The following is a 71892-nucleotide window of genomic DNA, read 5'->3' as shown; positions in this document are numbered from 1 at the left end:
GTTAACTTCGTCGGACACAGTTTGTTCGAAGGCTTATCACGTTTCACCTCGTCAATGTCAAGTCATGGTCGCTGAAATAAACAAGATGTTAGACCTAGGTGTAGTCGAGCCTGGAGAGAGTGTATATACCACGCCTCTTATCTTGGTTGAGATCCCAGGAAAGGGACCTCAAAGCTCAACTTAATCACGAAGGACCAGACCTACCTAATACCGTATATCGAGGAAAGGCTTTAGGGAGTTAGCAGTGCTGATTTCATCTCCACGCTCAATTTAGTCAGAGGGTATTGGCAGGTTCCGTTGACCGAGAGAGCAAGCAGGCTTTCGGCGTTTATTTCCCCGATGGGAACCTTTCGGCCGAAAGTCCTGAGCTTTGGATTGAAGAATGCTCCCTATTGTTTCTCTAGCCTTATGGACCAGGTGCTATGGAGAATGGAGGACTTTGCACTTCCCTATTTCGATGACATAGCAATCTTTTCTTCATCATGGGCGGACCATATGCAACACTTGCGAACCATGTTGTGTCGTCTACGAGAGGCCAACTTAACTGTCAAGGCTCCCTAATGCCAATTGGGGTGCGTGGAGGTAGCTTATCTAGGTCATGTAAAAGGGCAAGGCCATTGTCTGCCTTCCGAGGTTAAACTGGCCGCTATAGACAACTTCCCGCAACCACGCACCAAGCGGGACATCCGGCCATTCCTTGGTTTGGCAGGTTATTACCAAAGATATATCCCGCGTTATTCCTATATTGCAAGTGCTATAACAAATGCGTTCAGAAAATAGAACCGCAAACGGTAAAGTGGGATGACGCAAAATAAAAGGCTTTTAGTACGCTGAAGGACGCACTAACGTGTAAGCCAGTGTTGAACGCGCCCGACTACCTTAAGCCATTTATTCTTCAGTGTGATGCCAGTTACCGGGGTATTAGCCCCGAGAAAGAGGATTGGCGCCCTCTCGCGAGTGACGTCACGGCCAGGACGCCGCTCGCTCCGGCTCGCTCGGCTGCCGCGCGCGCTCGTTCCCTTCGTGTATGCTTGTGGTATAGGTGGCTCGAGCCGTACGTATTGAAGAATAAGTCGGCTTCTTTCAGCTGCCACACCTTAACCACAGTTTCTTCTTCAAAAGCGTGTGAGTCGAGAAACTTTGCGGCTTGGATATCGCAAGCTAAGTAGCGTTAAAGGGGTCTACTAATTTTTGCAATGCATATCTGCGCCGTGTCTATCGGTAAATTTTGACTAAAAAAAGAATATCTGCAAATTCAACGCGCGAAGTTGTGTATGATGCTTCGCTAAACACTTAACATTCCTTTAGTATTTAGCTATGAGAGGTATTGCATTTTACGTGGAAGAAAAATTTGGTAATTGGCGTCAACATGTTATCCGATGTTAGAAAGACACTGCCCAGCGAAGCTGCCATCATGATTCTTATTACTCTGGTGTGTTGTTCTATTCAAATATGGCCATTCATTAATGCGTAAAAAAATAGGCGCGCATTTCTTATGAAAATGTTTGCTGCTACTTTCATCCCCCTCTGAAACAGGCCTCCAAAAAACGAATTGCTCATGGCTGCTAACACGACGGCGCGTCCTGTAGAGTATTTACATAGTTAATTCACAAACACCATAGTAGCAATCACCTGAGAGAAAAGTTTCGTTGTTTAGATCGAGAGCCACTCAATTGAAAGTGATGAAATGTATCATAGTGGCCCTCAGTAGCCTTTATCGACAATATGGCACACCCCTGATCACGTAACGGTAGCAATCGACTGTCCGTATGGCGAGACACGCTATGTTCGCGATACCCATCAGTTCACTTCAACTTCGAATTAAAACCATAAAGCATTTTTTTACAGCGCCAACTGGAATGGCTAAAGTATTCTCGAGCTACTACTACGCAGCTTAGATTGCCTACAAAAGGAAAATTCAAGCACCTTTTGTCTCACCATGTCTCGATCCAGCGTTATTTAATTATACAAACGGATAACTATTCGCTTCGTCGGTACATAAAAGAGAACCTTGCAGGCTAATTTAAGTTTGCTCCAATCCAATCGCAAACATTCATAAAGAAAGCACCACAAGCCTTGCATATACTTTCACTTGATTTCTGACCCTCCACAGGGGGAATTTCGATATCTTCAATATGTCCCATACTACTAGTCATTGACGCTTCGACTGCTTTCTGGCTGCAGCTATGCGGTCCAGCAGGCATACTTCACTAAAAAAATTGGGCCGAGCAGCCTGTGTCAGTTTGCCAAACAGATTCGTCATGTATATTCCTCAAGCAACAAGCACCAGTAAATTTCTCAAGTGAGTTTGATTTGATTTGATTTATTAATTTTCATTTACACACACACATGTACAGAGGAGTGGTAAATGGAGGTGGATGAGGGAAAAAAGCCGCACAGACGCGGCTTGAGTAACCTCACCCTCTTAGGTACAATATGGCTGCATGGGGTAACACATCAAGCGTCATATAAATTACATTTATATAGTGGCCATAAAACATTGCAGTTATACAATATATGAAAGCACAGTGAAATATTTCCATGATAACAATGCAAAACACTCTGCGGCATTGAAATAAATAAATGATATACACTTGGTAACATAGACAAAAAAAGAGGAACATAACATGCATTATTAATCATTAACAAACGCGCTCTAAAGAGGTGAGTTGAACATGTAGCACGGAAAAGGGAATATATATTGGTACATTCCTATTTGTACTCTGTAAATAGCTGTAAGCCTTCATTAACTTTACTTCAAATTTCCGCCGCTTAAAAAAATAAACACGTGAAGAACCGCCTAATGTTGACAAGCAGTTAAAGAAGCAAGTGAGGCGTGTAGAATCTAAGCTCCAGTATTAGTTAAGTCACCGTGCTACTGCCGAGCGTTTCTGTGAGGAAATGCAAAAATTCGATATTATACCATGAACTACTCGTCGTGAGCAAACCTGTTTTAGCGGAATAAAATCAACGTAACTGCTGTAGAAGTCATATATAGCCAGCTTTGTGACATACTTGTTGCACCGCGGCAGGTATGGTATCATAACTGGATTCCTATAGGCTATGCTTTTGCGATTGTCGATCCGCGTATGAAAAACCCGCAATGGGCTGGTCTGCGTCGCTTCGGCTGGCACTGTAGCGTTGCCTTCGAGAGCTGCATTGTTGTCTAAGAAATTAGCTCTTTGAATAAATGTTCGCAAAGGAAGACGTCGTAAAAATATATTTGAGACGACCACCATAAGTATACAAGCAGAGAGAACGAGGGCGAACAAACGAAAACACCGCAGAAAGCGCCCGCACACCGCCCGAACTGTAGCAGACGACAGGCGCGAGTCCTTGCCCTGACGTCACGCGAGCGGCGCTCGCAGCGCCGCTCGCGTTCGTTCTCGGGGCTAATAGGGGTGGCGCTTTGTCAAAAGAGAGATGACGAGAATGAACATCCTGTATTGTACGCCAGTAGAAAGCTTTCAGTTCATGAGGAAGCATACAGTGCATCAGAGAAGGAATGCGCCTGCGTGGTATGGGGAACGCAGAAGCTAGCTTGCTATATCGCTGATTCAAGGTTAACCATAGAGATTGACCACTGTCCCCTCACATTGCTGCAGTCCATGTTTACGAAAAACGGCCGTCTTTTGCGCTGGTGCTTGGCTCTTCAACAGTACACCTTCGATATTCGCTATAAGAACGGTAAATTCAACGGCAATGCCGACGGTCGGAGTCGTTGCCCCTAGAGTAGCGAAAGCCTCATGCTCACTATGGTTTCCGTAGCATTTTTACGTAGGTATTTTTTATACGTTTTTTATTACCGCGAAATAGTAGTCGATTGTTAGCTCTTTTTAGTCACGACGTCTTAACGCTTTCAAGAAATGGCTGTTTTTAGTGTTTAGGGGGAAGGACCCACGAAAGGGATGGGAAAGCAGTAGCGGGTTTTCTTTTTTTTGTGTACAGCCTGGTGTGTCTTGGGGGAGGGTGGCTTTGTGCTCGCTCGCTTTTTGGTTGTGGGTCCGGCACTGTTTTGGAGTGATCGCTTGCCCAAACAGGACACGAAAAGTTACGAGAATGGTTTGCAAGTCCAGTTTCACCAGACCGGACCAGGAAGAAAAGGCATACAAGACCGCCACGAGGGCTGATGAACGCCTCCGAGGAATCTACAAGCTACGAAGCAAGGGTTCGTCACCCCGAAGGGAAATTCTGCTGCTGAAACGCCGATCCTTCGCCCAGTAGCTGCTGGCCCCTACGCATAGGGATCTTCCTCCCCCTCCAGAAATGCTGTTACGGTTGGCGTGTAGCAGCACCACGTGCAAAAAGGATGCTCGACCACTATGCCTCATCGAAACGAAGGGTGAATTCCCATTTCGTTGTGGTTGTCTCGAGGGCTTGCCGGTCTGGCCGGCATGCCGCAGTGCGCACAGGCCCCTTTGTGTTGGCGATTTTAGAGGGACTCTTTCCTCGAACTGTCAAGCTCTGCAGGAGAACTTCAGCGAATCAACATCGCCTAGAAGAAAGGATCAAGCCCCGACTAGGACTTACAACTTCATCTGGGACAATGGACCAACCGCCTATCCCACAACCAGACGCCCTTTCCGCGAACTATCGACGCACGAAAGAAAACGGATCCCTCGCTTATCCCCGATCAAGACTCCGTGGGTTGCCCCTGCGGCAGCCTAGTGAAAGGTCGCCGGGTGAGTGGGCGCCGCCGCCAAGCACCGTGGGACTCAGTGCTTATTACGTGACGTTGACGTGAGCAAGATCCCGCCTACAATCTTAGTGGGGCCATTTAAAGGGCCCCGCAATGTACCTTTTCACTTCATTCTCTTCTCATCTTTCACCAACCCTTGAATAAACCGTGCAAGTTTCGCACTTGAAATCGTCTCGTCCTTGCCTGGTCGCCATGGTCTACTGGATGCCTGCAGCCCGCCGACAACGTCACGCTACGGAATAGTAAGATCCGTCGAGCTTCGATGCGGTGGGGAACGCTACCCTGAAGAACGCAACAAAAGGGAAAGACAAGCCACAATGTCAATACGACGCCACCCATTCTCCCTGAATGTCACAAAAGGATAGAAGAAGAACCAAAGGTCAAGTCGACGTCACCCTTTTCATTGAGCTGACACCAAGGATGGGCAAAGGGAAAAACAGGCCACCAGGCCATGACGACACCACCCCGTTCTCCACGAACTGATACAAAGGGATAGAAGAAGCAACCAAAGGTCAAGACGACGTTACCCTTTTCCCAGAGCTTACACGAAGGATGGGCAAAGGGAAAGAGAGGCCATGAGGCCAAGAGGACGCTAACCCGTTTTCCTGGAGCTGACGCAAAAGGATAGAAGAAACCAACGGTCAAGACGACGTCACCCTTTTGCCAGAGCTGACACCAAGGATGGGCAAAGGGAAAGACAGGCCACAAGGCCCAGACGACGCCACCACGTTTTCCACGAACTGACAGAAATGGATTGAAGTAGAAACTGAAGGTCAAGACGACGTGACCCTTTTCCCCGAGCTGACACCGAGGATTTGCAAAGGGAAAGACAGGCCACAATGTCAAGACGACGCTAATCCGTTCTCCACGAACTGATACAAAAGGATAGGAGAAGAAACCGTAGGTCAAGACGACGTGACCCTTTTCCCCAAGCTGACACCAAGGATGGGCAAAGAGAAAGACAGGCCACAAGGTCAAGACGACGCTACCCCGTTCTCCACTAGCTGACTCAAAGGGATAGAAGAAGTAACCAAAGGTCAAGACGACGTCACCGTTTTGCTAGAGCTGACATCAAGGATGGGCAAAGGGAAAGACAGGTCGGGAGGCCAAGACGACGCCACTCCGTTTTCCACCAACCGACACAAATGGATTGAAGTAGAAACCGAAGGTCAAGATGACGTCACCCTTTTCCCCAAGCTGGCACCAAGAATGGGCAAAGGAGAAGACAGGCTCCGGAAGAAGACGGCGACTACCACTGGAAAGCCAGAAGCTATTTAAGACCATGCTGGACCCCGGGTTAATAAGAACCGCTCGAGACTCAGCTGAGTCACATCCATGTACCAATGAAGCGAGTACAATCTTTTCTACTTTTTTTAATCGTCACGATGGCAGGCTTCGTCGTCGTATCCTGATTCTTGCGGTGAAGACCCACCTCACCCGGTCGAGATTGTATCAGGGCGTGCTATGATAATTAAAGCCTGCGTGCCAAGAAATAAGGCCCACGCGCAAAGATCGCGGCGGCTTCAAATGCCTGCTGCACGCGTAAAGCTGCGACATTTCATTCATTGTTCCGTTGCAAGAAGCTCAGTAAAGCGTACTTACCTAATGCGTTGCGTATATCGAAGGTAATGATACTTTTTCATATGCCGCATGTTGAATTCTTGCGTTTGTTTTCATCATTTTTCGAAAGTAGAACAATATTTGGTATTCGATTTTATGTTCAAAGCCCGTATCCTTTATGCGTCATTTCAAAATAGTGCTATCGCAAGACGCCTATATAGTTATTTATATGCTGGTTTCTATGCTATATTGTGAGTGAAACGTTATTTGTAATCGACGCATGGACAACATGGCCATAGTTAGCACATGACCGGGGAAGTTGGAGAAGTGTGGAAGAGGCCTTTGCCCTGCAGTGGGCGTAACCAGGCTGATGGTGATGATGATGATGAAGCATGGCAATGCTCATTTCCATTCCTTGCTGAAGAACAAAGTGAACTCTCACGCGTTCGGACAGGGTTTACCCCGAAGGGATATTCTTCATCACAAATTCTAGCAGCAAACAACCGAAAATTAGAAAGCTTGAGCACAATTCGCGTTCAAGACTACTTCCTTGCGTCCTAACAAATCGTTTTAATGCCGTGTATTTCTCTTTCTTTTTCTGATACCAGAATATAACTCCAGAAGAAGAGGTAAAGTATCCGTCTTCATTTTCTTATTTGCACTTGCATACAAGCACGAGCATTGCCAGTGGTGCACAGATGCATGTACGGAGTCCGAATACAGTATTGCATAGAGAAGTAAGTGTGCAGTTATTAAACAAGTACAAAACAATTAACGCAAAACGCGTTTAGTGCCGCGCACAACTCTCCATACCAGTAGGCAGGTGGTCCCAGCACTTCTATATACGATTCCGCGTTCTTTCGGGCTGCTTTTAAATGGCACCAGCGTGCTACTGATTGAGAAGCTCCGCGAGTTTGTGGCGTTAGCTTTTCTCAGACGGGCACATTTCTATGTCGCCTCCTAGAAGTTACCCAATGAATTACGTGCCCCTCCGAACTGGTAGAGGCTCATCGAAGTGTCGCCTTATTAAAATACTCGTAAAAATGTTCCTGATCGACATATTCTGCTTTAAGAAGTTTGGCTATATATATTGTAGGGGGCCGCCTACTTCTAGTAAAAACAGCGACTGGTACGAGATACCATGCGTTCGTATCCAGTTGTACGAACAAATTGACCGATAAGCAGCTGCGTCGTATGTCGTACACGTCCCCTTTTATTTAAGCGTCGCGACAGAAGGGTGCGCACTCCCCCCTTCGTAACGACTTCCCGCGCACATGGCCTGAGGCAGTCAGCAACGTCGCCATGTTATTCGGGGAGCTCGCTTGCCCCGCCCCCACCTGCTAATCTCAAGATCGCTGTTGAGAGCGGCGGCGCGCCTGGCGCAACTAAAACCCCTTAAACTTTGTAAAGTAGTGCCACGCTTTGAAGAATGCCGCCTCCTCCTCGCGCGCTCTGGCCGAAGCCGCCGCCGCGTCGCTATTGGCCTAATAGCATCACGTGGGCCCACGCGCCTTGCTTCAGCGCCATTTTTGCTTGAGATGCGTCTACGGAGTGGCGAGGAGCGCATGTTGGGGCCGTTGCTACGCTCGAGCAATGTAGGTGGCGCCACGGTCGAGGAGGGAGCGCGAAAGAGAGGAGAAACGAGGAGGAGTGAAGGCGGAAGAGGAGAGTGGCACTACTTTACGAAGTTTAAGGGGTTTTAGACGCAACAGCCTACAGCTGTGCGCCTCCCCCATGTTCTCCTCCTTTCCCCTCAACTGTTCTCTCTTGAGTTCCTCTTCAGCCCCTACTGCGCTGTCAACTGCTGTCCTAACGCGGAGAACACTTACTCCCGTGGAGTAGCGCGAGAGGCCGTCAGCTAGGCAAACCTTTGCAGCTTCTCAGTAGATCTCAGCATTTGTCTCTGTCCCCTTTTCTACAGCGTCGCACGTATGCAGCTGTTGGGTCTGCGAAATTACTGAGATGCGAGTGTCCCAATCATAAAACACAATCGGTTCAGCATAACTACGTAGCAAAATTTTTTCCATGTGCCCAACATAAGAAAAGGTGAAATTGTGCAGTGATAACGTCCGCCGAATGTGCAGCAAAATGTCTATGTTAAATAGTTCATTTTAGTGTGAGCAACTTTCTATTCTGGAATAGTGATGAGTGTTTCGAGGGACTATTTTGTTTTTCGATAGTTCGTGCGATAATCACGAACATTCTAATTTTACGGCCGACAAAAGTACTCGGTGCTGATACGCATTTAGGCTTGGTCAGTTGACCCACGTGTTCGAGTCAAACGTTGTGTCTCTGTTGGGCCAGCCAGTATAGCTTTCTCGCGAAGAAATTGGTGCTCGTGAAATTTAAGTTTCCTTTAAGCCCATGAAACATGACTTAGTAAAACATTTTTTTTTTTCGCAAGAGGAGGGCGGTGGGAGCGAGTTGGTTCACAAGTGAGAAGGAAAACGGAAGCGCGAAGGAAACAAGGACGAAACACTGGGCATGTGCTCGTCTCGTCCATCTTTCCTTCGCACTTCTGTTTTCCTTCCCGTGAAACAGTTTTCTTTGTGCAATTCAGGAACAAATTCCTGCGGCGGAGACATTTACGTCGACCTTTTGTTCTTGTCTACTCATGCCCAGTTCGTTCGTTTTCTTTTTTTCCCAGAAATGCATCAAGGCAGCGGTGGGTTAGTGCACCGAAAAAACCATGAGCAATCGCACTTTTCAAGACGTGTAAGACGTTCACGCTTAGTAAATAAACTACAGGCGTACCGCTATTACCGGTCTTTTATTCTGTGATTTTCCACATGATTAAATATATATTCAAAGTAGCGCAAGCTGAGAAAAATAAACCAGCTGTCCTATTTAAGGACCGATTAGCTAGAGCCCAATGTACTTTTGAAAGTACAGCCCCGTTTTCATTTGCAAATAATTGAAACTCAAACATGCTGTTTTTCTTAGTACATGCCAGTTTGCAAGGAAGGGTCTTGCCAACAGGAGTGCGTTGTAGTTTTTTTTGTGGGTGAATGCATGATGTCCGTGATATATCCATTATCAAAATGGCAGAACTGTCAGACCTGGCAAGTACTGTAGAAGGATCGACATTTGGGCGAGTTGGTACTGGTTGAACATCTTGAAGGGGCAGCGCAATAAGACGATGACAGAAGGCAGGAAACACACAGGACAGCGCTGAACTCACAACTAACTTTATTCGAAGGCATACGCACACTTAAGTACACAACCCATCGCCACGTGCTCTCCCGTCCATGGCGTCATTATCAGTGTGCAGGCAAAAAAAAAAACACGAAACACCACAAAACACCACAGTACTTTCCACGCACAAAAATCAGACTACGAGGAAGATTATTGAGGCCTTCTATATCACAAAAAAAGGGTCGCGTTGTGTAAGCATGCCATCGATAAACTTGCATGATAGTGAATTTGAATTTTTAAGCCGCTTCATAACGTAGCATTAGATTAAATGGTGTTTCGTGTTTTTTTTTTTGCCTGCGCACTGATAATGACGCCATGGACGGGAGAGCACGTGGCGATGGGTTGTGTACTTAAGTGTGCGTATGCCTTCGAATAAAGTTAGTTGTGAGTTTAGCGCTGTCCTGTGTGTTTCCTGCCTTCTGTCATCGTCTTATTGCGCTGCCCCTTCAAGCTGGCAAGTACTGTTGGGCGCGCGGCTTATTTTTTTTCGTAGTTATTATTTGATTAGTGAAGCTGCTTTTTGTGCGTAAATTTAAGAAAAGGATGCCGTAAGCTAGTAATGCATGACATTGTATTTACAATATATTTAACAGCGAAGCTGTTAGCCTCTAGTTGGTCAGGATTTCTCGCTGTGCAACTTCACGAAAAAGTCCTTCAGCGAATAAAAATAAACCTACAGCGATTAAAGTGAAAAGTTCATACATTCTTTGGTATCACGCATATAACATACAGCAAAGCATTCTTTTCAATACATAACTAGCACAAAACAAGTAACCAAACCACGTCATTGATGATAAGGCGCAACTGATATGAATGCGAAGCACGTACCCTCCTAAAGAAAAGGGAGCGAGAAAGGAGGAACTAGCCGCTTTCCTCCTTCAGGCCGGTGAGTTCCTCCCTCACACGCACTTCACATGTCGCGGCCTCTTGTGGCAATCACAAGCGGAAGAACGTTTCTCCCTTGCGTGAGTATCTTGCATCGCCGCCGTCAGTGACCCGAACATCGGCTTCAATAACTTCTTTTCTCAGGAAAGTAATGCTAAGTAGCGGGACCTGAGGTCTAAACCTTTCATGACAAGCGAACACCAGGGTCAAAACTCTAGCTCAAGCGGGAGCTGCGATACGAGAATAGTTCAACTCAAAGCAGCGCCCGGCTACTGACGCACAGCGAGACAAGCCCGTACTCGGGCACCTCGGCCTAGACACCGCATACATATCAGCCAGCCTTTCTCGTTTTGATGCGTGAAGTTAGGATGAGAAGAAGGTTACGCTACCTCAAAGGTATGCATTGGTGGCCGTTTTAAAGCGCCATCTGTGACGGCTTCGAAGCGAAAGCAAAATTCTTTGTGCACTTTGCTGAGCTAAACTGCGATAGGCGAAAGCCTATCTATGACTGCCTCTGTTGCTGTTGTCTGAACTGTTCTGCGAACGGACGCCGCCGTGGCCGCGAGCATGGGATGCAAGCGCAGGGTCACGGGCTGTGGTTGATCACGACTGTCCTGCGTCCACCACGAACTGTGCACGGACACTCATGGGCCACTAAAGGCTTAGGCCTTAAAATACGTTTGCTGGAGCCGTCGGCCCGTAGCTGGGTGGTGTGAGTGCATCACCGCCTCAAGCGACGTCGTCAAATCCTCAGCTGGAATAAAAACCCGGCCGCAGAGCAAGGAGGCGCTCGAGCGCACAATGCAACCAGATATACATCTGTCTATGCAGCGTCACTAGCGTGCCGGTTCGTCTGCGTCTCCGACCACCAGCGGCGGCTTCTCCGAGGTGCATCGTCTAGCCCGCACTACACTACAGAGACAGGAAGCGCCGACCAACAATAGATGTATTTCCTAAAAGGCAGGTTACAAGCAAACGCACAAACAAAAAGTATCTTACTTGTCGCGCCGTCTTCAAAGCCATAACTTTATTTGGTTACTTTGGCCACTTTGAATGGTTGGACGAACCGACACAATAAGCTGTAGCAGCCCAAGCCTGTGACCCAAGTTGTATGCTTGCCCGGGCCAGCAGGTATGGGTTGCTACCTTGCCGGGCAGACAACATTGGTTGCTGGGTATGTGGGCCGAATAGAACCCTTGCTGCTAGCCTAGTCTGGCCTAGCAGACAACTTGGGTTGAACTAGCGTATGTGATACTGGTATGTGCTGATACTTGGCCAATCGCGAGGATGAATGTTCCAAGTTGGCACAAGGAGATATGTAGAGATAAGTATATTAAAGCGATGGCACCCCATCCGCGACACACGCATATGGAACGTAAATCGGATTTCATCAGTCCCAAAGGGGTACAAATTAGCAAGCACAAGCGTTTTTCACCAATTGGCTGTTTTATTGAAGCATGTCTACGTTGTTCCAGCTCCGGTACACATGGACTGGGTTTTTATCGTCTCTGGTATTCTAAGCATGCTCAGCAGCGATGCATTTCTGTAAAGAAGAAGAAGCAGCAGAAGAAGCATACATAATATACAGCCGCAGTATGCATTGGGAATATAATATGCAGATGCTAACCATCTGCTTTGGAGAAGCACTGGACCGAACAAAACCGAGGTAAGAAAAGAGAACATGGAGCTGTCAAATAAAGGCATGCCCAGCTTGAAACAACTCTGCTAGTTATGCGCGATTACGTACGTATAGAGTACGCTTTAGCAGCGTTCCTTTTGAAAGTTCGACTGCTTGTCATACTGAAAAGAAGGGTAGTGCATCTTACACACACAGCCTCCTTCGCCGTATATATAGATACATACGGTTGTGGCTCACAAAAAAATTGACAAGCTTGTTAAAATTCACCTATTCCTCTCGCTACATATATATATATATATATATATATATATATATATATATATATATATATATATATATGTACCAGCACGTTGCTACGGTGTCCGGAATACCGATTGCAGTCCGACGTGGGCGGCTTTGATCTTTCGTGCAGTAGCCGCGGTAGCAGCGCATTTCTTCAATTTTTGTTTGTTTGCTAGCCACCACTTTTATTTATTTATTTATTTATTTATTCATCATAAGATACTAACAGTCCCATATTGGACCTAAATAGTAGTGGTCAACATAACCAAGAAATCTACATCACAATATTTATACAATAGCACTTTAGTATACAAAAATAGCAATACAGTGCAACAGAATAAGAACGCAGTAGAACATCAGTTATTTAGAGTAACACATTGGCACTTCAATGCATGAAAAGAATATAGATGTCACCCTAACAAGCAGAGGGGAACAAGGGTTGAAGCTAAATCGCTAGTTTCAGCACATACAACATGTGCTGGAAGACGGCTGCATTCGTGCGCGGCCGGCGAGAAAAGAAAGAGTGTATGAAATAGTTCTTTGCGAACTGTGGTTCCCTCAAGGGTTTTGGTGATTGCGCGCAATTCGCGTCATTTCTTCGTCAGTAGAGAAACCTTTTGCCTATAAATACTATTTTGCTGTGAAACAAGATAATTGTTTTTTTTTCTTTCTCTAACTAAGGCGAGACAAGTTCGCATCTTTATAAAGTGGGATTACGGGGCCACGCCTTCTGTACCGGGAAAGAATAAAACGTAGCACCCGTCTCTGCACCTGCTCTAGCCTTGCGACTGGTTCTTTAGATTGAGGGTCCCACACATCGCAGGCTTATTCCATCACTGTACGCACAAGCATCTTGTGTACTGTTACTACTTTCGTGTCTGATGAGGTAAGCTCAAGCTTGCGTCTTAAATATCCTGACCTTTTATTGGCCTTTCCTACTGTGTTATCAATGTGTGGCGTCCAGAACAACTTAGATGGTATAGTCATGCCTAGATACTTGTATCGATCAACTCGACGCAAATTCTAATGGCTTGCGTTTGTGCGTAGTGGTCCTGAAACAGGCTTTAGCCGGGTTGAAGGACATCTGCCATTGATTTCACCATTTGTTAACTACCCGCAAGTAACCGTTCGGAACAGTTTGGTTATCTGCGGATCTAAATATAAATGATGCAGTCGTCTTCAAACAGCCCTGGTTTTATGTCTAGAACTGGCCTTACTATTACCATGGACACGGATGGCATCAATTACTACCTGTGTGAAATCATGTGAAAGCACATATGTATGGTTCCCATAGCTGCCTAGCGATCTCGTGCACCCTGCTCCATTTCTTTCCATTCCACATCAGACACATCGAAATGACCTGCTGACATTTTTATTGTGTATATGACGATGTGTTAATGTGTACGATGTCTATGTGATGTGATGTGACGATGTGTATATGAGCTGAGTTAATGTATTTTGGACTTACTCTACGCGCGCGACGCAATGCTCCTACTTTCATTTCTTGCGGTCCAAGTCAACTTGCACCATGCACATTCTATATCAGCTTTCTTGCCCTCTTGCAAATTCCACAGTTATGTTTCCTCTTTTGTAGGTCTCGATTTGCAGCAAACAAAAAAAAAAGATCGAGAGGCAGAAAGAAAAATTGAGTACAATACCTTTTCGTCCTCCGATAATTCCTTTAAAAAGAAGAAAGTGAAGGGCATTAATTACCTCGCATTTATTTATTGTACGGGCAAGGGGGCGGGGCGGATGGTTCGGAATGATGTCTTAGACCGAATATTGAATAAAGGCTAGAACAACACGTTCTCTTCCACAGCGAAGAAAACGCCGAGTGAAGAATAAGAAAGGAACGAGCCGTTTTCAGAAAGCGAGTCCAATTCAAAAACACTATCTCAGTAACTGCGCGGCAGGTATATGTTATGGACTCTGTTGTTATCATTAATTCAGTGGTGGTATATGGCGTCTTCTTTAAGGCAACAGAAGTGTACAGTGAGAACATTCACGGCATTCGCTGCATTCAACATTATGCAGCAGTTTGAAGCCTCAAACATTTTGTGTGGTATTCCTAATAAAGAATGTAACCCGCTGCATGACTTACTGTGGATATATATATATATATATATATATATATATATATATATATATATATATGTATATATATATATTCCGAAGATGGCACACGCAGGTAAGCAAGCAGACACAATGAGGCGTTGCTTTTTTTCTCCTCGGCGCATTAACCAACCTTCCAACTCTTTTCACCGAACCGCTTTGCACATATTATTCACATTTTTCAGCCTAAGTCAAATCAGAAGTGTCTCGGTATCTATGCAAAACGTTCTGGAAATCTCTATTTATTTTGAGATTTTTGCCGTCTGTGGGCTATCTGAGCACTCACAATCCTCCACAAAGTCTTCCGAAGGGGACTTTTAAACTGAGCTCTAGTGTATATTACACGTTGGGCAAATAGCAGCGCCAAGTGTACGTGATTTTTTTCGGCCGAACCACTCGATGATTTGCTCTGAAACTTCACAGAGTGACATCATTTTGCAGTGGCTTTAGTTTGAACTCGAGAGTACGATGGAAGCCCGTCAGGTCGGGATGATGCATACTTAGAAGGAAGAGGTGCGGACACCGACCAAAATGGTTTAAAAGATATATACATTCCGGCTCCCCCACGGCAGCCTTGATACTCAGCCGAAACGTAAGTGTACTTTTTAAACCATTTTGGTCGGTGTCCGGACCCCTCCCTTTCTTTTAAGTATATGGCTTTAGATTATTATCACATTTTCTTTCGTGCGTTACTTAATTGTCTGCACAAAATAAAGCCGAAGTGTCCGTGGTCTAGGGTGGGGCAAATAAAATGTTAATGTCAATGTTCATGGTTACGTGACCCCTATAGCTCCTGTATAGTGCTTATGGCGCCTAGACAGCCTACAGTAGAAGCTGTTTATGACCATTATATTGAGTTGTTTTTTTGCTATCTGAGAACTTTAGGTCGACAAATTGATTTTAGAAAGAGAGCGGTAGCTCCAAGAACTAGTATGCACAAAACGGTTAGGACGCCGAGCTATTCAAAGAATGCCGCATAAACCGTGAAGAGAAGTGGCAACTTACGAGTTTCTCTATGAAGCATGTCTTCTGTTGGATGGAAGATAAAAGTTTGGTCAGGGAGTATGTAATGGAAAAATGCGAAAAGGAAAGAAACACTGCAAGCATAACCCGCTATGGAGAACGGCAGCACTACGAGGTACATCAGCAACAAGAGTGAATTTAGAGGTCTTTTTCTTTTTTTTTGTAGAGGAAAAGAATGGTTGAGTTGCAGCCCAGTGCGGATGTAACTTTGCGGATGGACAAGAACTACGTCCAAATTTCTGGAGCCGCCCACCCACTACGGCATGTCTCATAATCATATCGTGGTTTTGGCGCATAAAACGCCAGAATTTATATTGAATTTTTTAAAGGGTGTATCTTGTGACACTAGGTACGGTGTTTCCTCTCGAAGGTGTCGCAACGATATTTCGGTGACCTGCGCTCACATATCGTTTATATGAGGTGTTATGAGGAAAATGGGTGCTAAATAGGTGTTATGAAAGACGTAGTAAACGCAACAAGCACCATTTTAGCAGCCTTAATGGCGTCAAGACGTCTGGTGTGTCCTCGTAGCCACACACAACGCGGCGTTGCTTGCGGCTGAATGCAGTTCCGTGTTAGCACTCGTCCGGTTTCGTTCTGTTTCCTCGTCTTGTTTTGCGCTACCATCCTCATAAAGAATCGTTACCTAGCTGTGAGCCCGATCGTATTTTCTCAAGATCCCCCCCCCCCAAAAAAAAAAAGCCTCCAGTGTTATTTTTCTTGTTCTTTTTCGTTAAGTACTTCTTAATAATTATATAACTAACTCATAAATGGTTACTTTTAGGGCAGCTATATCAACACTACAGTTTTGAACACATTCGAGATAACTGTTCGTAGTGCACATCTGTCTTCTTTGCCGTATTTTTTGCACTGTGCAATGTGTCGTTTCTATATTTTGCAACAAAACTTGTCCTCTCTGCCTATCTTGTTCATAGAGTGGCATCTTTTATGCGACGAAACGTTATCGCCTTCATCTTATCTATCTATGACCTGCATTTATTGCCATAGTCAGAGTCACGTACAGTCAACAGCAAAAGTTTACGGGATGCGGTTTCCCCTTCAAATGTGAATTCCTGCACTGTGAAGGCATGATACTTCGCATTTAATGAACCACTGTGTAGGTGGCGAAAGTTATTACATGCAGGAACATTTGATTCGAGGCTGTGTGACCACGCTTCGCGAGAATTCAGCTTCTTGGCGGATCCTGCGTCCCGTAAACTTTTGCGGTTGACTGTACATTGACATGTTGGTGCCGAGTGCACTGGTATCAGGGCCACTAGGTTTTTCCGGGGCACTATATAATAAATACTGATTTGGATTGAATCGATGGTGTAAACATTCGCTGGAAGAGCAACAAAGCTGTTGGCGTTGAGAAAACGTTCGGAAGCAGCACATCGTCATCAGGAAAGCAACTTCTGCCCACTATTTCGTCCGTGCGCTAAGCATGGTCGCAATGGCAACCAAATAGTCACGCAGGGTGTCTCGAATATTGTATTACCAGGTGTTTTTAAGAAGAATGTAAGCAGCTTTTAAACATCGCCTGTGGAGGGTAGCCCATTTCTTGTCCTTGAGTTGGTCTACTCGAAGAGGCCTGCTTTACTCGCGCGAAAATTCCGAATGCATAATCGACCAATAAAAAAAATCGCAAATTCATTTTTTGGCTTTTTCGCTTATGGTACATATTGTAGTTTACGGACTGGACCCTCTGAAAGAGTGAAGGCATGTCCAGTTGAAAAGAATTGTGTGGTTGACCCCATTTTGGAAATACGCGCTATCAAACCTGCTGTAAAAATCCACTGTCGTTCCACTTAAATTTTTTAAGAAAACGCCGTTTCATGCATCTAATCCAAAACGCAACTCGACCACCAATGAATTTCTATGCAAAAGTTGTGGAATTAATAAATCTAAACAGGTAGCAGCCTGATAATTCGTTCCAAGTCGATCCACCTTGGGAATTACCCAGTGACAAATCGTAAATCACAATACGTGCCTTAATGTTAAAAACCTAATTAGTGACTTAATTTTATACGTTTCCAATACAAGTGCAGATAAGGTCTTCCTCTTTGATGTTTTCCTCATTGACTAGAATTATACTATCTGCAACAGGTACGTTTCTTTAAATTGCTTAATGTCTTTGCAGAAACACGGGGTGTACTGGCATCAGAGGGGAATGAAGCTAGCAAACGTTTCACGTACGAACTCCTCCTTCGATTTGCCTCCTTCCTTGCAGCTCTTGATGGCCTGTTCACAGAAATGCAAAAGCGAGGAAAGGTCAGTGCATCGATTAGAAGAGAAAACTGAGAGAGGAACGATTTCATACAAATCGCCGTATATTCGGGTCGACTCGTGCAAGTGCGCGCACACACACACACACACACACACACACACACACACACACACACACACACACACACACACACACACACACATATATATATATATATATATATATATATATATATATATATATATATATATACATTTATATATATCCAATGATTGTCCCATTGTCCCCTCATGATTATGCTCATTACATTCAAGTAATTAATTCCAGTACTTTACGTACCGTCGGATTTCTTAATCCGGGCACGTATTCACAGAAACCTCTTATGCCAAAGCTGTTCATAAGAGTGAACGCCTGCCAATCCTGATGATAGACATATTACTAGCCGACCGCGGCTGGCCAATAGCAAACATATAGCGCGAACACGAAGCTTTGTGAATTTGAGCCCCGGATGCAGGTTGAAGCTCGTCGCCTGTGATTTAGAGATTTACAGAACATCTGCGTTGAGCTGAGTGTCGTTGCATGTCGGGAGCTGCTGCGCATATTTTTTGGTGGTGTAAGCAGCACACAAAAAAAGAAAGATAGAAAAGGAAGGGTAAGTAAGATCGTTAAGGAAAAAAATACTACAGAACCAAGAGACGGGCAAGGCGCTCTGATTTCTGCCATGCGTTTCTTTTGAGCGCTTGTCACCTGATGACTGTGAAGCCCGCGGATCTCCAAAAAGTAGCGAAACGCTTTTATCTCACCGCCGAGCTGCGCGATTGGACGATAACTTCAGCGCGCCCTCTGGTGTGGCCCAGGAGCAGCTAGCGGACAACGCGCACCACGCAGGCATTTGTTCTCCGCTCGCAACCAATCAGCAAACGACCGCACACAGCTCCCACAGTCGCGAAGGTATAGCCGCATCGGTACGTGGCGATCCACCCTTTCTCAGTTGGCTGGCTCTTCTCCACTTCTTCGTGCAAAGGGAAATCTAAAGCCAGGGGCGATCGGCCCTGAAAGAAAAGCCCCACAAGCGGATTTCCTGCCTAACGTCGCACGACCGCTTTAATCTAACGCGGCAGACCTGGAGCGCGCAATCTGTCTTGCCAAAAACCACGAGGCACCGCCAGTAGTTGTCACTTTCGTTTTATAAAATCGAGGGGCTTTAAATGAATGGAACATGCAGTCTTGTCAGCCAACGTTCTTTCAGATGCGCATGTGTCTACTACAGTCAAGCACTGCTTAGTATCGAGATCGGCCAGCTGCGGCCAATCATTCTGGCTACGGAGACGACGAACCAGCAGTTATTACGTGCGAACCGTTCCGCCAATCAGATAATAAAGTGTTTCACCACTGGCTGAATTTACACCCTTTAAGCTTCCTTGGAGCCCTCTCCTGGAGCCAATCACGAGAGTCGTATAAACGGGTGGAATTCGGCTACCGCGTAGGTCACTCGATGCACAAAAGGCGCTGGCGGTTGTTGGCCGTCATTGGATACTGTTCTTCTTGCTTATGCGGATGTCATTGATTATTTGGACGTCCAAGACGCTTTGAAGCTAGCTTGCGGCAAAATATCCTTTGCAGAAGTGCAATGACTGGAATCGCGAAGTCCTCGGTTCGGTTCCAGGGCTGCAGTTAGCTCACGCCAGCAACTTACCTTAATTATGCGTCCTTTCTTAGCCTCTACGTCGCTTCCTTCAAGGCATTGCTTAAGTTTCTCGCTTTTTTTCCTATCTGCGGAAGAAAAAAAAAAGAGAAAGAGTTGTTACCATGTCACCGTGTGTGACGCGCAAACTCCAAATAAGGCGCATAGTGAACTCTACCTCAATCACTGAACTGATAAGCTAAATACAACTTTAGAATAGGACAGAAAAAGAAGTTAAGAAGTCACGTGACGTACGACTACGGAAGTGAGACCGATACGTAGACTTTATACATTGTCAATAATAAGCTCATTCTTTTAAAACAATTCCACATGCTTTGCAGATGGCTGCACGCATTTCTCTCCTGGCATGCGATCTTCACGTGCATGACATTGGCGTCGTTGTATCTTGACTGCATTAGGTAGTTAATAATAATAAATATAGCCGTTGAATTTCTCAGATTTTTCCTCGCATACAGCGCAAAGGTAACACACGTTCATGCACTGAGGTAACTATCATCACTGAACACTCTTGAAACGTTTCCGGGAGAAGTAGGTTAATTAATATCGGCGTTTTGTTTAGGAACCGTGCACCATATTACCAAAAATAAAGAAAACGATCATATTTTCTTCACCACCAAAAGCATACTGTCATGCCTTATTTAGTTCACCAACGTGAACAAACTTTACCCCTTAATACGTTTCGGCGTGTTCTGTATGCTATTCGTGTTATTCCTGTATATCTGAATATATGCTTCGATAACATTTTGCTTTCTTATAACAACTGCTTTTCTGATATATAACTGTTGCATAAGCACTACACAATTTTTTTGAATGCTGTTTTAGTTTATGCCACGTATCTCGCTACTCCAATGTACTGGTATTAAATAATTTTATCTAGCATATGGCTGGCGACCCAAATTTATTAAAAGCAGTGCTACCTGTAATAAAAAGGACGTAACAATGAAGAAGCATGAAAACAAGGCTTATATTAAGATTAACGTTGCAAATCGGCAATATAAGAAGGAATCCCGCTTGCGCTCGTTCAGAGGATATTCCTGAGTAGATTGAATGCCTGAGGTGCACATTCACTTTCTCTACCGGGTTCTCGATTAACAAATCGCAATTTCTAAACATATCTTTCCGCTACCCGACTAGCAAGTGTTTAAAAACAACAAGCCCACCATATTTCAGCGTTTCAAAGATATGCATTTTCCGTAAAAAGACTATTTTCAAGAGTCCCTACGCCAAATTGGAAACCCACTAATGAATCACGCGCGTCTCTGAAATTGCTCTCAGTACTCACTATAAACTGATAATTTGACCCAGTTCCAAATTCCAAAACAAGACCCCCCTTAATATATTAGGTCGTGCGCGGCCATTGTTACGTTCCACGATCAAGTTATCAAGCGCTTGCGTACGCCTCTTTCGAAGTTTCGCGCGCTGGACACTAGAAAATGATCAAGTTACTTGTTTCTAAATGCCATCCAATGCGGCTGTGTATTTCTAAAATGGGCAAGCTAATGAAGCCGTACAATTTTATCGCATAAGAAGCCTTGCTGGCCCCTCTGGAACTGTATCTGCGGGCGTTGAGGTTGTGTGCGTCAAGGGATGTACAAGGGCCGAAGCGATAGTGCTATTCACAATCGGCTTTTATCAGACAATTTACTACGGGCGTTCTGGTTCACTGTAGTGTTACTTTTGCCACAGTCCAAAGGGTGAGAGAGAGAGCAAAAAAAAATATTCGCAGATTCTACGCAACGTGGGAGTCTATCTTGGGGGCGGCATTGGCCAGCACAACGAATGTGAATAAGTCTTTATTAAATGCTTACTACGCAGATACTAAGCAACGTCGTGGGATCCTCGCAAGATATGGAAGAACGGCAAGGGTTGGCGTAGCTAAACTCTGTTCCCTCAAGTGACAGCAGTTAAAGTGCTACGCGCGCTTTATATAGACGTGTCCGCTTGTTTGTGCAACGAGCGTTGCATGCTTATGGTGAGATACGCTTGTCGACAATGCCATGCCTGCGGTCGCGCCGAGAAGGGCCCTACAGCGGCCTATGAAGGGTGAAGTTGGAGGCGCTTACGTGAATGTTCTAATTTTAACGCGAGAGCGTTAAGGGCCCCGCGGCGCAGAAAACCCGTCGTAGGCATCCGCCGTCGGCGGCGTCGTCCGTCAGAAAAAAAAGATCACGCCGAACCACAACCACGCAGACCCTCCGCGTGGCGCATGGGCGTCACTGAACTAATTGAATTTCTCAAAGTAAAACGCGTCAGAAAATTCGTAAGGTCCGACTTACACACAACCTACAGACATGATGGCGTCGGATACGTAATTTGAATCTAGGAGAAAATAATTTGAATATCCGAGAAAACTTAATTCCGTTACGCGGAAACTCAAACACAAATCCCGTTTAACTGGGTACGAACCATTAATGATTCACTGCTTGTAGCTTCTGCCTTACGTGGGTATGAGCCATTGCTCTGACCTGCACGGCCGTACGGATATCGGCCTACTATATATTTCTAACGGGCCCGTGTCACTGAATCTCCGGTGTCGGCGTCAACCGGCCCCAACAACCCCATGGCGTTCCACTCTCAAAGGCGAAGCTTAAGCGTCCTCCAGATTTTTGAAGTCGCCCTGTGACTGTGTGATCGATAACAGCCTTTGTGCGAGTGTTGATATCTTGCCCGAGTTTACGAGGTCGAGCTTTCGTGACTGCTTCACGAACGCGGAAAGCAATTTGTTCGATCGTTTCTAAATGTCGGCGTCAAATTCAGCAGTATATAACGACCTCAGGAATGTTTCTTTTTTTAAAGATCTCTGGCATAAGCTGTAACTCCGAGACACCACCCACTGCCTCCTGCATGGCTTATTCATTACCGGACAACTGCTTCTTTCCGGCTGCAGTCTGAATTTACCCTCCCGCCGGAAGTGCTGCAAAAGTGACACACTGTAGGCACGACGTTGCTTATCTTCACAATGATGCTCCTGCCTTTTGCCAGGGAATCCGAGCTTTTACACCGGTTGTAGATCCTGCACCCCGCATTGCATTTTCCACTTCCGAAAGACTGTCGCACCTTTCTCACCGTCGTATTAGGCAAAAGAGCCGCACCGTCGAGTGAAATATTCATTCAATGAATCAGTCTAGGGTACTGTTCTATTATGACAGGTAACACCGCATTATATGAACGTTTTGTGTCATCACGACGATGTTTACGTGCTCCAAACTCTTCCGCTGTCGGAACTACCCTAGGTGCACTTATAGAACAATTTAAATGCCACTATTTTGACGTCACCGTCCGTAAGGCGCCGTTAGAACGCCAATTTTTTACTTACCGCGAATTTGACGTCTGCAGGGGAACGCGTACCTAGAGAAGCGAAAACTAAGTGAAGCTCACGAGAGTTCGTGACACATCTTCTATTTGTCTTTGTCGTGGAATGAACCGCAAATGGCCACGTGGAGCTGTATTATTTCGCATAATACTTGACATTGTATTCTGTTTACCCATTTCATTAACAGCTATGTGCATTTCGACATTCTTCGTGTGTTTTAATCGGAGTTAGCCCCGAACTAGCGCTTCCACTTAGGCTTCCGCCCATCACTTTAAATCCCCATCTTCCTGTGTGCCTCTGATTATCGCATTTCTGTTTTGCAATCTCCGCCGAAGAAAGGAACTAAACGCATACGTATTTCGGGCACGCGCCGCTGCACCAGGTGCAATGCGATGATAAACGTTGATTAAAGTGAAGTAGACTTACGTTCCTCGCCACCGCAGTCCACGGCAGAGATGACCAGCGAAAAGGTTACAACGGCGAGGATAATTAGGGCAGTCTTCATTTTCTGCGAGGTTGCAAGGTTGCCTGGAAAGGAGCCGCGCACAGTTGAACAGGGTCCGAGTGAATGACTGCGGTCTCCGGGGGACGTGCTGGGCGCCTTTAAAGGCCCGAGAGGAGAGTAGATGGTGACGAGAGGTTTCCGCCTCATAATCGCCGATTATCATCGACCCCCTGTAAGCGAGCGGTCGCGAGGTTAGCGAGGGACCAGAAAGGTGGAGCGTTCGCGTCCTTCCTCCGTTGACGCGTCACGCCATCGCTAAGGTGGAACGGACGCGCGGTTGACATCACGCGACCCCGCAGCCATTTTTTTTTTTTTGCTGAACGGAGAAGACTCGTGACCGAAGTAGTCGTCACGCTTCCGCGAGACGCGCGACAACTGCTTCGACCACGGCCGCTGCTGCGACAGACACGAGCATCGCGTGAGTAACACGCGCGTGCGCTAACAAGAGAGGTGCACTTAAGTGATGTTTCTCATTTGACTACGAATCGCGCCCATTGACAGCTGGGGCACTACGAGGTGAGAGAGAGAGAGAGAAAAGAAAAACGAGGGTGGAGTAGAGAACGTAGGAAGCCCAGCTTTCGCGACCTAGTCGTCGCATGGCGTGTAAGTCTCCGTGCAGGGACTTCGCGCGGACGTCGCGTCTTTGCATAACCAATGCGATGGCGGCAGCTGGCCCAGCGTGTTGTGAGGCTGCCTTGCACGCGATCGCACGACTTCACGTCGAAGGAGGCTGAGACGACAAGCTTGCTTCTGCGAGCACGTGGAGTCGGGAGGGCGCATGTTCACAGACTCCACGAATAGATTGTCCTCACAGATTCCAGTACTATCGCCACAATCGATGTACCGAAACCTAGATTTGGAGAACGAAACACAGCTGTACGACAACGTCATCTCGTCGTCATCGTCATCACCATCACCGCCATCATTATGATAATCGTCAACGTCACCATTCTTCTTATTACTATTACTAATTACATTTTCTAGTCTTGTTCCGTCTTATCACCCAATTTTCGACCTGTCGCCTGCGCCGGGTTAAACCGTATGACTTCATTTCCTGTCGACGATATTTATACTTTAAGATATATATATAAAAAAATAGAACCTCGAAACCGCACTTCGGCGCATGGGACTTGATTTAACCGTTCGTGTTGGGCAGTTTTTGGCTGCTTCGACTCCGTGCCGCAGTGACTGGAATCTTTTCTAAGCCGTTCGAAACAAATTTCAAACTTCCATGCGGTTTCATTGCTAAATTGAGAACCATATTGTTTCTTTTTTCTTTCGTGAAGCTTACTTCCATTTTTTCTATTGTTTTCACATGTTTTTCTTTTTGTTTTCAATAATGTTTACACTGCATTTTCTTTCTTTCGAGACTAGCCTACCTACAATGCACGTGTTTCATTTTTGTTTTCATTTCAATATACTCACGTCCTTTTTATTTGTGCCACCACATATTCGGCCAATACTCCACAGTAGACACGAGCTTTAACCAACTCTACCTTCGAATTAGGAGCAACGCTCCCATGCTTTTCAAAAATTTGTTTTATAGCGAGTGCGCCGAGAGGCCCAGAAGAACATATGCAAAAGAAACACCGTCAAAACAAGGCAAAAAAAGAAAAAGAACAAAGATCTCAAGTCATTAAGCGTAATGGTTGTCGTCGAAGTGCGCAAAGAGTCCTACACTCCGCAAACGTAGTCAATACAGCTCGGTTAGTTCGTAAACAGCATGACTTCGAGTTCTAGAGCCAAAAGAAAGGTTGGCAGTCGTTCGTGCTACGTGTAGCTAAGTTAGCGCAATTGTTTTCATAGCTTCTTTGACTGGACGGCTGGTTTTTCTTTTATTGAAATGAAAATAACAGAAAAAGATGTAGTCACCTTATAATGGTGAAAGCTACTGCTTTTTGCATGGCAGGAACGACGATATAATATACATGCAGTAAGACAAAGAAAAGAAACAACGTCAGAGGGCCAGAAATCCACAGCACGCAGTCCTACACACTCATTACCATATAAATATAAATGGCAAAGGCAAGTAGCACCACAATGAGTTCGTAAACAATGTCATAAACACACACAAACGGCCGCGATGTATGCTGTGACCAGCATGTGGACAGATGAGTAACTACACAGAGTCAAAATAGCGCATGCACAGAATATAAAAGCTCAAAGTGAGCTTCAGCACAGAATACAACAGAGTATAGCACGTAATATACAAGCGCTAATAATTACGGATGATAGAAGCAAGTTGTAGTTACCTCGTGTTACTATTCAGTGCGGTATCTAGTACTTGTTAAGGAGGCCTTTGTCTTCGTAAAAATATCCGAGTGCGTTCAATGCTTTTCGCTGTGTTATTTTCGACGGCCATGGGCCCAGCAATTTTGCGAGTGAGAAAGGTCGGTTACGATCAATAGTGTGTAGCTCTTGTTCTAGCTGACACATGTGCATCGCATATCTGTTCGAAAAGTAGAAGGCGAGTATCCTCATCGTCGGTGCCACCGGAGCAAGCCGGGGAAGAAGCCTCTTTTATGCGATATAGAAAATGTTTGGTGTATGCTGTCCCAAGGTGCAGTCGGGGAAGCAGTGTCTCGGTACTTTTCGAAAATTGCGCATCCAGCTGGTATTTGAGTTGAGGGTCCGCATTGAAAAGGATCTATTGGTTAGTATTTTCATTGAACTTTGTTGACATACGCAAGTCCTTCTTTAGTACTTTTAATATGTGTTGCATGTACATTCCTGATAAAGAGATGAGTTGAAGTTCTGCGTCTTTGTGGGCCAATTTTACCAACGAGTCCGCTAATTCCTTGCCTGCTATGCCAGCATGTCCTGGCATCTGCTGTAATATCACTTCATGTTTTCTTTCAGTAGTCTGAATTAAACTGTTCAGTATGTTATTCGTGCGCGTGGTTGGTTGTCACCAATATGTTCAAGACATTCTAAAGTCGGTAAAGAGTTCATACAAATTACCAACTTATTTTGGTGTCTCATGAGTTTTTGATAAAATAACTGGCTCGGATAATTGCTACTAATTCTGCTATCGTTTGTGACGGCGTGCGTCCTAGCCGACAAGCGTACTCTACCTGTTAGGATGGCATAAGAGCTGCAGTCGCGCTTTCCTTGATTACAGACCCGTCCGTGTAGACGTGAACAGATTCCTGGTACTTGTCAAATAGCTGATTTAAAACTAACTGTTTCGTTGCTAATGTGGAAACGTCGCTTTTATTTTTAAAGCCTTCGATTGACGTTTCTATTTTCGTTGCCTGTAGAAGCCATGGTGGGTGGCAGAGATATGAGATTGAAAAACAGATCGTGGAAGTCGTGATTCATGCACTTGAAACGTGGCATGTATTTGTGCACAAGGACGTTTCTCTATCATTGAAAAAAGTGGCTGCGCAGAATGTTGGGTAGAAATTCTGAAGAGATGCCGGCATGTTTCCAGGCTGCTAATTACGGTGAAGTGTGGTTCTCTTGCTTCTGCAAAATTCGGCAGCATGTTACACTCCTGTAACACGTGAAGGCAAAATCCTGCTGCACACGTGGTTATGCATTAAGTTATGCGACCGCATGGGTCAGACGCCTTGCCACACATAATCGAGCCACAGTGTGAAGTAAACCTATGGCGCTGTAGGTCGACGTTCTCAACGATACATGCGAGCACCTAATCTACTCATCATACCTTGGTGGTGAAGCAGCGCAATGACAAGTACAAGTCGACGAAACACAAGAAGTCAGTGCGCTGCTTCACCACCAATGTATGATGATTAGTCACCAACTAGCCCGACTTTTCTCTTACTGACCTAATGCACTACCTATAGGTTCTTTCTTTCTTTCTTTCTTTCTTTCTTTCTTTCTTTCTTTCTTTCTTTCTTTCTTTCTTTCTTTCTTTCTTTCTTTCTTTCTTTCTTTCTTTGTACTTTCGCTCGTTCTTTCTTTCGTTCCTTCTTTCGATTCCTCTCTTGTTCTTCCTTTCTCTCTGTCGTTCATTCTTTTTTTCGGTTCTTCATTCATATTCAATCATTGCATCTTTGCTCACGGGACTATGAGCCACTCCTGATGATGACATTTTTTGCATTATTTTTTTTTGCATCACTTGACTAGACGCCGCCTTTTTCGGGCATGAGCCATTGCAACGAGCCACGCAAGGCTTGCGCCTTAAAAGTGAATTGACTCGATGTAGCTTGCGGGTCTTCCAGACACAATCGTGAACTCTGAGCCTGCCACAGTTGTAGTCGGCGAAGGCACATCGCAGATAATTTGTGCGATAAAGGCGGAGTAAGCAATTTTCTTACGGACAAGTGCTAGGTTGCTTGGTTCGTTGGCTATTTGTTCCTCAGTCTAATGGCGGAACCCATCTTGAAGGATCGGCTACGAAACGCAGTAGTGAGACAGGTCAAGAATATAAGAACCATTTTGGGCAAATAATTAGGTTCAAACGAAAATATTACCTACATATTTTGAATATAACGGTTAGCCAAAAGAAATAATCAGGTTTCACAGATATTAGCGCTATTATGCTGTCTTTCTTGTCTTATGTGCAGTTCCCGTTTTGTTTATGTTAATGGTCACTGTAAAGGTTACATGCTGTCTTTCTTGTCTTATGTGCAGTTCCCGTTTTGGTGATGTTAATGGTCACTGTAAAGGTTACATGGTTCTTCGCGCTGTTGGTGCAGAAAATTACTAGTGTTAGCGCACAACTCACGACGCGGCCAAAATACTTGAAAAGTATTTTATATTTGTATCTTGTATATTTGTACATTTGTAAGCTTTTGACATTATAGCGTATTACACGCACACATACTACATGCGTAACCGGAGTCGTTAGTAAGAAAATTCCCCATTTGTTCGCACGAGCGTTTGTGGAAAGATTACGGCAATGCTGTCAATACTAGGGTAACTTCCCTAGATCACGGGATTTTAGAACTTGTGTAAAAAAAAACAGAAATTATTCTAAATATAGGACAGATCGGGCTGATACATTCAAACATTAGAACGTCTGACGTGACGGCGTGTTTTGATTTCAGTTACCGCAAATTACCTTCGCATTAGCATGTGAAGTTTTTCTTTTGATTGTACTGCCAGCCCAGTGAATGCACCTCGCCAAGTGAGCAACAGGGTGCGAATGCTCTGGGCTCTGTAAGGAAGTAGTACGACTTCGATATTGCCGTTGGTACCTCTAGCTGTGCTGATGATGTCTGCGTATTCAGAATGAAATGTTTAACTGACAGAACAAGCGTGTGCTGCAGCACCCAACAAAGCAGCACAGGCGAATCTGGACGTAAGTGTGGGCGCTCATACCTAGTCCCGAGCGTGAAAATCTGTTCGTAGCAATAAACAGCCGACTATGCACGCTTATACCAAAATTTACCGGAAACCACCCATAGGCAGCGCAGCCTTGGACAGAGTGTCATTGATCATGTGTTTGGACAAGTTTTGCTTTGAATGGAAGAAATTGGTTGCGTATCTGTGTACTTCGTAGCAAATGACGTGTAAGCGCCTAAGAGTGGTGTAAGCGCCTAAGAGTGGCCTAAGAGTGGCGCCTAAGAGTCCGTGGGATTAAAAAAGTCAGGCACGTACCCAGGATTTTTTTTCGGGGGGGGCCCACCACCTTCATCATCATCATCATCATCGTCGTCGTCGTCGTCGTCGTCATCATCATCATCAGCCTGTTTTAAGTCCACTGCAGAACGAAGGCCTCTCCCTGCGATCTCCAATTACCCCTGTCCTGCGCCAACCGATTCCAACTAGCGCCCGCGAATTTACTAATTTCATCGCTCCACCTAGTCTTTTGTCATCCTCGATTGCGTTTTCCTTCTCTTGGTACCCATTCTGCAACCCTAATGGTCCAACGGTTATCTAACCAGCGCATTACATGACTTGCCCAGCTCCATTTTTTCTTCTTGATGTCAATTAGAATATTGTCTGTACCCGTTTGCTCTCTGATCCAAACAACTGTCTTTCTGTATCTTAATGTTATGCCTAGCAATCTTCGTTCCATCGCTCTTTGCGTGGTCCTTGCTCTCAAACATCTTTGTCAGTCTCCGACTCTCTGCCCCATATGTCAGCATTGGCAAAATGCACTGATTGCACATCTTACTTTTCAATGATAATGGCAAGCTTCCAGTCAGGAGCTGGCAATGTCTGCCGTATGCGATCCAACCCATTTTTATTCTAAATTAAGCGCTAATAATTTTACTTTTTTTGTGGTTACCGCCTTATTTGGGTAACAGGAAAAGTTTGAAGTACGGATTATTTGCAGCCTCGTGGAGGAACAGTGGCTGGTTCTAATGAGGGCGTGGGCGAGGCTTCACTGTAGACTTAAGGTGTCTCCGACTATAGTAGCATTTTTATATTAGCTCTGGAAGAATTACAGCGAAATATATATTTGCGGAACAATCACAGTTCTTTTGGATTATTCGTTTACTGCTCCAAGTGCGAAAACGACTCGTGTTGTTATTTGGGAAGTTGCGCACCGCTGTGTGGCCGCCAGTCCCATACAACCGCGTTGAGCGCAGCATACTGCGATTGTAGACGTACTGCGCCCACCGCGAAAGGTTAGAAAAACACCCACATAAGCACAATAGAGAAGTGGCTACGTGAGGCGGTTCGACCGATAACTGTAGAAGCGTCATTCAAAACACGCAATTGTTCTCCGCTTCCGACGGCGTTTTCTCTACTTCCTATTTAAATAAAAAGATGTTGATCCATAAATATTTTATGAAGCAACGGTTATATTTGTTAGATTTGTTGTTAAATTCGCTTTTCCTTGCAGTTTGGTTGTTGCCTTGGCTCTCTCCCTTAGTAGATCGCTTGATTTCTCAACTCCTTGCGATTTTTGTTTCCAGTTGCCAATTTTGCACGAAAAGTGCTATAAATTAGGAAAAAAACCAGACGAGGTAATGGGCGACAGTCATCTTGATTATGGGTTTGAGGGTTATTGCAGGTTTTCGTGATGGAGGCTGTTTCACATTATTTTATTTCTCACCTTATCTAATCCATATCACGTGTATATGATTGCGGGCATCTGCCAGCGTCGCGACGAGCTGTCATTCAAGGAATTAATGAATCAAAAAGAAAAGTTAAACGCAATTGGCGTTTTCTCCGCCCGCACCTCGTTCCACGAGAGTACAGACCAGCTGACTAACAGCCGCATCCCTTTCCTGGTCCCAGGATGAGCCTAAACAAAGAAGGTTGAACTAACAAACGCAACAGCTATGCGCGTGACAGTTGAATGGATGGTGACAAATGAACGCATCTCGAGTTAATCTCGCGGGCGCCGAATCTATGAGAAAACTGGCCTTCACATCCCAAGAGATGCTGATAACTACCGCCATCCAAAAGGAGTGAAAAGGGCAGCATAATGCTGACCGATGAATAGCTGCCAAGTCTCAACATTGATCTGGCAGCGCTTTAGGAATGTGTGAGGAGTGGTGGCGCTAGTGGGGAGGGGGGGGGGGGTATGCCATCTGATTTCGGGGGGGGGGCATGGGCCCCCCCGGGCCCCCCCCCCCCCCCCCCTGGGTACGTGCCTGAAAAAAGTATATTACGGCTGAACCCATCTCACGATGACGGTCGATGACAATGCGATTAGCATTCGAACGATGTAGCGACAGGACATATTTCTGAGGTCGCATTTCTTTGCCACACGTTTTGGTCATTGCGATACTTCCGTCGCTTCGGCGAATGCGACATAGTCCGATGTCTTCCCACTCGCTTGCCAGTGTCGCCCATGAGCATGGCGCCATGACGGCGACGCATTGACGACGACAGAGTGGCGAAGACGGAATGACGTCGATGTAGCGACAAAGGCAGCATAACGACAATGAAATTTTGATTCTTAAGTGATAACGATGGTACATCGAGGACAGCGTGACGACGATGGTCTGCACGACGGCGCTATGACGACAACCTGATGACGAAGCTGGAATGGCACGACCAAGACGGCATGACGACGATGGTACGGCAACGGATGCACAAAAAAATTGACTCGCCATCCCAGCCCTGCGAAAGTGGTTTTCCAGCGAAGCTGTTGACAAACAACCACTACCACTGCTGAAGTGGGTATGCAATGCTTTATTGCTTTTGATTAATGGGAGTAATGGAAATTTTGATAGAACGCCGCCACTGGTCGTATTGCCGTTTCTTTTTCCCTTTGTCGCTTGTGTACACGCTGCATGCTTTTCGGGAGTCCCAACTTGCGTTGCCTGCCCATAGCCGTGCTGCAACAAGAATGAAATCCGTTGCTCAGCTGGTTCTTTCATATACGAAAGGCTAGCGATGTCACTTCCCAAGTTGGAATCTGCCGTTGCAGCGGCAGCTTGCGCAACAGTAATCTTTACCGGAAACGTATGCAGGGAACGCTACATGCTTCGCATTATTATCAGGAGCAACTTCGTCAATTAAGTCGTTCGGATGCTTGTTTTGTGCTTGTTCTTTATTGAAACAAATGCTGTTATGTGTGTTGTATGCCTGACTCCAAAGAATGTATACACAGTTCGCGTCATTTTGCTGAGTGTCTCAAGCCTGCTTCACCTACGCCGTCAGGTCGGCCCGGTATTGCACTACCTCAGGGATTGGCTCACATTTTCGCCCACGGACATGGAGACGAAAAAAACTTGAAGGACGCTTAAGCTTCGCCTTCAAGAGCGGAACGCGACAGCGTTATCGCACCCTGTTCGCACCACCCACTCCTTCGCTCGGCATGCTCTTGAATCACAGAAAGAGGAAACGTGCGCCTGAGCAAGCGGAACGAACCAAGAACTCGGCGTCTCGGAGGGAGAAACGATCTACGCGAGCCAAACGTCGTGATCGGCACGGACAGCCAGGCCGCGACGTGCCATGAAGGCGGACGCGATCACGGGGCTGACGCCTCGATGGGATCATCTTATAGCTCGCATGGAAGCACCACGCAGACGCATGACTCCTCGCCAGCAGCATGGCACACATCGCAGAGGACGCTTTCCCACCAGACGCGCTACGGAGCAGCGATCACGTCAGAGGCGTCCCGCATCGGACGCTGCACATAGGAATCGCGCTGTGAGCGGAAAGAGGAGCCGCGTCGCCTAAACACGAGGGTTCGAGTGATGCAAGCTGGAAGTTGGAAGCGGAGAGAGCGAGAACACTTATTAAACGCAAGTTATTGGGACTCACAGTGGAGCGAGACAAGCTCAACGCTCTCATCCGCAAAGGAGTTAAAAGGGCTCTTGGGCTACCAATCGGAACCCATACCGAGGATCTCCTCAAGCTGGAGGTACATAACACCGCCGAGCAGATTGTCGAAGTGGAAGAACGCGCGCGCAACTCACTCGCCGGACCACCACACCGGCAAGTTAACGCATCCTCGAAGACCTGGGTTACCACCCCGCGGGATTCCCGATGGTCAGTACCCGATCCCTAGGGTGCATTCAAGACAAGTTCGAAATGGCCCCTGTGCCCCGAAACGTCCATCCCGTTCACATCGAGGACAGACGCAAGGCCAGAGCAGCAACGATCCTCAAACAGATCAAGTAACAAGACATTACAGCAAGCTTCGTCGACGCCGCGGAGTACAGCGATGGGAAGACCTTTGCCGTCGTTATGGTCGACTCCAACGGCAAAATTTCGAATAGACCCTCGATTCGCACTTCAGGCCCCGGAGTCGCCGAGCAAGCCGCCATAGCCCTCGGCCTGCTAGACGCTCGTGGGTCGGAGATCTATAGCTATTCCAAAACAGCAGTTACGGCGTTTCAGAAGGGTTGCATCGCCAAGCAAGCAGCTCGTATTCTTAGCGGCTCGATTACATATGCTCGCACACATCATTAAATTCACTGGTTTCCCGCTCACGCAAGGTCTGTCGAGGGCGCTCCCCTGAATCTCAATGAGTCTGCTCACGAGGCTGCGCGTGACTTCACCGACCGTGCTTCCTCATTAAGGAACACCGACTCCCCTCCTCGCTACGGCCACTGGGACACTCCCGCTACTCACAACGAGGTTTTTAAATTGTACGTGTCTAGAAGGGTCTTTCCACTCCCTCACCCGAAGTTGAATATGGCGCAAGCCGTTTCGCTTAGGCTTCTACAGACCAGACATATCCGTGTCTGTACGTTCTCCACGAGTCCTACCCTGACGTATATCCCGACGGCGCCTGCCTGTCCTGCGGGCAGACCTCCACTATAGCGCGCGTGCTCTGGGAGTGCGGGGACCCTGGCCTTCTTCTCTCCGGACTTGGGCTTGCCCGGATACCACGTCTGCGGACCATGCCATGGAGCTCTGGCGAGCACTGCTGTTGTTCCGCCAGGACCCAGCGGCACTACCCGTCGGCGATCGGCTCCGCGACATCCACAAGCGTCATGCCACCCCTACTTAGCTGCCTCCAGGACGTTCGTTAATAAAACGGAGGCAGTCTTACCCTTCCCCTTTTGCAATAATACCCCTCCCCTTTCCACCGCAGCGTCATCGGCGCATTTTAATGTGAAATAAACGTGGTTTCATTCATTCAATCCCCAAGGAGGAGTAGATTTTAATGAAGAGAAAGGAGGAGAGGTCGGCCTGGAGAGCGTGTCTCTAGCCTGCTACTCCTCACTGGGGAATGGGGAAGTGGGAAATACAGGGAAAGGTAGGTGGCGGATGATTATGATATGGTACAATGAGATACTATATACACGTTGTCTAATCCCCAAGTTCATCAACGAGGAGTGGGACTCACTTCTGCGTAGCCCTGCTCTGTACAAGGAAATCCTGGAAGTTCGGCGTGCCCGCGAATGGACCAGTGGGCTTGACCTGCCGGCGCGACGACGAGTTCGCGTCCTCGCCGGACCTGCAATGAAGTTTCTTCACTGACTCATCATGCCAGCGTTCCTACACTGTCCCTCGCGCTCGTGCCACTGCTCGCGCCTTCGTCGTCGTCTTCTTCCACAGCTGCGTCTGATGCCGCTCATTATGCCAGCGTTCCCATATTGCTTTCCCTCGAAGAAGGCGCTGACGGCATTGGCCCACTACTAAGCGGTTTGGTGACTTTGGCATCAAATTATTTGCTCCAACATACCATGAAATAAAAACACGTATGCACTCGCATTTGAATTTCGCATTAGGGAGTATTGTGATATTCGGACATTGTCTTTGGGCCCTTTCTATAATGCCATTGTTGGATCTAGAAATGACATTTCACACGACAGACGCGCATTCGAGTTGAAGAAGACAGAGTGTTGCGTACAGCTTGCGGAATGGTGTAGAACTGAATTCTCTCGATAGTTTACTAGCGCAGCAGAGGGAGTGCATACGCCGTATTGCAACGCGCTTAGTGTGAGTAGAAAAGTGTAAGGTTGTATAAAAAAGTACACCGAGATCATTGATCTCACCGACCTTACACAATGGTACAGAATCTATAGACTAAGGAAAAAGGAAACGCTTGCTGTTTTACGTGTGAATGTTACGACTTTGGTGCTAGCAGCATTCAAGGTGAGGTTATTATCTTTGCACGAGTCAGAAATAGAAAACAGGTCAGATTGCAGGACGGGACCGTCATCAGCAGTTCGATTTTTGCAAAAAATATTGATGTCATCACCATATAGAAATAACGAAGAATTCCGAATAGCGGAAAGAACGTCATTAATCATATCTAAAATAGAGTGGTCCTAATACTGATCCTTGAGGGACACCGCCAGTTGCCGTGTAAAAAGACGACGTTTGGCCGTTCACGTTAACATAACATTATCTATCCGTAAGATAACTGCGCAAGCGATAGACAAGAAACAGCAAAGTTTGTAAGCTTGATCAGAAGCACTGAGTGGCTGACTAAATCAACAGCTTTGCTGAGGTCACAGTAAAGAGTGTCAACTTGCCCCCTTTGATGTATCCGCGCGAAGATCTGTGTCATGAAACTCGCGTGATTTCTGATAGTGAAGCGCACGGTAAAAGTCCGTGCTGATTTGGAATCAATGAGCTCTTCCCAGTAAACAACAGTATGTCGTGAAGAGCAATCTCAAGAACCTTAGACGTCGCAAAGAGAAATAGGGCGATACTTTCAGACATCAATTTTAAAGCCAGACTTCAATACAGAAAAAAGGACAAGCAGTGTTTCACATGTTGGGAAAAGTTAAAGTATTCAAAGAGTTATTGAATATAGACGCCAATACTGGGGAAAATATATTGATATAATAATAATAATAATAATAATAATAATAATAATAATAATAATAATAATAATAATAATAAAATGAGTTACACTTAAGGGCGATTAAGTACTGACCAGTAACTGTTTATTAAATCGCCGCACCAATCACGAATGAAAGGTAAGAAGCATGTACGCTCCGTATGGAATGAGCCAAAGAGCGTCAAAGGAGAAAAAATCAAGAAAGAAAAGAAAATCTGTGTACATCGCCTTTCTCCCTTTTAAAAGTAATGGTCCATTCAACTGATCCGACAACTAAATCAGCACGATCGTTCCGTTCCTTTATAGTAACAAACTTCTTCTGCCTCTTCACTTTACTCCTGCTGTTGTTATATTTTGGGCGCCTCCTACAAACCCAATTCTTGGCCCATATCCCTATTATGGGTACGTGCCACGTTTAATTATCATCATCATCATCATCATCACGGCGTGGCGCGCGCACGTGGCGAGCGAACGCCGAGAGGAAGAAGAAAAGGAAACCTCGAGGTTGGTTCGGCCCGTCGCCATATCATGTCCCAGTCGTCGTTGACCCGCTACGAGGCCAACGCCACGGGCGCGACGTCGCCAGAGTCGCCCGACCGCCAGGGGCGGCCGCCGAGTCCACAGCCGCCGCAGCAGCGGGGCCCGCGACCGGATCCACGCCAGCCGCCGACTCTGGTGCACAACTTTCACGACTGCTCCGTGGAGATGTCCGCCAGTCGAGCCCGGCAGAGACCCGTGCGGAGCCGAACCACCGAACGCCTTATCGAGAAAAATGTCCGCGTCTGGCAGCCCTCGTCTGTACTCCTCAGGAAGGTACGCACAGCGCACGATAATAGGTTTTCTGCAAAGCGAAGCTTTCTTTCCGAGTCTATAATGCGACTCTTCTTTTTAAATATTTTGTGCCCACTGCAATATTCGTTTTACGGCGAAGCTGTGCACCTCTACCGTCCAAGGAAATTTTCGTGTCGTAACCAAAAAAAAAAAAAAACTCCCCATACGTGGGCCAATTCCGAAGATAGAGCAATGCCGGGACGACCCGCGGCAGAGGTGCAGTTCGTCATTAAGGGGCCCGCATACACAGCTTCCCTGGGGATCGTTCTTCACAGAGTGGAAGGGCACTGAGTTTTCTTTTTTGTTGTTGTTGAATATTTCACACCTTCACTTCGAGACAGCATTGACAGGCAGCTTACCCGCACTCCTTTCCTGGCCTGAAAACGCTGCAGTAGCCCGTTCCGCAGAGGCCGGTCATCTTGTCGCTGGTTCACGAACAAGCTGCTCGGCGTCGCCGCCATCTGTGAATAGCAGCGGACGCAGAGGTCGCGAAGGCAGGCTAAGACAAGCAATGGAAGCGTCAGCACGTGTTAAAACATGGCGGCGCCCACGGGAACAATGTGAAAATCGTCTGTTCGCGACTCCACGTAAACGCTCGCTACCTGGTGGCCCCGCCGGGAAACAGCCGATCCAGGTTCAGGTTTGAAGCGAGAGAGGATGACCTAACACGGCATACGCTGAATGCCTCGTAGTTCTGAAATAGTCGTGATGCCACCGCGCCCAAGCCCGAAAATGAAAAATAAAAAAAGAGGAGGATGTCGAAAGACTTTCTTCACCTAATGCATGTCACCACGGGGGAAAGACAGTAATGTATGACTCCATTGTTTCTAGAAAGCAGGAGATGACGCGCATATGGGAGAGTGACTTGGATAAGAGAATTCCGCATTGGGAAAAGGTATCTGGTACTACACTGGTATCGAAACACCTCTCGGGTCAAATTCTTTATTCTCGACGGGTAGACCATTGCGTTCTTTTTATTTTAGATATCTTGCTGGTGTTTCAAATCGCGGAGTGCATTTTGTTCAGACAGGCGCTTTGATAAGTTATGGCGATGTGCGCTTAAACTTCATTTGATTTTTGTTCCTTTATAATTTTCTGCCTTAGCATTAGTGTTACTAATGATTTAAGCAGCAGGCATATTCTCGCTCATCTACTTTTGTCTGCAAGCAAGCTAACAGAAATGATAACTGCCTCGGAAGGTCTGACGTTGATTATGACACATGTTATGCAGCGAAGCGGCATAATTGTTTTCATAGCATGCTTTAGTTTAGCTGCACAAGCAGAAGATGCTACATTCTCATTCAACGCGGTGTGTTGCCGGCTCAGTCGCTCAACAAGAAATTCAGAAGCAAATGCAAACAGCGCTCGTTCCAGCTTTGGAGCACTCGAACTGCGCACAGCACCGCTAGTTTGTATTCCGGCACTGCGCACACAGTTACATTCTAGTGCAAGTGGTTCAATTCGTTTTCAAGTGATGTAAGTACACTAATACACTGGCTTTGCAAACGTAAACCCTCTCTAAATTTTGAAAACTTGTTGGAAGAACCTCAACCTGGGCCCATTGGTTGTCATTCACGTTTCACGTTTCACCGGATTTGAGAATTTCATCGTGCGGCAGGTGTCTGATTTATTCTCAAGCCCGGGCTCTCGAACACTGCGTACTGCGAGCACGAACAAGCGCCAGTGATCGGACGCAGACGACGTTATCACACGTGTCAGCTAACTGTAAAAAAAAGGGGCGGCCCCGACTCACAAACAGAAGTCTCATTTGTTTTTATATCAAGACACACTGACCAGCATCTTTCTGTCAGTGCAGAATATCCGTGTATGGCTTCTGAAAGGAAGACAGACTTTGCTGCCTATATACAGTGAGATGCTATATGTGACATACTGCAGAACGAGTCGCAGAAGGGAGTTGCCCGTGAAGATCGAAATCAGTGCAGTATCATTCCCCTGTGACAGTGGAGCAACCACAAGAACAAGTGCTTGCACCTTTGGGAGGCCCGCCACGCACAAGCACTTCCCCTTTGTAACCTGCAGCTTGTTTGAAGAGCTCTTTGTGTTCAAAAACATCTGACGCGGCCAGCTGGGCAGGCTGGACGTTTCCACGCACAGCGCAACTATTTCCTCGATTTCGTTGCTCAAATCTTTGAGACCCATCAAGCCAAGGTGATCGGCAGCGAGGGCTCTTTCGATGTCCACGAAAACACCTCGAATCGACGCAACAAAAGAGGAACGTGACTGCGGCAACAAGCGAAAGAGCCACCGTGCACCTGGATGTGGTAGTCATCATTGTTTATTTTGAGAGTGCTGGCGGCTGAAGTAGCGGGCTCTGGATTTGCCAATAGAATCACGTCCACATCATTTCCGCATACACCCTGCGGAAGAGAGAGATTAGACATGGAGTGGCAGCGGCGTAACTAGGAGGTGTATGCAGTACATTGCAAAAGTTGTCGACGCTCTAGCATCAATTGGAATATCAAAGGATTGGAAATGTGATGCCGCCGCAGTGCACAGCTCGCTGCCATGCGTTGAGGTACCACTGTACAGGCACTGTAAAAGTACAAAATGAAATGGTATTAGCTACCATGTTTACTTGTAAGTGTGTCGTATTTATGAGTAGTCCAGACCGCAAGGACTATGGGTTTGAGAGAGGCAAACCGGCGCTCGCAGTCAAAGCCGATCAATCAAATATTGAAACATGGGCAAAACTCCGTGTGGCAAACCAGATAAAGAGAAAAAAGATGAAAAGCGCGCTTTTTCTTTATGCGTGTCGTCTGACAGTCTTAACCGCCGCCTAGAGTTTCTGCTTGCATTTACACTTCACTCCTGCCGGACACTTTTCCAAAACACTATGAAAGACACGCCCCTCGGGCTCTTAGCCAGTGCCGAGCAGTCGTCTTCTGCGAAAGTACGGTTCCTGAGCGATGTTTATACTTCCCTTTATATAGCACAGGCAACCACTCAGTCCCGTTTCTTCGCGGCTGTTTCGAAAAGGAGCCTTCGCCGTCTCTCTCAAAGAGCACCAAGCTTCGGCGTGTCGTACTTTATGGAGTGGGTTAATGTACCATAAAGACTGCCGAGGGGGCTTTTCAAGTGACAGAACCTTCCCGTGGGTGTCTACAACACCAGCATACGAAGAGCTTTGCACAGTCAGCCAATATTAAAGTTAGGCCTCGTGAGGAACTAAGCGTAAGGCGAAAAAGGCCCGAAAGAAAACCCAAAGAAAAAGTTTCTGCAACTAAATAATGGGGGCGCTAGAATTGGCCGACATGAAGGACGATTTGGAAAGGAGGAAAGAGGCGTCGGGGACGAATCGCCACTTATGGTGCGAAGCAAGTCGAAGTAATCTGTGGGTTTTCTTTTTTTTTTCTTTTTTCGAACCACGTGTCCTTCGTCTGGTGATTTGGGGCTATATATATGTGGCGCCTGAGACGTTCGCGCCAGTCTGAGGACTTTGATTACTGCGCACAAAGGCTAGAGAACCGATTTCGTCAGCTCGGCTGGCTTTGAGCGCGGTGGTGGCCTGTCCCTTCGTGTTGGGCGCGCCATCTCTCCCATTGCCGTTTCCAATTAATGCGTCTCGGCCGAGAGAGCGCTTGATGCCGGCGCGTGTATATCGATCCTCGCTTATCGCCAGAGGACGCCAGGCGTGGACGGAATTAGGCTGACTCCATTAGCGTACGAGCGGAAGCGAAAGAGGCCGGCTTTACGCTGCCCGCGACATCTCCCTGGTGGTGGCGTCGCCGTGGGTGCAGTTTAGGCGTACGAAAGACGCTCTCAAGTCCAACGAGTTTCGTGCAGCACTTCGCAATCCCCGCACACCAAACGTAATGTGGGGTATCTAATTAAATGGCACGAGCTTTGATCGAGTTTGCGAGGTAGCAGCATGAGCGGACGGCACGCGAACGGGGTACCGTAACCTGCGTTAACTGTCCGTGTCACGAAGCACTTGTCGCTTGCGTGGCACTTGTCGAGAGAAGAATGCTCATGAGAAGTGTACGCACATGGGAGTACTACATGCATTCAAACACGGTTAAGGCTTCTTTATCCCCCTTTTCTAACAGTGGCGCGCACATATTCAGGAATGGGGCTTATGCCTGGAGCTATTGGTACGTCGATACAACTGAAAGCTGGGCGTCTTGGCACCTATTCATATTCATGATTTGGGCTGCGCAGGAAACAGACGGACGAGGAAAGGACTCGTGTTGTCTAGTACCCTCCTTCGTCCGTGTATTTCGTGCACAACCCAGAGTATGGTTACTCATACATACCCTGCGGAACATATGCAACGGCCCAAGAACGAGGCAGGCGAAAAATACCAATATAAGAAAATAAATGAGACCATGGCATATCACACGGCCTTCCATTAAGAGGTGCCTGTGCTTTAAAGATGCCTATGAGCCGACATTATATATGTACATGTTTCATATGCTGATGAGCTGTGTGATTACTTGGAAGAGAGGTGCACTCGCTGGCACTAATTTGTGCGTCAAGAACTATGTTCCATATCAGCCGGAGTATCCGGTGGCACGTACCCAGTTGGCTAAGAAGCGGATATAGCACGAATATATAAATCTGAACAAAGTCATTGGTTATCACGAGCTACTTCATTAAGAAGTTTGCGTGATTCAGAGGTAGCTAAGAGCCGACGTTATATGACGCTGGTTTTATGTCGTCATTTATTACTCAATCACGCAGAACACAGGTGTGCCGACTGGCACAGCTCTGTGGGTCGAAATTTAGAGCAGTATACGTTGTCTTTTCGGCGGCAAACGTTCATTATTTAGGTACTTACTCCTTACCCCTGTCTACTTCTGTAGGCTAAATAAGAACCTTGATTTTATATCTTAGTCGGATTCGTCTTCGGCTCCCCGTACGCGCTTAGCGTTGTCCTGTGGTACCATTCGGCGCCGTCAGCTCCACAAGTTCGCCGCATTGACACAGTACAGATTTCGTTTTTTCGCTGGCGTTTTACCAAAGCGCCGAACAGCGGTTCACGGAAAACATAAACAGAAATAGCCCGGTTCTGTACGTCGGATAAACCTGCGCACACTTATTCTGGAATGACTTACGGCCATCGGCGCACTTACCCGCTGACTCTGTTATACTTAAGGCGAATGTCTATATATGCAGTAACTAAGCTACAAGAAGGGGAACCTAGGCGTTCGAGTTTTGCTAGTCACGGCCACATGAAGGCGACAAGGAAACTAATTAATGCACACGAGAACTTATCCGTCGTTTTAATTCAAACATAGAACCAATAAGGAAATTGACAAAGGGACAACTCTCACCGCCAATGGGTGCCGAACCCGGGACAACTTGCGAGGGAACCGAAAATGCCGTCAAGGCTCACAAGCGTAGTGGTTTCGGTGAGTCGGGATTCCATCGCGTTTTCTCGACATTAGCGAAACTCAGAATCAGCGAAGGAAAAGCCTGCACCCTTTAGTACTTCTGCGCTGAAGACACGACGGATGGCGCGAATGAACGCGTTTCGAAAGGAAGCTGCTTCGGAAACACTGCATACAACTAATGAGACAGACGCGCCAAGGCACGCATTTGGCAAGAGTCCTACAACCAACCAGGGGTCTCCCGTAATGAGATCACTGTGCAGGACGAAGCGATTTCTTTCTTCTGCTGAGCAAGATTTACGCGAGGAAAAATCCCCGACCAACTTAATGAGGACAACTCGTTGCTGGCAACACAATGTAAGAAAAGTAAGAACATCGGTCAGCAAATGTGATAAAAAAATATGCCACGAGATTGCGGTGTTATTGGATGGTATATGTATACGGCTGCTGCATTTTGGGGCACTGAGAGACGATACGCGGCGAGGGCGAGTATTATGTTTTATGTGCTGAAGAGCTGTATGATTACTTAGAAGAGTGGCACGCACGCAGGCACTAATTTGTTCGTCAAAAACTATGTTCCATATCAGCCGGAGAAGGTGACGATGTGTCTCGCGTGAGCGATTGCTAGTAATCGAGTATATTCTTTTATGCTTAATCGTTTTAAACCAGGTGTAGCCCCAACAGGCGCGCACTGCGGTTCGTTTGTACTACGCGTGAAAAAATTCACTCAGCCATCGTGAATATTTCAAAAGGCGACAAGGGAAATTTCACGTCCTGGCATTGACCCCTATTGAAGGGGGAATACGAACGACAATTCGGCGCGGGGTGTCCCCAAATGATGCCCCCCTAAGCAACCACCTCACACGGAGATGTTCCTCATATTTGGTTCTATATGTGCGACGTGAACGCTCGCGCTTTTCTGCGTCAGATATTTTGTTATAGCTGGATACGCACTCGTAGCGGACCGCCTGTAGATACTGCAAAATCTCGACGTATTCCTGTTCTTTCTTTTGCGTTTCTTGTACACAAAACGCAGTAATTGCAATTAGAGCCTGAGGGTTTTGGTAGTCCCATGGCTCTGTTGACTTTGTTGTAGCAAGACGCGATGACAGCGTAGCAGAAAAGTAAGCAGATGATGATAGGGGGGTCACAACAAATAAGGCTTCGTGCAGAACAATGAGCCCATATCTCTATAAGAGTGCGACTCTCCCGGGGTATCAATCAATCAATCAATCAATCAATCAATCAATCAATCAATCAATCAATCAATCAATCAATCAATCAATCAATCAATCAATCAATCAATCAATCAATCAATCAATCAATCAATCAATCAAAATTTATTACGTTTCAAGAAAATGTCATTTTTGCATATATACAGAGACAAGGGTCGCATAGTCAAAGATTACGGAGGCCGTCGATTAAATGCACATAAATATAACTACCATTCCGGGGAGCATAAAGGTCACTTAGTAACTTACGACGACATCACTAAATATTACTACTTGGGGCGTAGGCAACCCCACTGCCACACGTAAAATTGAACAGGGCTCAGGCAGTCACGCTACGTTTACTGCAAACCGGGACGTACCCCACTTCGTAATTCATAAATAAAATTCACCCCGAAAGAGAAATTAGGAAAGAATGTAACGTGTGCGATGGCATCATTGACATCACATAGATGCTGGCGGGCTGTCCCGCGACTCTCGCCGACCCCGATGAAAAATGGCTTTACTGGCACAAGATGATATCAAGCTCTTCTTATCAAGATCAACTACGGGCTGTCCAGAGGGTCCGCGATGACGCCATAAGGCTCGGCCTGGCGGTGCCGACGTGGACGCGGCCCGCCTCGGTCTGAAAAGACAGGGCGTTAGGACTCTATTAAAGTTTTGTGAATGAATGAATAACTAAAGGAGCAATATGCAGCAGACATGGTGAATATTAAAGGAAACCCAATAGCATAAATATACACGAATACAAAGAGACTTCATCAAATCAGCAATGTACCAATACGATAAAAACACGAAACAGAGGCATGAAGTTATGGACTTAATAAGCAATTTTTAGTTACACATTTACTGTACAACTGTAATGGAGAAACAGTCTTTGAAGTACACGGCTGGTTATTCCAGAGTTATATTTTTCTCAATGCTTATCCAGATTTTCCGTAATTAGTGAATGCCTTCGGACACAGAAAAGTTTGTTAGTAATATAGTACTAATCTTGTACAATTTACCTGCACTCTCACCCTACGAAGCTCGCTCGAGGGCTCAACGATCAGATAACAATCCTGTTAAGTGCAGCGTGGCAGCTGTGATTACACTCCTCTTGCCAGCCGCTATATTTTTCACGCATAAGGCAGGCTCGCATTTCACGCCAGATTCAGTCGCAGGAAGAGCCTTCACACTAATATCCTTTCGGGTCCCCACGTGGGCATGCGATCGATCCCTACGCTGCTGCGAATGCCACGGTAGCACACCAACTGTGGGAAAAGCACCACCCTGCGTAAAAGAGAGGGCACTTTAACCACGAAGAGCATCGAATTTTTCGGCTGCCCTCTGCGCATTGCAGGCATTGAACGGCGGACAGGTCCTTATATTCGGTTTCCTCCAGTATGCCGTGCGAAAACGTCCGGCTGACATCTCTTTCGTCCGCAAGTTTTCGCTTAATATTCGTAAGACAATCGTAAGCTTGAAATTCACGAAACATGCCGTGCCTTGCAGCACACGAATCTTGCGAGAGATCACAATGTGGCAGAACTGAAAGTTGGGCGAGTCGGTAATGATTAGTTGTTTTAACTGCAAAGCGTACAAGATGCGAAGGACAGGTAGAAGTAAGAGACAGGTGCTGGTAGATTAAGGTCGACTGAGGCGATTGCAACGTTAATCTGAAGCCAAAGGTGTTCTAATTGTGAAGCTTTCCAATCGAATCAACTGCGGCTATATAGAATATAATATGGAATGCTTTCTCAGATTTAAACGAATCGTAATATAAACATCCTTCTGACTCTGGAGTCTGCTTGGTTGAAAAAAATGATGCTTGTAAACATTACCTGACGCGAGCAAGTAATACCGTTCGCAATTCGGCGTCCTGAGAACTGAGGTGTTTGTAAACGAGGAACAATTACTTTCGGTCATCTGAAGCATTGTAACAACAATGGCTGTAATGAAACAAGAGAACAGCACGTTTTTAGATGCATTTAATGTGTTCGTCGAAGCAGAGATGTTAGCTACTGCAACACCGCACATTTTTTGAATGGGATGAAACCTCCCGAAGCTGGCAAAATAATGGAGGCAACAAATTCCTATGTTGGCCACCTCAAAACTAGCCATCCTTGAGCAAGTGCTGGTGGGCGAGTTGGTTATACGTGATTACAACGAAGGCGCCGAATAAAACAACGGACGAAGGAAGGCGACACAGGACAACCATGTAGCGCCTACGTGGTTGTCCCGTGTCGCCTTCTTTCATCCGTTGATTTATTTGACGCCTTCGTTGTAATCATGTTAGCCATCGTTATTGAATTAACGAGAAGAAGCTATCTTCTGACCCATGCGTTCGCTTAGGAACCAGCGCATCTTTGCAGCAGCCACAGCTCTGCTGCCGCATAATCATTCACAGCCGTCCTCATTCGCATCAGTACGTCTCTTCCGTCGATACTCTAATAAATGTTATCCCCGCATACATTTGAGAGAAACAAACAAACGAAAATCTCGAGTAGAGATTTTCGAATCAAATGCGAGTCGATTAGGAGAGACTATTCGATTCGCACTCGAAATTTCCAATAATCGCCCACAACCCGCACAGAAAACCATGCGGTTGTCTTAGAGTTCTAGCTTGCCCGCAAACTCCTTAACTTACGGGGTTACGGGTTTGCGGGGTTACCGGAGAGGTGTACGGCAGCAACAGAGCTGGTTGTGTTAGCGACATCTGGTGACGCTTTGTCTAATTACAATTGCTTATGCACGTTTTCATCTTGCATTGGCGTTCCCGTCGGAAAAAAAAAAACGTTTTATAAGCAGGCGTGTTCACGATTACACCACTGCCCGAAATGTGCATCCGCAACGTAGTAGAATACACTTGCTGACTGCAATAATAACTCTGTGTTTGTGTGGTCGAGCTCTCCGCCACTAGATAACTCCGCTAACCCAGCCATTCAACGAAAATGGGCGGCTAATGTGCACGTGTACCTGTAACTCAAAAGCATGGGCAAAGAATGGAGGAAGAGGCCAAGCGATTTGACAAAGAGAGTGAATGGGTGCAAAGAATGGAAAGAAGAACCTACCATGCAGATTTACAAGAAAGTGAAAGACATCAGAAGGAAAAATCCGTACATAATACAAAGGCGAATACCTTACTATTCGAGGCTCAAGGTTGTTGCCTAAGAACATAAAACATAGCGGATGAAATGTTCGAAACAACGTAAGGCGCGTGTATGCTACAGCAAACCTCCGCAGAGTACTCAGCACATCCTAGTAGAATGCGAAGCGTTTCACTCAGTGAGACTCGTACGTAAGGTACACCTTCCAGAAACGCCTGGAGTTAAAGCGGATAGAGGCATACCCCATTCAGCAGTAGTTATACGCGAGAGACGTTTAGAGCATTGCTTGAAATAATCATGAGCCATTCCACTCTGGGAAGGTGGTTGACCAGCGAAGCAGTTTAGCACACGACGCGGAGGTCACACTTAATTTTGAGCAAAGATACGAACTCATTGATTGTCTTGATCGGTGGTCGATCATTACTTCACTCGTAACTGCAATCACATTCTTTGATAATCTCAAATCGATGCACATGCGCCCCTGGGTTGTCTGATCGGTGTCGCATCGCTAGGGAGATGTCTGCAACACGGAACGCGTAAACCACTCCCTTTTGGTACCGACACATACACGTTGAAATCATCGACAACGACAACAGGGGTAGTGTCATCGCAGCTAATTCACGCAAAGTCAGTAGCCTAAGGACAAAACGGGACGGGATCTTACGGGACTATGAGTCATTGCATTTTTTTCCTTTGCTTACAGATATATGAGCCATTGCTGACGGGGCTATGATCTATTGCTCACGGGGTGTATGACCCATTGATGATAGCTTTCGACATGCTGTTCTGTATGTTGTATGCGTGATTAGAAAGAAATGAAGCACTATTCGCTTCAATTTGCTGAGTGCTTGTAGCCTCTCCCTTATGAGCCATCGCATTTCTTTCTTGCCTACGGGAGCGTGACTGGTATGAGCCATTGATCATGATTGTCTTTGTTCACGGAGAACAAAAGTGCATGAAACCCTAGGCATATACAGCTTCGATGTAAAAAGAAGGGTATTGATTCACAATACTCTATCCCTTACAGGTAGCGGTACATGGTAGATATGTTCTGAGGAAGAGAAAGAAAAAGTTAAAGAAATGTATACAAAAATGCTAGAATGGGAAGCACGTATGGCATACCTAAATAAGTCAAACAGTATAAGTGAGCATTTGTGATTGCCCCGTTTCTGGAGGGGGTGGGGTGGGGTAGGAAAAGGGGTGGAAATAATCATCATCACCATCATGTCCCATGAAGAGAAAAAAGATTATGGAGATGAATGCACAAATGCTAGAATGAAAATCATGAAAAGAATACCTGAATAATTCAAGCAAGCTAGGTGAATATTTGTCACCGGCCCTTCTGAAAGGGAATGCCAGCAAATCATCATCTCCATCAGCATCATCATGGATTCGGTACCCTGGTTATCCGAACAGGGTGAGAAGGACGAGGTAGATATACTTGCAGCACCTGGAAAATGGGAATGACACATTCATCCGTCCGTCCGTCCGTCCGTCCGTCCGTCCGTCCGTCCGTCCGTCCGTCCGTCCATCCGTCCATCCGTCCATCCGTCCATCCATCCATCCATCCATCCATCCATCCATCCATCCATCCATCCATCCATCCATCCATCCATCCATCCATCCATCCATCCATCCATCCATCCATCCACAGGCTGCCCTCGTAAACGTCTCCGACAGCAGGAAAGGGTAATACGTATACGGAAAAGATAAAGGCTCTGTAATATAGTTGTTCGCGTGATCATTTAATGATTTACTGCAGTTCCTCGCGTTATTGGCGATTAGTAAGGGTCTTTATCTACGCAGCGTGGACGACTCGCGGACCAAGTGCAAGAAACATACGAGCAGAGCGTCGATTTTTCCCGTCCGTGTTATTGCAGGAGTTCCTGAACATCATGTTCATCACAGCGGCCGTGTTCACGGTGACGGGCGCCGTGGTCGCCGTTCGCTCGGCGTTCGGCGCGGAGCCAGAGGACGCGTGGGCGCTTCCGCTCGAGGAAGACATGCAGGCGAGCCGCAAGCGCCTCTACTGCTTCTTCAACCACTCGGCGCACCGTCGGCCCGAGCCCGTGCGCTTCGGCGTCGACAGCATACGCGTCGAGCTGTGCGACGACATCGTCTACTGCTACCTGGGCGTCGACCCGGCAACCGCCAACATCGTCAGCAAGGTTTGTTACCACGTGCGCACGCCCGAGAGGAGATCAATAACTAATTGCTCGAGTAACTTGACGAAAGCTTTGTTCTCTTTGCATAGCGGCACGAGCACGAGCAGAATGGGGCAAAAAGAACCGAACTTTGATGAAAAAAGAAAGAGAATCAAATAGATCGAATAATAGGTGATTCGTTGCATAGACGCGTACCATATACATATTCATTCTAAGACCAATTGGTAATAAATGCCGCAAATTAAGTACATCAGAAAACGAAGCAAGAGAATAATGATATAAGAAAGAAATATACAGCAATCAAGTAGTTAGGTGCTTTCTCATTCATTTATTACAAGATGGATTGCGTCTAAAGGCAAGTTATGGGAAGAAAAGCGGTGAAACTATTTGGGCAAGTATTAGATAAGCGGCTTTGTTGGCGCTACATAGAATTTCAAGAGTGATTGATCGGCTTTAACGTTCTGGAGCTTCACGCTGGCTATGAGGACGAGTATTTCGGAATTCTACTCACCCACGCTAATTCACAGAAAATAGCTGTATATACCAACGTTACCCGCCTTTATCTTTACGTTTTCTTTATTTTCCTTTCTTTAAGGTGTGAAATGTTTAAATGCTAAAGCGGTGAACAAAAGCGCTGCTTCCAATTTCCCTGCTGTAGGTGCACGCTGGTGATTAATGCAGAGAAAGAAACTGTCGCAAAATTCTTTAAGATGCTTTGCTCATCGAATCCTCCTTAAGCTGAACATGAGAACCTGTATACTGGTACGCAAAAAGGTTTTAGACAAATGTAACAGCGGTGTATTAAAGATCAATTGATTGCGCGAGTAAAGATTATGTAGTTGCCGAGAGCTAATGGACCTTGAGAAGTTGATATTTGCCAATTTCAGATGCGACGGAAAAATACGACAGGCGTGCACATGTTATATAATACAACAAACAAATGTCTCCATGTAGTCGCAATGCTCTTTACTGTTCCTGTAAACCTTCATTTGCAGGATCCTAAGTTTGACATCCAACAAGAAGGCCTCAGAAAGTTCACCAGACTGCGGGATAAAGGTAACAAAGCATGAATAGAAGTTGGCCCGTTGTCATTTGAGGCTTACACGTTGAGCTGAACATGTGCTTGTCTGTTTCGAGATAATATGTTTCAGACATACTAGGGCTGCCTTCTGTTCACCTTGTGTACCCACTGCAACTTCCTGTGGAAGTTTAAAAATACCTGTATGATTCAAATAGTAGCTTGAAATTGATCTTTTGAGATAATTAATAAATGTAAATTGAGGTCCAACACGGGCAGCAACACGTATATTTCTGTGGCACCGTCTGTCATGACTATTCAGTAGCTGATAGCGCAAGGTACCCCTCTATAAGCAGGTACCTCTCATGTTTTATCTTCTCATGTTGCTTGCTGCAAGAAAGGTGATTCGAGTGCGAGTAAATGTCGGCATGTGCAGTAATTAGCCCGAAGACTGTGGGGTGGAAGGGAGGTAAGGCCGAACTTAATTTGGTGGAAATAATCAGGCAGTGTCTGGAATTATGAAAAGAAAGCGCCAGATCATCCCAAAACGACCAACGATTGTTTTGCGATGTTGTGACGGGCTTTTTTTTTGTTCTAATTGTCACAATTTTGTGGGAAGTGGCATGTTCTTTGACGGCAGACATGCTTGATACTTTTCGGTCTAACATCTATTGTAACAGGTTAGATACGATGCGCAAGAAAAAAAGCAATAAAATAAAGCTCCACTGATGCACAAATGTTAAACGACTCTCTCGCACACTGCTGAAACATTGTGGTGTCTAGCGAAGTGAGTATTCATTAAACTTAGCTGCCAATAATGAACGCCAACTTCACTGAGATTTATAGACCTGTAGGGTGGAGGCTTGGGCAGGTTCGTGATGCATGGTTTTCTACCGACAACGCGCACGAGTACGAGACACGGTAAACAATGGTGCACGTGCATAGCGCTGCCACCGTGGGCCTTTCTATATTCGTGTCTCTTCCTTGTGTTTGCTGCGTGTAGAAGGATTACAGACCCGCTGAAAACTAATTGTACACGCCACCGACCGAAAATATAGGTAATGCGTGTCAGCAACGCCAATAATGCGAATCTGCCGGGAAGGTTTCGTGCAGAATAGTGAATGAAAACTTTGTGGATCGCTCCATGCTGACCGAACATACCGGCCACTCCATCATATGTTGCCGCCACACAATCGCCTGTGAAATTCCCGTATACAATAAACACTCTGCGTGTAGGTTCCCTGGTTACTGATTATAAATATGAAGCTGCTCTGTGTAGTTTCAAAGAGGGAACACAGGCTAGAAGCCCGATCGTCACTAATCATGCATCTTCTCGGTCGTGCGATCGCGTTTTCGTCGACTGTGTCTCTCTAGAACTATGCAGCGCAATTTCGCATTCATGAATCCCACTTTCACAGTTTTGCTGTAAATGTGATAATTTAGGCCGTACGAGGCATCTAGAGGCGGATACACACGCTGCTTTGTCCTCACGTTGGTTTTACTGGGTCTCTTCGATATGCCGTTTTGTGCTTTCCGGGAAAGGTACATTACAGCAGGTTCCAGCAGGGCCCACTCTTCGTAAGCTTTTCCGAAACATGAATATGAACTCAAGTTCAACATCCAAACGGGCATGATACCACAAAAGGATTGGCAGCAACAACGTGCCATTATTCATTAGTATGCGACCGCTAAACTCCACCCTCACATCCGCGCTGCGCTCCGGGTCGCTCCCCTTCCCTTGGCAGGAAGCCTTCATGTCAGACTATGTGATGAAGTATCAAAAAAAGAACATGAAATGCAAATATACAGAAAAGGCACGTCTCCATTGTTACGAGACATCTGGCTGTGCGGAGCGTACGCTGAGCGGGTCCTTCTGGAGCGTACTGTAAAGGAAGTTACGCCCGAGACGCTGCGCCCGCTAACGCTCGTTCACTGAAAGCCGTGCCTCGGGCAATCGTGAGCAGCTCCGGACGATCAAATCGAAGAAGCCTTCTGCGCTGCGTATCTGCGACGCGTATCGTCGTTCATTCACGTACCCCCGAACGCGGCGCAGACGTGAGCTTGGTCATCTGGGCCGCGGTGGGCGGCCGCCGCTCGGACGGCGAGGCGTTCCGCAAGCTGGCCGTTCAGCGACGCTACCGCGTCGAGTTCTCGGAGAACGCGGCCCGCTGGCTGCTGCAGTACGGCTTCGACGGCCTGGTGCTGCACTGGCCGAACCCCATGGGCGACCAGGACCGCCAGGCGTTGGGCACCTTCCTGCGCACGCTGCGCCGGCGCCTCTCGGCCGACGGCCAGCGCCTCGCCGTCGTGGTGCCCGCCGACAAGGCGGAGCGCAACGCGGGATTCGACGTGCAGGACATCATAAACGTACGTCCGGACGCGCCGTGCGCGAGGAGGAGAGCTTGTGCCCTGTTGGCACCCTGTTGGTACAACCCTGTTGGCAGGGTTGTACCAACAGTTGACAATCCTGTTGGCAGGCACTGCGCGCGAAAAAAAGCGAGGGATTCGAACCGTACTTGCGGTGTTCAGACCAGCAGTTCAGCATCCTCTGTGAATAATGGCTAGCCACAGCAGAGCCAGCTTAGCAAAAAGCGGAGCTGTCCGTTTGCTTCGACGTCCAGGGCATCGTCGTCGTACTGACCTGAGGAAATAAGCGTGCGTCCGCACGTTGATGTACATGTAACAATTAAAACTAGAGGAGAGAGACAGACATCTTCGCCCCATTTTCTGCCCCTGTTTATCATGCTAAGGTAGACGTACGTTTCTGCGCGTACTACATTTTTACACCGCAGCGCTGATAAATGTTGCAAAAGTACCGATAAGTGACAAGTGCTGGAACATCAATACATACAGGTTTGGAGGACGGTTTTCTCGACGCAGAATATAAGTAGAGATCTTACGTTGAATTGATATGATTAGCTTATAGCTTGGCTTAAATTCTGGAGTCGGGACATCCTGCGTGAAGTGGATGACCAAAAAGTTAAACTACGCTAATTTGTAACATCCCACTGAGCATTGTCGGGCACATAATGTCCACCTCTTGAATTAATGCAGCTGATTTGAATTATTTGCGGCACCTACTGCTAGGAGTTTTTAAATAAACATGTCCGCAACAACAACAACAACAGCAACAACTACAACGACGACGACGACGACGACGACAACAACAACAACAACCGCGACGACGACGACGCTACGAATAATAACAACAACAAAAATCTGAGGACACTTAAAGGGCCCCTGAAACGGTTCGGACAAATTTTGTAGACGCGTAGGGTACAGCTTAAGTAGAACATTCGCAACACAATTTAAGTGAAGCGTTACGTATTAATGAAGCTACAAGCGATTAGAAGTTACCCTCCTCCCCAGCCACGCTTTTCCTCCTCAACTCGTTCGCCGAGCGAGCGGGGCTAAGCTCCGCCTTCACTGGTCCTGCGTCACGATGCGACGCCACATCGTGCACTTCCGGTTGTTTTGGAGCCCGCCCCCGCCCGAGCCAAACTTCTCTGCTAGCCGCTTGGCTGTCGACCCCAAGCGAGAGCTATCGAAGCAGCGTGCGTTGCGAGCATTCTGTCGTAGCGCCGAACGTGTCTGGTATTCCGTTAACCACATGCAAGCTGGTCATTTCGGCAAATGACTAGAGGCATAAACTCAAGCTGATGAAGGAACTTGGGCGTGACGTACGTGAGCGGCCTGATCGGTCTGCACGGTCCAGACACTTGTTGGCGCAGCGCTTAACCAGCCAAACAAAGCGCTAATATTGCTCTAACCAAGTGTAAAACATTTTAAACATTTACAAAAACAACGTGTTGATGATTACACTCCTGCGAAAAATACGCACCAGCAGCAAAGAATACGCTTCGTTGCTGCTACTGTGTATGGTTGAGTTCTATGCCACCAGGTGGCTGCACCGTGCAGACCATTCACATTTGCCCTTCTGCTCATCTCGGCTCATCCCGTTACGGCACAGTCAAGCGGCCAGACCCTGTCCCCTTGCGCTTATGTTTGCCCCAATACGGGACTCGCGAAACGCTATTGCGTTAGTAATCTTCTGGTGTAAAGTGACGGCCACAAACGCACAAATCCTGGCGCCGATCGTATAGCGGCAGTCCGATGCGCAGCAGCTAGTTCGCTCGTACGCTGCCTTGCAGAGGGACACGATGTCGCAGCTTGACATATTGCCAGTCGCTACGTTTGCAGTCCACAAGGCAACAAAGTCGAATCATAGTGCTCCCGAAAAGACTGAGACCAACTCTGACCGCGGAACTCTCGTCAAAATGAAGTAGGTTGTAACACAAGCAGACGACACTTGCTGTATGCCGGAAGTGCTTAAGTGTACTGAAAAATTGTTCTTGTGCATTCTCTTTATGCTACTTTCTTTTTATAAGAACAAATCAACTAACATTCCAACTATTACGAAGATCATTTGTTTACCATAAAGTTGGAAAAATTATCGATCACGCGCCCTGGTCAGCCAATCGGATAGCTCGCCCCACTGACGTCATATGGGTGATTTCGGTCATATGGGTAGGGGTGGCTTAAAATTCCGCCGAGTAGTGCGCTGCGATCGGCAGCGATGTGCATTTTTAAAACCTTATAATAAATTACACGCTTTACGCAGAGCACTTAGATGTGTCAATGATCAGAAGGACCTACTCTAACGACTCGGTACGTTTGTAGAAAATCGTCAAATGCGTTTCAGGGTCCCTTTAAGCACTTTTTCTTAGTTGTGAATACGAAAACTTTAATTTCCTGCTGAACACCGCTGAGTGGTCCCTCGAGTTTTGCTCTGCGAGTAATGTTTATGTTAATGCTCGTTGCGCCCGCCGTTAGCAGTATTTTCACGGATTGAACAGAAAAAAAAGATGCAAGCAGTTGAATGTGTCTTGAACGTCTCGCTTTGTATTGTGTGTCTATTGTTTTTTCGTTGGCAACGCTTACCAGCCACTCAGTATTAGCAATTTAATAATAATAAAATGTGCAATTGGCTATCAGGGAAATAAAAGCTATTATATAGCGATGTGCTCATTCTGAGGCAATGAAATGTGCTGAGTAGAAATTTCAAGTGCATTTGTTTCGCCAAATTGGCATACTCAGATGAGTGGCTTTGCCTCAGCACGACAAATGTTGAGGTCAAGCACGCTTTACAGGCAGACTAAGCACGGAATTTGAATTGTCCCTGGTTTCCGGCAGCCGCAGAATATAAATACCTCTAGCACTGCCCGAGATTTCATGCCCTTTCAAGAATGTACACGAAGGGCACGTACATCCCCTTTAAGGAAGTTCTCAGCCCATATGTATAAATCCTGTGACATTTAAAAGAACAGATCTGTATTGAGTGATTGTCGTGGAATTATTCGGGCCTTCCATATGAGTGCATGCTATCGAAACTGACGAAAAGCTGGGATTAAAAAAAAAGAGAATACATAAATGACTAAAATTCTCGCGGCTCACTTGTTCTGAACGGTTTTCACTGCATGATATATCTCGAAATATTCAAAATAATTCTTTCCCGCACGTAGTGCAGCAAAATGTTCTCCCTTCACACATTTCCAGCTATTTAAAGAATTTCTGACTCGTACGCCTATCGTGGCTTAGACTGGGACGTCTCGCTTACGCAAAGGCCTGATTTTAATCTAACCTGCAAGGAAGTTTCGTCTCGATGCCGCAACTATCACACGTGCCTTCTTGTGACGCGACTCCTAGCTGGTGGACGTGATGTTCGTGGAGACCCACCGCACCATGGAGCCGGCGACGTTCCCCGTGACGAGCTTCTACAGCCCGCTGCGCGTCAAGACGCAGGCCAAGCGCCGGGGACAGACGGGCCTGTCGCACGTGCTGGGCGACATGTCGCTCGAGCTCACCCAGATGGACAAGGTCGTCTTCGGCGTCACCCTCGCCGGGGCCTCCTTCACGCTCAAGAACGTCGCCGCCAACAAGGTGCGCGGAAAGCACTTGTGAGCCTGACCCACTGGCTTCGCGGCTGTGGCCTGTTTCGGCTAGCATAAGGTTGTGTGTCTAATTACCAGCTTCTGCGTCAACGTGTGGTCGGTATGCCTAAACCGTTCACGTAGATTTAAGCACTTAGATTTAAGTACAGGTCTAAGTGCCGGCACCAAAGGTGGTCAGTGTGGGTCCGGAGCCTTTCCATCTCCGCCTCCCTTACTCCCCTTCCTGATGCGTCTAGTATAACCTAAGTGTTGTTTAGGGAATCAATCAATCAATCAATCAATCAATCAATCAATCAATCAATCAATCAATCAATCAATCAATCAATCAGTCAATCAATCAATCAATCAATCAATCAATCAATCAATCAATCAATCAATCAATCAATTGATTGATTGATTGCTTTGGAACACAGCACTCCACTAATCAGCCATAAATCAATGAAATAATCAATTAATAATCAAATTATTCATTCAATAAATAACTGAATCGACAATGTATATTACCGAGAAGTTTCCAAAGGTGGGTTTCAATCAAATTTATCGTTGTAATGACGACGTAATATTGATTGTAGCTGTTTACCAATTTCTTTTCGCGCAATCAGCGTAGTGCGGATGGATTATTCATTGTGTTTACCATCACTTCTTAACTTCGGTATATGATCTCGTCCTTGTAGGAAGGAATGGGTCCCCACAGTAAAATCAATGAATTCTGGTGCAGAATACAGAAACGCTTTGGCCCGTTGCGGTGACAAGTCAGTAGGAGTTAAGCCAATCGTGCAAAGGTGTTTTGGTGGTGATGAGCTAAGCGACCTAATTATGACAGCATATAAAACTGAGAACCGAGCTCTGAGTTTTCTTTAGTCGGGCATTGAAAAAATGTCCTGTGGTGCATGCATCATTAGCCTGCGACGAGGGCATGAGACTCCATGCACGTTGGGCTTGTATTGACAGGCAGCACCACCTGATGGTATTGGAATGCGAAACGCTTTCAAGCTCATAGTATTAATGTTTATCTTGTTTACCAATTCTGCCGGCCACCACGTGGTCCATGCAGGAGGGGCCATTTTGGCTATCACACAATAACATAAAAAAAGTGACAATTCACCTCGCCAGCGTGGTCGCGAAGCTAGATAGAAGAGAGCGACTTGACGAAAATGAGTGGGAGTTACGAATAAATGGGCTAAACTTACGGCATACGTAGTTAAATATTTACCATAGGGGAATCGGTAATACCTTCTTTTGAAACTTTAAAATGAAGTCTGACCCTACTCCTGCCCACGGGTGCACTTAGGAGGGCCATTAAAACCAACGGCGGTATAAATCCACGGGCATTTCGTCGACGACATCTTCGAAACGAGATGGTGTCACGCGAGCTGTTCTTCGACGATTCTTGACAGGCTGGACAAAAACACGCGAGGTGGCAGCACAAGCACGGCTCGCGTCCCGTACAGCTAATGAAATACGACCCTCGTCAGAAAAACAGCAAACAGAACGTGAAAGTGCCACTTAAAATGTATTTTTTAAAGCTAAAGCGGAGTATAACGAAGGTGTATTTTTAAGCATCTATAATAAAGATTTTCTTATACATAATGAACGCAAAAGAGCGTGTCGTAAAGTCACGAGGACACTGCGTTTCAAATATATTGTTTGTACCTCCGTCGAGGGAACGAAATATAGTTAATGGTTGTTCAACGAAGTTGAGCCTGCTTCTGCGCCTATGTTCGGTGACATTTGACTTTGACGGTCTCTGCAGATAACTTGACGGCTACGCGGCAATCTACTGAGTAGGACGTTGCGGAGTCAATCTCCGGCATCGTAGGCAGCATTTCTATGGGAGCTGGATACAAAAGCGCTCTTGCACCGATATTTATGTGCTCTTCTATGAACTCCCAGGTGCATCAAAGTTAGGCAGTTTTAGACCAAAAGCGCCCAAGTCTAGAGTGTCCGTATGAAATTAGTTTTCCACTGCGTATGCTCTGAACGCAAACCGCTTCCTTGGGTTTGTGTTCGCACTACCGATTAACACTAAGATTTAAATAATACGTTGCTGAAGTTAAGTTTTGCGTAAACAAACATGGCGGCACCCATCGGAGCGACGGCTTCGTCGTAGCACCGAATCAGACATGATTCTCGAGTACCACGCAATAACCATAAGAAGCAAATGATTACACAGGCTATCGCTTCTTCTCGTATGATGTAAAGGTCAGGTATTGAACGCTAAATCACCGCTCTTCTCGAGAAAGTTTATCGATGCGAGAGCTCCTCGGCCTAAATTGTACACTTATCTGGTTTATTCTGGCTGATGACGCCAGCTGCTTTGCATCGATCTCGCTTCAGCCTCATTGGCAATTTTACCTTTCAGCTATAGTTTGAAACGCGCAAACAACTCTACGTATTGCGATATCTCATGTTTTTCTTCCTTCAAGAGTATTTCTGCTATTCGCTTTCGCAGCATTTAGGGCGCTGAAAGCTTTCGACGCTAACGCAAGCCGGGAACCATATACTAAATATGCGTCGGCACCCGGGTGCCCTAGGAAAGCAAGGCATTCGCTGGTTGGATTAGACTTGGGCTTGATGTCCCTGTTCTAAATCTCCCTATTATTACAGAGCTCGGTGTTGCCGCGTGTCGTATAATAACTGCGTTGGTTTGAATTCTTGAAATGAATGAATGAATGAATGAATGAATGAATGAATGAATGAATGAATGAATGAATGAATGAATGAACCAGTCAGCGAACCAATGATGAACGAACTAACCAATACATACAATAATTGCTTGCCTCGATGAATGTTAAATGGGCACGTGAGACGTCGGTATATGCGCGTACTTGCTTGATGAGACAGCGGGGGTCGGCCTTGTGCGTGAGCACGTGACCGCTAGCAATAGTAGTCGCATAATATTCCGCGCGCAGGTGAGCAAATTCAAGACAAAACAAGGTGTATATGCCTAACCCGATAGCGTTAATCTAGGCTCCATCGACCTCAGTTCTTCCATTTCGTAACGGAAGCTCGTTTCGCAAAAGCCTGGTCCTTGCTGCTTGCTTTTCTGGCTTTCCCACACGCGTTGGGACACAGGAAGATCGAGGGAACAAATTTGTTAGCAGTGCCGGCTAGACTAATCGTTTCTTCCGGGGCCAAATTACGAAGTTCACAGAGTACCGGTGCACGGCAGGAAATGAAAACCTGGTGCCGGAGCCAATGTCCCGCAGCGAAATATAAACAAAAATATCAGAAAACAGCTTCTCATTACCAGTTCCTTGTTATAGGCCATTGTAGGATAAGTTTCACGTGCCGATTACTGGACGGTGCAAACCATGTTCGACATCGAACGTCATGTAAGTAGCGTGTTACGGGAAAGAGAAAATAAATAAATAAAATAGGTTATTGTATCTTAAACGTCCTGCAAGAGGATGTTTGCAACCAATTCTTTTCATTGTTATGTTTTGAAATAGTTGCCATTTGCCTCATTCTCATGACACTTTCATTTTTTATAGTTACCCGGCTGCAAAATGAAGCCATGTTTGGGATGACCGATGTCCAACATCGCTTGCTATATTACTTCTAACTTATTTACGTGCGGCCACTCTGATTACTTCTCATGCGTTGTTCGGAGTGTTTAAACGTAGGGGTTGCCGATAACAAATGGAAATTTAATGAATGCTGAGAAATTTAATTATACAAATAGTTTTGTACAAAATAGTCTCAGCTTGCAGTGAAATAGATTTCTCGAACTATGCCAAGAAAAAAAAAAGTTATTGTACGGAACCACAAGCGCGAGCTGCATGCACCCGGTTTAAACAGAACCTCTACCTTGCATTATCAGCTGTCATTCATTCTGTGGAATCAGTTTTTTTTTCTCAAGTTAGCTATTAAGCATGTACAGTTCGATAGATATGGTAGCATGTTTAAGTACGTGATCAAATGTGGTCCGTACTTCTTCTGAAGGACAATGGCTACAAACACGTATGTGTTCTAGAACTCTAGGCTTTTATGGCGTCGCATTAGTTTATGCTATTGCAAGAAGATACGCCCATGAGCCCTTTTAGTCTAATGAAGTTTTGTGCCACTGAAAAAACAATTGTAGAGCATGCACTACTACAAAAAAAAAAAAAACGTAAATTTTGGGGTTTTAAGTGCCGAAACCACTTTCTGATTATAAGGCACGCCGTAGTGGGGGACACCGGAAATTTCGACCACCTGGGGTGCTTTAACTGGCGCCTAAATCTAAGTACACGGGTGTTTTTGCCTTTTGCCCCCATCGAAATGCGGCTGCCGTGGCTGAGATTCGATCCCGCGACCTCGTGCTTAGCAGTCAAACAACACAGCCCCCAAGCAACCACGGCTGGTAAAAAGTAAAAGAAAAGCAAAGAAGGATAATTGTGCCATAGTTGTGACAACTCTAGAACTCGGGGTTGGTTGAGCGCTTTTTCTACATCTTGATCTGGTCCTTGCGCGTCCTAAACTTGGTTTGGCGATAATGGCATAGAGCATTAAAAAACCAAAGAAAAAACAAACAACAAAGCAACATGAGCATTTATCAGGTTACCTCCGTTTTTCCCTCGCCTTCCACAAGGGACGCAACTCAGATGGAAAAGAATGGGCGTGTCGTTTCTATAGCAACTAATCCTTATAGTTCAAAAGGTGCACCGAAGCGTGTCAACGATACTACTGCTTCGGCTAAAGAAGGAAAAAAGAAAAAAGTGACAACTGCTGCAAGGCACGACGTCCAGAGGACTACAAGTCTGTCTGACCAACAGAGTTTTGAAGTCAGGTCACGCTTGGGACAGTTCCATGATACGCCTAGTCATTCTTGTGACGTCAAGGCTCACAATGATCGTGGTTCTCTTCTCTCTTCTTTCCTGTCCGCTTATTCTTAGCCAGACGCGTAAAGCTGGTGGGTTGCCTCAGTAGCCGTAATCGGTTATTCTTAAGTCGCTCCGCGTTGCGTCGAGAAAAAGGGCTACACAGATGTCTTACACAGCAAGAATCCTACAAGCGTTGCAGGATTACTGTACCTTGTGCATGGCTTGAAGAAGTAAAATAAACCGAAATTTGGTTTAAGCAGAAAATGGCAAGTACAGAGCCTCTGACCTTCATGACAAAAAGCTATGAAGGGCTTGATGGGACCTGTATACTCCGTTTGCGCAACATTTCAGTTCTATTATTGGATTATGCTTGCGAGATAAAATCAAGCCCAGCAAAACGACGTGCCACATTTTTCGTAAAGGAATTGCTATTGCGAATGAACAAGGAATAGCAACGCAAAGTACAATATTAAGTATTGGCTTGACAATGAAAACATGTCACTGCAGGATAATGCTTATATACATTTTGCGTGTCTGCGTGGGCGAACAGTTGTCATAGAATGCATGCCCCCCCACCCAAAAAAAAAAAGAAAAGTGTACAGCAAAGATGACCCTGTACCTATTCTGCCCCTCATCATCTTCGCGCAGTGAAGCGAAAGCTATAGATAGCCGATGCCAAGAAGCAAGGAGGACAAGCTCTGGTGCGCTTCTCCGTTGTCTGCTTGCGATCGCCCTCCACGCAACGCTGACTGAATAGTACTTTCACGGAAAGCTTAATAGTGAACAGTGGTAGAGTCCTACTTATTCCTTTACAACAGGCAGCCTGTTCTCGTTACTTAATGGCTGACACGAACTTTCATGGCACTGTACGGATGGATGGATGGATGGATGGATGGATGGATGGATGGATGGATGGATGGATGGATGGATGGATGGATGGATGGACGGACGGACGGACGGACGGACGGACGGACGGATTGATTGATTGATTGATTGATTGATTGATTGATTGATTGATTGATTGATTGACCGACGGACGGACGGACGGACGGACGGACGGACGGATGGACGGACGGACGGATAAAGAGAGATAGGGAGGGAGAGTTTAATAGAAGCCGAAGGCACTGGTCTGAATTATGTTATGCAGAATGCCACTTTATCGCTCGCCGAGCCGGGTGCAGGTTAAACTGCGTAAGTGCGTTGTCGTGCGGAGGCTTGTCCCGGAAGTAGGGCGTGTGCCTCACCTACTAGCGTGCTTGGTCGGATAATATTGCGGCCACAGCATTTTCTCTTCCTTGCTTTCCGCGTTTTTAGAGGGTCTCGTGGTCTCTTCATGTCTGGTAAGGGCTTTTACGATAATATTGTAAAGCGTGGAAAGCCGTAGACGAAGGAGGACATTTTACACTGTATTTACACTGCACTCCGACCGCAAGCAGACAATCGTTCCCGCCACGAGCTCAGAGACTTCACACTCTTCCTCGCGGTGGCTCATCTGTTCCGCATCCTTCGGTGGTATCGCAATAATATGAACCAGTATGCGATATTCTTTTCTTACATAAATCGTTTTCACAACCGCCAGTGTTTTCAGTGCGCGCCACTCAAGTTAGTGACGCTGCCGTCATGGCAATAGAGGTTCTCGATGTCTATTCAAAAGACCTCTCCTCCCTGCTTGGGTAGGTTACGGGACAACCGGTAGGTAAATCAGAGAAAGATAAATAAGTCGCAGTTTCTCCCGAAAAGCGAAACATCGATTGCGATAGCAGATTAGTAGGCAGCTATACGAAGCAACGACAGTAGTCTTATGAGCCGTATAAACTTGAAAACATTCGCTTGCTCACTGAATTAACAAGCATGGTGTCAGCGTGCACAAGCGAACATGATCACACTCGATGAGCGTGGACAATCGCTGTCGAAACGCTGCTGTAAACTAGCACGGCAGCAGCAGCGAGCGAAGTGACCTCCCTGTGGTCTATCGCTTCAGCGCAAGAGCGGCGAGGACACAACGCGCATAAATGTTCATATGAGCCCTCAACATATCCCACTCAAGATACGGCGCGCGTGACCGCGCACGGCCGTGCGCAGTACACACTTGGTAGTGGAGTCGAAGCCGCCCCCGCTCCCTCCCTCGCTGATCCGCGATCGTGAGTTCCCCTTGCGGTCGATCGCGAAATGCGCAGTTGCTGACGGAGCACAGCGCTCTTCCCCCTGTCTCTGTACCATCCCCTCGCGGCGTTTCGCGCCACAAAACACGGCGCGTTTGCTCTCCGCTTTTCCGCTTTCTTTGTGCGCGCCACATTGAGCCGCGATCGTCGGGTCCCCTCACGTGCGTTAGACTAGCACATACAGCATACAACGCGCGGCGATGGTGTTATCGCCATTGGACTTGATAAGAAACATCACGGTGACGCCCCGACGGCGATGGCGACAGCAGAAATGCGCCAAGAGTGCCTATATAAATGCTGTCGCAATAAACGATAACGTGCTCCCGTGCAGTCGACTTCCGGGACAAGGTAGCTTACTTCAGGTGGCGTCAGTCTATTACGCTTTAGGGGGCTGATTAACGCAATAATCCGCCCAATAAAGCAGAGATCACTGGCTGAAGATGTCAGCCCTGCTAAAGCAGTCAGTTGGTGAGACGAAGCGTAGTTAATGCCTGCGTAGACGCGCTTTACTTATACGCTCCTGTGGACATCGTACGTTCTGGCGTTCTTCCCAGAGCATTAGACACGGACAACAGAACGGACACACGCAACTGTCCGCGCCTAAGGCGCCGGATAATGTCGATAATGCAGTGCCACTTAGCCGAACGTTCAACCTTCATGGTTTCCAGCGTTGTTACGCCGATCTAGAGCACCCTAACGGTGACACGTCGCTCTTTGCCGCTGTCTGCGCTTGCCCTCCAGGCGGGCGACCCATCGGCGGGTCCGGGCAAGCCCGGCCTGTTCACCCGCCAGCCGGGCACGCTGAGCCACTACGAACTGGAGCAGATGCTGGCGCACGACCTGAGCTGGTCGCGCCAGTTCGACCGGGTCGCCCAGTGCTCGTATGTCGTCAACGGCGACCAGTGGGTGGGCTTCGAGGACGACGTGTCGCTGCAGAGCAAGGCCCACCTGCTGCTCTTCACCGGCGGCATCGCCGTTTGGGACATCTGCATGGACGACTTCCGGGGCACCTTCGGCCGGCCGCTGCTGGCCCGCGCGCGGGACATCCTGCTGCGGAACCACACCTTCGGCCACAGCCTGCGCGCCAAGGGCCGCCTCGGGTGAACCGACGGCGCGCTGAAACTCCGCTGCTCGTCACCACGTGCCACGCGCGAACGTGATGTGCTGCGTTCAGAAAACACGGGTGTTGTGCGCCCGTGCATATTATAGACTCATTTGGCGGCTGGGACGGCGAGCGCTGAACTCCAGTGAGACCGCAAAGCTGCGCGCGCCTTGTTTAGTGGTCCACGGCGCACTCAACTTGCGTTTAGTGTTTCTAGACCCGCGGACGTTGCTTTCCCGCATTGTTCTTACGCGTATGTGTGGGACAGCGAGCGTGCCCGTGAGAAAATGTTGTACGGTAGCCTTGTAGAAATGCCAACGTGTTTCGTTTACTTGTTAGTGACCAGCGTCTTCCTTTCTTTGCGCGCGAGCGTGCGCGTGTGTGATCCCAATCCCGGAGTTTTAGGAATTGGGTATAGTTACGCTCGTGGATACTCTAGTGATAAATGCTAAACTCTTGCTTCATATTTATTCGAGACACCGGCATCAGCGGGCCATATTCAGGATAGACGAATGCACCGTGTCTGCTGCCAGTGGGCGTTCATGACTAGTCAGAAGTTAGAACTATATGGACATCACGGCGCTTCTAAGTGGAGCATGGAGTAATTCGGAGCTAGAGTGCCGGTATTGAACGCAGAGACAGTTGCCAGCACGTTAGCATTATCGTTGCTGCGATAGATACAGTAAGTAGCAGCGCTTAGAATATGCGTATAATGGGACATTGTATACTTTCAAATACGCGCGTTTGATACCTATAATACTGATTAACTAGCTAATGTTGGCGCGTTTATACAATGTAGTTTCAACAGGCTGTCCGACGAATTTGACCGGCGATTGCACATGATGATGGGGATCAAATGCTACTTCCTGGTCCGCTTATTATTATTTTTTCTTTGAACAAATATTTCAGGCTATTTGATCGCGCAAAGTCGTTCCCGTTAGTTCGTTGTGACGTAATGGACCCACGGGCATGCATAAGGCTTTTAAAGATTTTCACAGATGCCTTAGTACTTCAGATAATTGCAAAGCCCGAAATGCCACAGTTGTTGACCATAACAATGTACGAAAGGAAAGCGGCGCTTCATAGGACGGTTCATAGAAATTGCCCATCATAAAGTACACGACGCGTAACCGCTGCCGACGTAAGGTGAACGTTCACAATTGAAGTCCCATTATTCATTATCGCTATCATCAGCCTTGGCCAAATACAGGAGAAAAGTGCGGAACGAGAGAGATCCAAACGGCTTACAAAATGTCACTCGTCAAACTAAGGTGCGGAAGCAATACTCCGTTCAATTATTGGCCCGCCCTCGACTGCTTTGTTTTCTCTCCGCGCCACCGATACTTTCTTGTTCATGACTTCATATCATTGTTATCTTTTAGATATGGCACGTACCAACGAGGGCGGTTTGGCCAGGGCTTGCTTTCGAACGAACACGAAATTGCTTCCTCGTCCCGCTAACCTGACGCTAAATAATGGCGATATTGTAAGATACATTTATTAGACGCCCTTAATGCCATTTTTTCTGCATCACGTCACCTGCCCTGCTCGAACACGTAGCTATCTCCTGACGGGACGCGCCATCAATTTCTTGGCGAACGTTTCCTCATGACCACTTTATGAGGCACTCGCGCTCGCTGCTAGGTCGGTGTACGTGCCCGCGTGAGTAATTCAGAACGTCGTGCGCGAGCACTTATCGCATTCGAGGCTCGCCAAAACGGCGCAGAATGTAATTAAGCCCGGTGCACGTAAAAAAATAAACAGCCTGCCCCCTCCCTATCCCTCTTCAAGAATGACCGCCTCCTGCATGAATGATGTCAGGGCACGCAGCGAACGAATTTTCTTTTTTTTTTTTCAGCGGTAAGCGTGCCTGAAATGCCGTCAAGCATGGAGGCGTACACCCTGTTTGGGCGTGATAAGATTAAGGGAAAGCTTTAGCCCGGGCCCAACTCTGATGCCGTCTATTCAAATGCATGTAAAATTCTGAAACGCTTTTTTTCTGAGATAACCACTGGGCCCATTTCGATGGCACTTGTTGCATCTGAGAGAGAGAGTCGAGTTCTAGAGACTATTTGGCAGCGGAATTTCGATTTAAGACCTGTCTTTATTAAGAGTAGTCTTATTATATATTGGCAAGATTCATTAAGAAAATTAGAAGGACGAAGTTTACAAAACCGTAAATTCAAAAGTCGGCGAACTGCATCCATTAGAGCATCCAAAGCAGACAAATTTGACATGTCAATCGATATCTTAGGTGAATAAGTTACATTGTTTACAAGAGTTTTACCAGAGTTGTATTGACATATTACTGCTTTGCTTGAGAGTCATGCATACTACATCAATTTTGTCCACTTTATATGTACTATTCTGTGCAATTTACACAATCGCGATTTTTGCATTGTTGAGTTACAGAGTTCTAAACTTGATATTTTCGTATCCTGAAAATTTTCAATTTTCTCTAATATTAAAGTATTCGCGACCGAAATCAAATATTCGCAGCCAAAAAAACCCAGGTTTTCGCTTTTCATTTTAAATGTAATAAAACTCATGAAATTCGATGATCTGGTTGCCGAAAACAAAAAAAAAACGATTTCTCATTCGTTGTTTGTTATTGTTGTTGTTGTTGTCTTAATGTATGGGTTTCCTACCCACTATGGTTGATTGGCCAAGAAATCGATGGAATATTCCAATTTATAATTCATCAATATCCGAATATCTATGGAGTTAGCGCTGTATAACACAGGATTATCTGTTAAAATAAAATCACTAAAGTCAGGTTGAATGAATAATCGCTAATTTAAGAGTACACGAAAAGGAAACGAGAATTCAGCAGGGTATACAGTTGGATTTTGATAGAAATGTATGGATTTTTTTATTACCATGTATTAAGGGGGCAGCCCTCGCGCCAAAGCATCCTCATAGAGAAAGAAAAAGAAAAAGAAAGAAAGAAAGAAGGAAGGAAAGAAGGAAAGGAGGTGGTGGGGAAAGGGGCTGCTGCGCGAAGTAAAAGTATGTGAAAGACGTGTGGAGGCATTAATCACGGAGCGTTTTTATCTCATGCGCGTATTTGTCGCTTGTTCGAGAAATAGTCCTAAACCGAATATGTTGATTGATTAATAAGAGCTTGAGGGTTAAAATTTGAGCGCGAACATTTCGGGACGAGTTCTCCCCCTCTGCCCCCCTGCCCCAAAGAACGGAACAGAAACTACCGGAATAGCTGACGTTAGCTATTCATACTGCCTTTTTCTTCATCCATATCTGTGAGAGAGAGAGAGGGAGAGAGAGAGAGAAAGTGTGTGTGTGATATATATATATATATATAAAGAGAGGGATGACGTGAGGGAGTTAGTATGTGAGTGAGCTGGGTAGCGACATGGCCGGGGTTATTATTGCTATTAGCATTCTTTGGGAGCTTCACCCAGCTAGCGGTGTGTCTGTATGTATCTATGCACCTAAGCTATGTCTCAGTGTATCTACATCCGTGCCCTGAGTCCTTTCCTGCTATCTTTGGTCAGCGGGTGGTCCACGGTGAAATGGGCCGAGCGTTGGGCTGCTGTGATGAGGGAACAAGGTTGAAAACCGACCATCGGACCAACATATGTCTCTGAGCATGCAACTATATGTGGTGCTGTTCGATCACTCTCTTTGACGCCAATTCCAGTCACTGGGTATGAGGAGCCTTTCATAACGATCATTATATAGAAGAAATCATCGTCACTTACCCGCCCGCCATGCTATAGGTTGCTAATAGCATTAATGTCGCCAATAATCTATAAAGAATGGATGCACCCGCAATTTTTTCCATCAAGTAGCACCTAAAAAAGGGAAAGTGAAAAAAAAGGACCATTACCATCACCACCACCAACAGAATTTTTGCTTGGCGTCGCAATTTCGCAACACCCAGCGCAACCGTAATAATGTAGCGAAATATTTCTGTTCTATTCTTGTATTTCGCCATCGGCCGTCGATGTTATCACCGGAGTAAATGAATCGCGACCAGAACGGTGAAGAAGAGCAAAAAAGAATCAGGAAAAAAGAAACCTTTCATTGTAAGCATCCCTGAATCAAAAGTATACACTGACAATAAGAAATCTGCTAGCTTCTCTTGTTCTGCTCGGAGCAAGTAAAGAATACCAGAGGACAATTTTTCATCTGTACAGAAAATTGGATTGGCAAGCGAGAACTCGACTATCGTTTAAAAGGGCGCGGCACGCTCGATACTTTAGCGACCGGCCAAATGGAGTTGGACGATTGCAGAACAGCCATATTTTGCTTACCGTGCTGGACGTTGAAAAGGCGCAGAACACCGGCCACTCCTTATCACAATGGGCATTTGAAGAGGTGCCTCATTCCGACTGAAGGCGAAGAATCAAAGAGAAAAAAAAATGTGGGTGACACACTTTATTATTATTTTTTTAAGCTTTTCCTTCTGGATCTCCAACGCTCGGACCTTAATGAGGTCGGATGTCGAGAGAAAAAGGGCGCCTCTGTTCTTTATTAGAAATGTTGCGGACCGGTGTGCCTTTTAGCGCAGCTTTTCATAAAACTCTATACAGCGCGCTAAAACGTAGGCGTAGGAACTCCCGCCTTCGCGTTCCCGACGAACAATTTACAACACTGAATTAATGGGCTGGACCTGCTCCGCGCGGGCGCTTGGCCGAAGGAAAGGAAAGTCATTCGTTTATCATCGTTTCATTTTGCATCCGCTATGTTCCCTGTGGTTCGCACTTTCACAGTCGTGCGAGTTATTGCCGGGACAGTCGGTTGGCTCACAACTAAATAGACAACTGTGCCATTAACACGACGGCTGCAAGAAAAGGCGTGGGTGGGAAGGTTAGCGTTCGTCCCGTCCTCGTTTGGCACACGAGAGGGCGTTCACCGGCGCGTCTGTGTAATTAGATAGCTTTAGTTTAGGAGACGCAAGCGGCTTGCGTACGCAAGGACTAGGGACTACGGTACTGCGCATGCGTGGACCTCTACGTCTGGGTCTGCACATGCGCAGTACCGTAGTCCCTAGTTCGTGCATACGCAGGCCGCTTGCGTCCCCTAAACTAATCTCTCTATTGAGTTTCAGCGAAGTGAGCGCGCGCCTAAGGGCACCTTGCACTGAAGCTTTTCCTAGCCGAGTGCAACATCAGAAAAAACCAGCCGAGCGAATGATGGAAGCCAAAATGGCAGCGACGCGATAAACATTGACCGTGACATGTTCAGTCTTTTATTGTGAGATCAGAACAAGCCCCAGTGCGCGTTCGCTCGGAACTCTTGAAATCGAGATTAGGGGTGGGGAAAATTTGCGAGTTTCAGCCGGAAAAAGCTCCGCGCGTAACCGCTCAGAAGAACGAAGATGCCGGGGTCTCGTCCTATCTTAATGACTGATTTTCTTCGCATCCCTAGCGGCCAGTGTCGGCAACGCTGGCATGATAAATGGAAGTGCAATAGCGCCCCCTGAACGTTGCAGAGTGCCTGACAGTTCTCATGCGTTCGCGTGTGTGACCGAGTGCTGCGCTGTACGGATGCGTTCTTCTTCTGACGCAGCCGTGCAGCGGTGGTAGCTTTGTTGTCGAGTCATTCACGCCGTAACACCGGTAGTCCCAGAAAAGAATGATCTTCCTCGCGTGGTTGGACGCAAAGATGTTCAACGGAAGCAAAATACACGAGAGCTCAAACCTGGCTTTTGCACAGCTACGCAGTGACATCACCACCCAATGTCTCAGGCTTATGGAAGCATTAACCCTGAATACGTCGGCTGACGTCCATGACAATAGGCAGAGCGAGAACTGGTGTTGCATGTGTCGGTACGGTAATGGCTTTGACTTTTTTCAAATGTAACGGATAGACGTCATCGTCAATAAAGTCGCGCGATGCTTACGACACGAAATTATAAGATAATTAAACCACGCAGATTGACTTGGACCACTTTATCGCACTGGACTTTCCAAGGTTCACCCGCGGGCGATGGCGTTCTGTTGAACATGACACCATGATGGGTTTGATTCCCGACCCCGCCATATTGAAGCACGTGAAATGTAAAAAAGAATGCTCGTCTACCCTACTCGTGGTCGAAGTTCGTCCAGAGCCCGTAATTACAACGTCCCACGAATACTCAGTGCGCAGTTTCGCGACGTCAAACCCAACATTTCTACGATTCCAAGAGTCGAGATTCAAATCGGGAAGCGGGGAAGAAAAAAGGAGTCGGGTAGGGCGGTGTTGCCCGCGCACGTTGCCGTAGACGGCGGAGAAGACGTGCGTTGATGTGAGCAGCCAGGCATCAGCGACGCAAGCCGCCTGCGGCGGCAGCTGCACAGGCAGCGTTAATAACCGCACGCCAGGATGAGTCTAGGATGCTGCTCGCTCGCCAGCCCGCCCTCTCACCGGCGACCGGCTAGCGTACGGCGCGAAGGAGGGTCAGCGTGAATCAATTTGGAGGCGGGGAGAAAGCAGCACCGGCGCGTCCCTTTTTCCTTTCCCCATCGTTCCCTCTCCTTTCCCGTTGCCATGGAAACAATCCGGGTCACGTGCCTCCATTCGGGAAAGAGGGAGCGACGCCGAACGAGAGGGCGAACGCGTCCGACGGAGCACGGGGCTGGTCCGGGCCTCTGGAAGGGCAAGGGGGGGTTTCATCCGAGCCGCGGAAGATGGCGCATTCCGTGGTCGAGCGGCCGCATCGACGGCAGACGGTAAGTTGCTCCCTGCTCCATTCCGATGCTCCCGAGGGCCTCGCGGGCTTTGCTCAAGCGCGCGCTCTCGCGCGCTCTTCTGCGCTCCGCGAATCGGGCGCCTTGGCACGGCTGGACGCGTGACTCCTCTGCGTCCGGCGCTTCCGCGACGTGCGACGAGGCTGGCGAGCTCGACGCGTGAATCACGTCCGTACCGCAGTTCGCCTTCGGTGTCTGACGATGCTGCATGGACTCGAAAAGGCCGCGGTGTAATGCAAGAGACACGCGATTACGTTTTACTGCATATCCTCATCTCCTACTTTTTTTTTTAAGCACGAGATACTTTTAACCTTGATAGGAAACGTTACAAAACGACTCGTTCTGTTATCCATCCTCAGTCGGTGTGAGTTGGTCTCGGGTATCGATGAGGCTGTCGTACGCGCAGTGCAAACAGCGTCAACTGTTTTCCAATATCACAATGCCACGACAATGTCCAAATCACGCCAACGCGTGCGGCCGCGAGACAATACTACGGGAGAGCAAAGCGCACTCGGCCAATTTCGATAAGACGTTTTCCTACTTCGATCTTCCACCCGCAACGAAATAACGGTGTATTTCTTTGTTCCCCATTATTCAGTCAACATCACGACGAGCAGCCTCAGTTTCAAGGTGCGCCGCTTGCTCTACGACAGAGAACGGCCGCGTCCTTTGTGCAAATGCAAAGCCTACGCGTAGGGTTAATCGTTCTATCTGCTTGTGGAGCAGACGCCATCCCTGCGCCTCATCCAAGTGCCAGTCGTCGCCTTCTGCGCGCCGATACAAATCCTTCGCTGCGCCGGTCGACCGTCTGCAGCTGCTCTCGGTACTTTCGGAATCAGACGGAGGAGGGAAGGCGGGGAGGAAAGCTCGTTTGGGAAAGAAGAACAAGACGGGACGTGCACGCCGCGTGAGAAGAGGAAACGCATCGATCGCCAAGAGGCACTGTCGTTTTGCCCGCAGGTTTTGTTCCATCAATTAGGCCACGCGCGGGGATTCATTCCCGTGTCGGGAGGTCTTAGGGAGGCGACAACGATGGCCACAATGCGCACGATGGGGAAAAAAGGGGAAGCGAGATGCGGCGTCTCTCGGTGTTTTGTTCCCGCGAGCGTGCGAAGTGGCGCACGCGGCTGCAGCAGAAGCGTCGAAGCGAGTGACAACGCGCGCGCACGATGATTAGATTCGTCTAACGTGGTTTGTTGTCGTGTCGAGAAAGCTGTAGCGACGTCATCCAGTCGCTGAATACCATTCACGGCAAGAGGCTGGAACGAGGGGGGAGGCGAGCTGATAACCATTTAACGCATGGAACGAGATTTTTATTCATGATATTTTTCTTTCGTGCTAGTGAGCAACGAGGGACTTCTTAAGAGAGTCGTGCTTCTATACGTAGGGCTTGCTGCCGCCACACTTTTGCTGCATGCTGCTTTAGTTACTTGGCGACGCATGCACATGACAGTGCCTCTACGAAGCTCGACGTCGTCACGCGTCAAAGATGCATGTTGACCGTATCTGCAGACAAACGTTAATTGGTCCACACTGACTTTACAAAATCCGTGATCAGTGGCTGGCACAAGCTTCTAGAGCATTGTTGCAAAGAGAACGATGAGGCGAGTTAATGATGGCTCCTTTGCGGTATTGTTTTGGCTCGTCGGTGACCACGTGCATTCCTGGACACGATCTTGAATCTTAGGTCTTGGGATCTTGGAGTGAGATAAAAAGACATTCCCGAATGTCACACATCTCGGGCGTCTCACGGCAACAAAATCTACCCAGTGCGTCGTCTAAATTTGCAGTTCAGGCGTAATTCTCAGTAGGCTGCGCATACTATCGGATATCTTCTGGCGTTTCGCCTTGTCATGACTTTCAATGGCAATATCTGAAGAAAAAAAAGAAAATCTAAGGACACCTAAGGACCCTTTGTGAGTTGTGAATGCGAAAGCAATATTGTCCACTTGAACGCCGCTGAGCGGTCCTTCGAATGATAAACTGCTCAGTATGGACAGCTTGGCTAGTTGGTTATGATTAGCATTGTGAAACATAGTTCCAGCGCACAATTGAACAAGGACGAGGAGAGAAAGACAACACGAACGCTGGTACGCTAGTACATTGGGCCCTTTCCCCCCTCCTCCTTTATGTGCAAAAAAATACCGGCGTTCGTGTTGTCTTTCTCTCCTCGTCCTTGTACCATTGTGCACTGGCACTATGTTTCACAATGATAAACTCCTCGCTGG

General features: G+C 46.8%; 3 protein-coding genes across 3 annotated transcripts in view; 2 read left to right on the top strand and 1 right to left on the bottom strand.

Annotated features, from left to right (window-relative positions):
• Window positions 1-11766: 11766 nt before the first annotated feature.
• Window positions 11767-33987, bottom strand: LOC135919499 (uncharacterized). The gene is made up of 7 exons (XM_065453371.2): window positions 33821-33987; window positions 23067-23315; window positions 19319-19395; window positions 17592-17636; window positions 15378-15401; window positions 13919-13939; window positions 11767-11882 (listed from the first exon to the last, which is right to left on the bottom strand). Exons 2-7 carry the CDS (start codon window positions 23290-23292, stop codon window positions 11856-11858), a joined length of 420 nt encoding a protein of 139 aa, XP_065309443.1. The 5' UTR covers window positions 23293-23315; window positions 33821-33987; the 3' UTR covers window positions 11767-11855.
• Window positions 33988-35758: 1771 nt separating this feature from the next.
• Window positions 35759-63309, top strand: LOC135919508 (chitinase-3-like protein 1). The gene is made up of 6 exons (XM_065453381.1): window positions 35759-36079; window positions 47647-47934; window positions 48927-48987; window positions 51003-51316; window positions 54656-54889; window positions 62609-63309. Exons 1-6 carry the CDS (start codon window positions 35795-35797, stop codon window positions 62969-62971), a joined length of 1545 nt encoding a protein of 514 aa, XP_065309453.1. The 5' UTR covers window positions 35759-35794; the 3' UTR covers window positions 62972-63309.
• Window positions 63310-69378: 6069 nt separating this feature from the next.
• Window positions 69379-71892, top strand: part of LOC135919506 (ras-like protein family member 10B) — a 110520-nt gene continuing 108006 nt past the window's right edge. Inside the window, exon 1 of the mRNA XM_065453379.1 lies at window positions 69379-69646. The gene's annotated coding sequence lies outside the window, so the exon portion shown is untranslated. The remainder of the gene's footprint in view (window positions 69647-71892) is intronic.

Source organism: Dermacentor albipictus, chromosome 2 (genome assembly GCF_038994185.2).
Source record: "Dermacentor albipictus isolate Rhodes 1998 colony chromosome 2, USDA_Dalb.pri_finalv2, whole genome shotgun sequence".
Taxonomy (NCBI): Eukaryota; Metazoa; Arthropoda; class Arachnida; order Ixodida; family Ixodidae; genus Dermacentor; species Dermacentor albipictus.
Note: the sequence above shows the minus strand (reverse complement) of the source record. Positions and strands in the feature narration are given on the sequence as shown.

Bases quoted from the DNA above. Each gene is read 5' to 3' on its own strand.
- LOC135919499 (XM_065453371.2), bottom strand. From the start codon at position 23,292: ATGAGGCGGAAACCTCTCGTCACCATCTACTCTCCTCTCGGGCCTTTA. The intron at 13,940-15,377 runs GTAAGTTGCCAC...TTCTTTTTAAAG, and splicing joins CATGCTTCATAGAGAAACTC to GAATTATCGGAGGACGAAAA. The intron at 11,883-13,918 runs GTATTGTACTCA...TCTTCTTTACAG, and splicing joins AATTATCGGAGGACGAAAAG to AAATGCATCGCTGCTGAGCA.
- LOC135919508 (XM_065453381.1), top strand. From the start codon at position 35,795: ATGTCCCAGTCGTCGTTGACCCGCTACGAGGCCAACGCCACGGGCGCG. The intron at 48,988-51,002 runs GTAACAAAGCAT...AACGCGGCGCAG, and splicing joins CACCAGACTGCGGGATAAAG to ACGTGAGCTTGGTCATCTGG. The intron at 54,890-62,608 runs GTGCGCGGAAAG...CTTGCCCTCCAG, and splicing joins AGAACGTCGCCGCCAACAAG to GCGGGCGACCCATCGGCGGG.